At 45.0% G+C, this 54010-nt stretch overlaps 1 protein-coding gene across 2 annotated transcripts; it reads left to right on the forward strand.

The window, feature by feature from the left end:
• Positions 1-255: 255 nt before the first annotated feature.
• On the forward strand, positions 256-15242 carry LOC108935854 (proto-oncogene vav-like). 2 transcript variants are annotated; one of them, XM_018754789.2, is made up of 27 exons: positions 256-499; positions 3408-3524; positions 5652-5710; positions 6747-6812; positions 6903-7011; positions 7489-7587; positions 7737-7805; positions 8077-8180; positions 8266-8365; positions 8458-8553; positions 8808-8876; positions 8972-9058; positions 9274-9359; positions 9662-9800; positions 9965-10074; positions 10223-10324; positions 10633-10727; positions 10929-10951; positions 11060-11102; positions 11330-11460; positions 11700-11765; positions 11896-11927; positions 12156-12266; positions 12379-12466; positions 12591-12711; positions 12997-13160; positions 14596-15242. In XM_018754789.2, the coding sequence occupies exons 1-27, from the start codon at positions 296-298 to the stop codon at positions 14647-14649; spliced, it is 2544 nt and encodes an 847-aa protein (XP_018610305.2). In that variant the 5' UTR covers positions 256-295; the 3' UTR covers positions 14650-15242. The 2 variants fall into 2 exon arrangements, with proteins under 2 accessions (XP_018610305.2, XP_018610306.2); XM_018754790.2 differs by having other exon boundaries at positions 7492-7587.
• Positions 15243-54010: the final 38768 nt, after the last annotated feature.

Here is a 54010-nt window from a genome sequence, read left to right on the forward strand (position 1 = left end):
CAAAAGAAATTCTAGGAACATGTGAGCTGCAAGTTCTGTTATAACTAGGACTCGTACTGTACACCTTTTTCTGCTGTTGTGGTTGAGGCCAAGTCTGTATTCACAGCCTCTTGGTAACATGTAAGTGCTCTTCAAACTCTTGCGGTGTGTTGAGCGCTGTGGGGCTGGTGAAAAAGCGGAAGCTGAAGTGAGAAGCGCCCTGCCCCACCCCTCCCCCAACCTCATCCCCTTGCACTACACAGCAGTAGCAGCTGCCTCCAACAATAGACGTGCAACCCTGTAGCCTTGTGCAGTCATGGACCTCTGGAGGCAGTGCATTGCCTGGCTAATCCGCTGCCGCGTGCTACCGGAGAATCACCGGCTCAGCTGGGATAGCACCCAGGTGTGTGATCTGGCCCAAGCGCTGCGAGATGGTGTCTTGCTCTGCCAGCTGCTCAACAATATCCAGCCCATGTCTATCAACCTGAAGGAAGTCAACCTTCGGCCGCAGATGTCCCAGGTAACAGTTTAGGGTTAGGGTGTGCAGTGTATGTTCACTATGTGTCTATACCCTAATGGTATAGACAGATATGTCTTCTTTGAAGAAGCGTTAATTGTGCTGTTAGCGCTCAGCTGGAACACTGGGATGGAAGTTGTCATCTGTTCTTGCAATCTGAGGTTGTGACCCCAACTCTCTTCTGGACCGTCGAAGTCATGGTCATATTGATGTTCTGCATCCTGCTGTGTATATGATCGATTAACAAATGTAATCATGTTTCTAATTACGACAGGGACTTGTTTCACTGACAGCTGTAAATATTCTTTTTAAGTATGTGTGTGTGTGCCTTTCTGTTCAGACCAAGACAGACAAGATAAATATGGTAAAAAAAAAAAAAAACATGAAAGTCCAGGTAGAAGATAAAAATGGTAACATTGCTGAAAGTTCTAAAATATTTCCTTGGCCTTTAGTTCAGTATGTTTACGGAGTAGTAGCTGATGCAGCTGTTGAACACTAAGAGTTAAAGGTAGGTCAACTTTGGTAAGCTGCAGAATATTGGGACAGCTGGTAGCATAGTGGTTAGGGCTACTGCCTTTGGGTCCAAAGGTTCCAGGTTTGATTCTCTATCTGTGGTACCCTTGAGCAAGGTACTTACCCTAAATTACTCCAGTAAAATTACCCAGTTGTATAAATGGGTAAATGCTTGTAGCTGTTACATTGTAAGTTGCTTTGGAGAAAAGCATCAGCTAAATTAATAAATGTAGAATATATGACCATATACAGAACTGTATTATGGTCTCTCTAACTGAACTCTTTAGCACCTCTATTTGAGTTTTCCACTTCTGTATCAACAGCAGGGGACCTTTACAAAAAGAGGGATCAGGACTCCTTTTCTTTGACCACTGGTGCCAAACATCTGTTTCTCTTTGAGGGCACAGCAGAAGGATCTGTTGGCAGTGAATTGTAGTACCCATGGAACTCAATCTGTTTGCCCAGACTGAGTATAGTATGTTTACAGATATCTGAGACAGAGTTACTGAGACTGATTTGGAATGGACACCCCTACCTTCTAATGCTATAGACAGAAAAACTCATTCTTTGGTTTCTGACCATATTGCTTTGTCCTGGGATTACATTTACCCACTTAACTGACACTTTTTTCCTGAAGCAACTTACAACGTTAAGCTACCTGTAATTATTCACTTATTTTTTATAGCTGGGTAATTCTTACTGGAGTAATTTAAGTTAAGTACCTTGCTCAAGGGTAATGCAGCTGGGATTCAAACCTGTGACCTTTAGGTCCGAAGGATAACACCTCTAACCACTACACTACCAGTTGCTTCTGCTTTGCTGCATCTCAATATCATCATTAAAATAGATGGACTGAAGTGGAAAAGTTTGCAGATAATTCTGTGACAAACTTCCCATTGATGTCCACATGCAACACTGGATACCCGTGAAACTGAGTGGGTCTGTAGTTAGTGATAACTATAGAGCAGAATGCTGTCCACCAAGTGCCAGGGAGATCAGCTCATACCATGGTTCGGCTCAGATTGGGGATGTAGCAGGTAGCACGATGCTGAGCACCAGTGCCCCTGTGCCGTCTTCCTTATTTGGTTTGCTTGTATCACTAGTTAGTTTTTATCACCACTGAATTTGAAAAACTTGTCAGCAATGTTGAACACACACACACAAAAACTCTGAAAAAGAGAAACAGCCAGCACTGGGTGTCTGGGTGACTCTGAGTGACTTTGATTAATGTTCCTGTTTTTCAAATTATAAAAAAAAAAAAAAACGCTCCCCTTGCCCTCACTACCTTAGCGCTGTTGCAGCCGGGCACCAAAGCTGTGAGTCACGTTGCTGAGCTGCGTGTGTGGGTGTGAAGAGTGTCTTTCTGTCATCTCAGCAGCCTAAAATGCGTAGCCACAGCAGTGAGTGGCTGAGGAGGGATGGGCTGGAGCTACTCGTGTGTGTGCGTGTGCATGTGTGTGTGCGCGGGCGTTAGGAACAGGAGTTTAGCGAACGTCTTGTGTTGGATATTAGCGTCTTGTTTATTCACACTTGCATCAATGTGGGCAGGAAAGCATATTACATTGTAACAGATACAACAGGTCCACCTACTAATTTTCCATATGGTTCTTCTAAAATATTCATGTTTACTCATTTAGCAGAGCCTTTTTTCCAAAGCGACATCCAAGTCAGAAAACAAAAGTGCATTTCATGAACAGAAAGAAATTGACACCGACATTGTTTGCCCTGTTGTGAAATGCAAGCTTTTTCCAGCGGACGTTGCAGAAGTAGATACAGTACATGTTGAATTGATAGAGAGTAACTTCTTTTTAATCTAACAATAATAAATATAATGGTAACTAATGGATAATGAAATGCAAATTTATGGAGGCAGAACTTTAGGCTTTTGATTTTGGAACCCTTGTGAGTGGAAGTAGCTGATATCTCAGTGGTTTGAGCTGCTGCTTTTGGTTTTCAAGGTTCAAATCTCACTACTGTTGTCAGTGAAACGAGTAAATGAGAAGTACATATAACAATACGTCCTCTGCAACAGCAGTGCTCTGCTGAATTTGTTATAACTGGTTAGTCTCTGCTCCGTGGTGGTCGTCTTGTACCACACACTTGCCGTACCTGTATGCGATGCACCTACAATATATTTAGCATTGTGCTCAGGTCCTGAAACGCTAAGTCTGATTTTTGGGGTTGCACAACCTATGGACGGCAAGTTTTAAGAGTTCCATGCACATTGTTACCAGTGCCTTCTCAGCATGTTGTTTAAGAGCACCTTCCTGACATTTTTCTGAACAACCGTGGCCCTGAAGCCCCAGGGTGGGCCGCTAACTTGCACCATTAGACCCGTTCTCTGCTAAAGCCCAACTTTTTCCGGTGACTGGCCTTAAAGCATGTCTCTTTTCTGCAGTTCCTCTGTCTGAAGAACATCAGGACCTTCCTCAGCACATGTGAGCAGCACTTTGGGATGAAGAAAAACGAACTGTTTGAGGCTTTCGACCTCTTTGACCTTCGGGACTTTGCAAAGGTGAGGGAGGCTCATGACCTTGCAACAGTTGCTGATGTGTATGCTAGACACTTTTCCCTCCTAATCTTCCTACTCCGGTAAAGCCCTGTACCCTCATAAGACATGCTGTGGCCTCCATAAAATATGGTATTTTTAATTTTGAGAAAGGAACCTAGATGATCTGTCTTGATTGAGAAGATAAAATATCCAGTACATGTATGCCTGTCTGTATTGCAGGCATGGGTTTAATAGTTTTTCATTTATTAATTTAGCAGATGTTTTTCTCAAAAACAATTTATAACTGCATGAACAAAAGTGCATTTTACAACAGATTAAATATTAGAGATTTATGGATCTTGAAGGATGCATGATTAGGTGAAGCAGCTAGTGTAGGGGTTAGAAGTGCTGCCTTTGGACTAAGTGGGTGCAGGTTCCACTCCCATCTCCTAAAGTAGTATCCTTGATCAAGGTACTTATGCTATATTGCTCCATTAAGAATTATCCACCTATATGAACAGGTAAAGGTAAATGAGAAAATCTGTGTTGGGTATTTGAATAGGTGTGCGTGGTTTCTACAGTAAACCAATATTGTGTGTGCACGTTTCACTTGGGGGTCTAGTATTATTTAAGCTTCTGCAGAGCTGGTTTGGTACTGGGGGCACGGTGGGTTGGACCGGGTCCTGCTCTCCGGTGGGTCTGGGGCCCAAGTCCCGCTTGGGGTGCCTTGCGATGGACTGGCGTCCTGTCCTGGGTGTGTCCCCTCCCCCCTTCAGCCTTATGCCCTGTGTTGCTGGGTTAGGCTCCGGCTCCCCGCGACCCCCCGTATGGGACAAGCGGTTCAGACTGTGTGTGTGTGTGTGTGTGTGTGTGTGTGTGTGTGTGTGTGTGTGTGTGTGTGGGTGGGTGGGTGGGTGTGTGTGTGTGTGTGTGTGTGTGGGTGGGTGGGTGGGTGTGGTTTGGTACTTCCTCATTAGATTCCCTGCTGTGTAAGTTACAAGCTGAAGAACTAACCCCAGCCACCAGTCAGACATGGGGTGCAAAGCACCAGAATCTAAATTCAGTCTCCTAAGTCTGCAGAGCCAACAAGCAGAAATAGTGAAGCCCTGAGAAGTGGAACCCAACCAAGAGGTTTTTTCAGACCAAAAATCTTCTGTACTCTTAGATTATATTCAGTGGGAAGTAATGGAAAAAGAAATCTCAGCTTGTTGAACTCTGAGATGTTATCTAGTGGACTGCTGCTGTAAGACGGCATACAGCACAAAGGTGAAACTAATTAAATTACCTTGTGGAGATGAAGTAGGGCATATTTGTATTACTCAAGGATGCATTGACATTCACCATCGCATGTGACTCAGAAACAGCCCCCTTCCTAAAGCTGATCCGATTTTTATTTCCTTAAAGATGGAGAAGATCGGTTGTAATCCAGTTCACAGGTTTTAATCCAATGATCTACTGAGGAAGGAAACAGCGTGTAGAGTTTTGCTGTTTTATAAATATTGAGTAGTTTGTGAAAAAGAATAAAGAGCAACACTGAGAATAACCCCATGTGTGTCATCACACCTCTATATAATCCCCCATCTCTTTATTTACATTTATCTGATACGTTTATCCTAAATGACTTGCATTGCAACTCAACATTATTTACTCATCTACAGAGCTGTGTAATTTTATGGGAGCAATTTGGGGTAAATATCTTGCTCAGGCATACAACAAGAGTTGCAATTCAAACCTGAGTTTTGTGATTGTGAGGTGAGGACTGTAACCACTACTCAGCCTGCTGCCCTCCACCATATACTGTTACTATCTAAGTCTACCCTCACCATCTTTTTATGTCATCACTGTTTCACTATCGCACACTTGTCACTGATGAATTCTCTGTCTCAGGGTCTGCACCATCACCTTCCCTTTGTACCATAACTGTCTGTCCATATCACTTTGTTTATATACTCTGTGTTTCTGTACCATTCCTTTGCCTCAGTATTTTCACCTTCCCTTTATTTCCTCACCATCTATCAAATAATGTCACCATCCTCCCATACTATCAGCGTCTCTGTATGTCCAGTCTGTCTATACCCTCATCGTCTTTCTGTGCCATCACTGTCTCTTTGTACCATCACCATCTTCCTCACTGTCTGTTCTTCATTTCAGGTCATTAACAGCTTGTCAAGTCTGTCGTACACAAGCGTTTCAAGAAACTGTGGAATACAGTAAGCATCTTGCCACAAATGCAATCTAAGGATTGTGGTTTGCAGAAATGCAATAGTAATATTAGCTTTGAAACACTCCCTCAAAGTCTGAAGTCACGAGTCCTACCCTTTATCTTGTAAATTGCACAAAGTATCTGTTGTTTTGTGCCCAAGCTGTGACTTCTCTTTGAGGTGGTTGCTCCCTTAGTCACTGTCTGTCTGCAGCAACGGACTGTTGCTGCTACCACGTAGCATTGCGGCCTCCGCTTTGTTACTTTCAATTCATTTAAACCTCAGACCTTACAAGAAGGGCTACGATTTTCCTGTATTTTTTGTAAAATGACACAACACCAAAGTGTCCCCCCCCCCCCCCCCCCCAAAAAAAAAAACATTGTTTGTTTATTTGGATATGTCCAACTTTTCATGATTTTACATAAATCTTGCGTGGGATGTTGTAATAGATGCATGCATGTATATGGGTGCTTTATTCATTAGAATAGTCCAGGAGATTGTATGCCCACAACTCATTTTTGTACAAGGACTGAACAAATTTCCCAGCATGCACCGCAATGTAAAAGCACTCTCAATCCTGCTGCAAGCCTGGACATCACATCCCTTTCCTGTCCCAAAGTGCAGATGCTGTCTCAGCTGTTTCTTCACTTTGTGGCTTTAAATAGGCTAAAAATTCTAAAATAGGCTTCGTGGGGGACATGCTGGACTGCAGGAGGTGTATCAGACTTCCAGCAATGTGAAATAACATGAACCGTAGTGTGACTGAGCTGTCGCTGGACTCAGGAGGTCCTGTTAAATAAATGAGACCAGAGGGTCACAGGTCAAACAAGTCACATATTTTTGCAGGCCATCGATAGAAATGACTTGTGAGATTATTCGCTTTTAGTGTTGTCAGCTCCCAAACGTTTCCTGGAACTGCCTTTTCTGAGATGTCAGGTCAAGAACAAAGTACAAAATGGGTAATTTAATTCATCGGCTTTTCTTCAAATGTACAAGCCATTGGAGAAGCGTTTCTTCAGCCAAGTGTGCTTCTGGCCCCCAACAGGCCCTTTCCAGTTGAACCCTGCATCCCCGATGAGGACATCTACAGCGGCCTGTCTGAGGAAATAGAGTGAGTTTCAAATTTGCTTTCTGTGGACTGGCTTTAGCACACTGTGTGTGCGTGCGTGCTTCAGCAGTATGCTTCCCTGCACCTTTGCAGCTGCATGGAGGATGAGAACGATGACTTGTATGATTGCGTGGATGAGGACATTGATGACGGTGGTGAGATATACGAGGACCTGATGAGATCTGAGGAGCCTCCACAGATGGTAAGGAACATCATCGGAGGTCGCACTGCTTTCATAGAACTCATTTAAAGGGATCATCAATACCAGTCACTCTGGGAAAAGGTAAATGATGATGGTGAGATGGTATTGTAACGACTCGCGTTACTGTTTAAATGTAGATAGTTGCATTATGGGAAATAACATTAAATGGTGTGTAACCGCTGGGGCCACTTCGGGGGGAAATGGTGGCTTGCCTGTGTCTGCCACTGTGTTGGAAGAGTCAAGGGGCGCTAAAGCAGGCTGCCTGCAAGGGGAGGTCCTGGAGGAAAAGGGGTCCTCGGACCGAGAGCATTATTTCCCTTGTGCTGGTGTTCGAATAAACCGTTTGTTATGAACGCTGCCTCTGTGTCCTTCTTCGCCCCATCCAAACCCATGGTGCTGCGCGCCATAGTATTATTCAGACACAGTCGTCCTTTCTGGTCCTTGATCCCCTCTGAGACAAGTTATCTTCTCATACAGCAGCAAAGGGTCACTGAGGTGGACAAGAGAAGCTGTTGCCTTCAGGAAATCTCACAGACAGAAGAGAAGTACAGCAACACACTGGAATCAATCATACAGGTACAGCACACACCCACAAAGGCACACACATTGTACAGATGCTGGTTTTGCACTCTGCACTAAAGCTATCACTTGCTCCAGGAGCAGCTCTTGAGGGGGAAATTATTTAGTTCAGCTGCATTTGCCATGTCTACTCTGGTTTCCTTTAGCACTTCATGAGGCCTCTGCAGAGCCTGTTGCTCCAAGAAGACATTGAGAGCATCTTCATCAACTTGGAGGTGGGTGCTAGCTAAAATGAGACTCCTATTCCCATTTTTTTATAGAACTGAGCTGGAAATTCCATGTACTTTCCGTACCTGAATTGCATGCGGAGATCTCGCATCTAGAAAGACACGACAACGTGTAGCTTCACCAAAATGCCAGTGGAAATTTCAGCGGCTACTCTCGTGGGCCATGGTGATGTTTTGAATGGTGAATAAGCAAACAACAAGCACATTCATGAAAGTGGCCAAACAGCCTCAGCTCATGCAAGTTTGTATGTGACTGTAGGAGTTAGCAGACACACACCACAATCTCCTGGAAGACACTCGTCACTCAATTTATGAGTGTGGGGCCTTCAATCTCCACCAGGTCTTCATCAGCTACAAGGAGAGGTACGCCAGTGTCATGGTATCTCCCTGTGGTCTGTGTGGGGCCAACGTGTGTGACTTCTGACATGACCGTGAAGCCTGTCCACAGGTTGCTCCTTTACGGACGGTACTGCAGCCAAGTGGAAGCTGCCGCAAAGCATTTGGACATGCTATCCGCCACGTACTCGGATGTACGAACAATGCTGAAGGTGAGACGGAGGAAATTATGGGGTCTGGTTCATTTTGAAAGCAAAGGACAGCAGGGTTCCCTCCATGACTCCCCTCTCGCTTTGCGGTCTAGGAGTGCGCCCAGTGTGCCAACAACGGAAGATTCACTCTCCGAGACTTACTGATGGTTCCCATGCAAAGAGTACTCAAATACCACCTGCTGCTACAGGTACGTATGGGTGTGTGGTGCGACAGTTATTAATTTCAGTGATTGTGGGTGTTAAGGGGATAGCTCGTGGTTTATAGTGAAACAAGTTTTTGTGTATCTGCTCCACTGCTTGATTTTTTTTTTTTTTTTTTTGTTATAAACTGGTCTGCTTGTAAAGCTACTGAGCGTGTGAAACAGAGAGCGATAACAATAACATGCATGTGTGTGGGAGTCTGCACGATTTAATGCATCACTTTTCCATCCTGTGTTTCTAGGAGCTCATGAAACACACTACCGATCATGCTGAGAAGGAAAACTTGCGCACAGCCCTGGACGCTATGAGGGTTTGTGAATGGACCCCCCCTCACCTTTGTGTATTTCCGTACATTTGTGTATGTGCGTGTGTGTATGCTTTCATATATCTATGTCTCTGCTTCAGGATTTGGCACAGTGTGTGAATGAAGTGAAGCGAGATAATGAGATTATTCGGCAGATCACTGCATTCCAGCTGTCCATCGAAAACTTGGTGAGTCCTTCGTCTCTTTGATTACATGGCTGCAAACTTATTGCTTCATCTTTGTAAAGGTAGCATTACAACTTCTAGGGTAAAGGTGACATTTTTCTGTGACTTAGGCAGAGGAATAATTTGGCAAAAATTTTCTGCATTTCTCTGCTTGAACAGTCCCCACTTCCGCTTCCATGCCAAAATGTAAATTTACTCACTTCCTCTTTTTCCTTCAGCAACAGCCCATTGCTCATTATGGCCGTCCCAGAATCGATGGGGAATTGAAGATATGCAGCTCAGAGAAGAAGTCAAAACAGGACAGGTAAGGAATTGAAAGGTGGACTGGGCAGCCACGTGTAACATGAAGATATGGCTAAGTAGAACATGACCCCGGAGTTGTGGTCACTTGTAATATGTGGGTGTGGCTATGTAGAATATAACATTTGTGTCATAGCAATGTAGAATATTATCCCGGAAGTGTGATCACGTGTACCCCTGGGTGCAGTTAAGTAGAACATAACCTTAGAAATGCTGCCGTGAGTGTACAACTACATGGAATACAACTGAATGGGTGTCTCTAGGTTTTGTAGAAGCAGGTGACTTTGTGCATCTTCCTCTTCATAGATATGCCTTCCTATTCGACAAGGCCATTCTGGTGTGTAAGAGGAAGAGCGGAGACAACATGGAGCTGAAGGACCTCATCGAGCTGAAGATCTGCCACCTCACAAACGAGACGGACGACAAAAACGAGAAGGACAAAAAGGTGGAACAAGCTTCTCAGATGCTATTCCCTTTTCAGTACTTTTTCAACTGTTCTTTCCAAATCTTGTATTGAAGAACAAGGATCTGTATGTATGCATATGGACACACACACTTGTTCCAGCTTGCTTATTCGTGTCCATTAAATGGAATCTGTCTTTGTTGCAGTGGTGTCACACATTCTGCCTGGTAAATGCACGCAGACAGCCTATTTTTGACCTCTACTTCAAAACCAAGGAGCTCAAGAAGAAATGGCTGGAGCAGTTCCACATGGCATTGTGAGCACATAAAAAGACGTTTTTAAAATCTTGAAAATATGGGTTGCGGGTTTGTTTACTGGTTAAATGTTTCCTAGTTTTTTGGAGCTTTGTTGGAATGTTGCTGGAACTTTCTTGGTTTGGGACTGTTACTTTCTTGTGTCCCCAGCTCAAACATGTCTCCTGAGAACAGGACAGCCAATAACCATGACTTCATTATGCACACCTTTGATGGGACCATGTCCTGTAAGGCCTGTCACATGCTGCTCAGGTACAACCTTCAATAAATAACATGTATCATCTCTGTTGGTTGTGAAATGGTTTGAAAGGTGGTAACTCATCTGCCAGCAAGGTGTACTGTAGCTCCCTGCTGGGTTTTGTTTTCATCTTACCTGAAAAGGGAAGGATATAATGAGCTAGGCCATGGGACCAGTAGATGACCAGGAATAGATGATGATCAGGACATTTTCAACTGGGTAGAGCAAGACAGCCAGTCAGAATGTGTCAGGGTTTGGCTGTAATTAGGACTTCATACCAGAAGAAAATTCATTGTCATCTTATCTTCTCCTGCTTCCTCAGGGGAATCTTCTTCCAGGGGTACCGATGTACTCGCTGTTCAGCAGCTGCTCACAAAGAGTGTCTCAGTCGGGTGCCCAGCTGCAGGAAGAACTCAGGTTCTTGCTCTTCTACCACAGCTGGATATAGTTAAACATTAGGCCTCACAGGAGATCTTTCCACAGTAGCTTTTTTTTTTTTTTTTTTGTATGGTGTAAACTGCTGGTTGAGAATGATGAATAGTCCAGCAAAAAAATTGCAAAGGTTTCCTTCTGAAAACAACTCAGCTCAGTCTCACCTATGTCTCTTTTCTCTCCTAGAGAGCTCTGGAATGCCACGAAAGGTTGGTTCTGCTTAGCAGGGTTTTTAGTTTATTGGGAGTATTTAATAAATTCCTTGCCTGCCTTCCCTTTCCAGTATCAGTCATATCTAACCGTAGTGTCATTTTTAGAGGGAAAACAAGAGAACGCCACCGAACATGCAACCCAAAGCAGGTGAGGGCTCACCTTTCAAGGCAAACTTCAGTATTTGCTCTATATATGCTAAGACTTTGAAAAGGAGCTGACATGCAGACAAGACTATTTTAGTGTAAATGTCTTCATAGGAGGGGTGTGGTAAACAGTACCTGGAACAGTGCATCTTGAATGTGTGTCTTTGGGCTGACATTGGAGTCACTGAGCTCAGTGACTTGTGTAGCAATACATCACTCTGTCTCCCTCAGATTTGGTGGAGGTGTTCCAGGACTACTATGGGTGTCCCCCACCGCCTGTAGGATACGGCTACCCACTTGCTCTTACCCAGGGTGACATTGTAGAACTGATTCGCAGAGAGCGTGACCCGCAGTGGTGGGAGGTGGGTATAGTAGTACTCTCAGATCATGCCATGGCAGGCAAAATGCATCCCCCCCTCTAAATAAATTCTGGATCTCTATATATGAGAATTGCTTTCCATTTTGTGTTATCTGCTGAGTGTTACTGTGTAATCATCCCTCAGTTCCATTGTGTGAATCGTGAAGTGTTGCGTTGCCAGGTGTTGCAATGTAACACATAGGAGGAAACTTGTAATGATCTCTGGCTCCTCCATCATCTTAGGGCTCCAATGTAGTGACTGGTGAAAGAGGCTGGTTCCCTTGCCACAGCGTCCGTTCGTTCATCCCGGTGAGTTCCATCAACAGGTTATCTGGAAATTCATTACACTGAGGTTCTGCTACTGAAAATGGCTTCAGAATTCCTTTTGTTATAGACACCATTGTTATGCCCAATCTGCATGTGTCTTCTCTACCCACAGAGAGGTACTTCAGATCTCAAAGCATTTCCCTGGTAAGCAGAACTAAGCAGCTGTGTGCATCTTGGCAATGGCTCATCCGAGCAGTTAGTCACATTTAGCACATTCCCTTTCAGACTGATATTGATGTTCTCCTACTGACATTGACTTTCTCTCTAGTTTACTACACTTTGGGTCCTTGAAGAATCACATTGTATGCATGAAGCCCTAAACATGTGGATCTCTAACACTGAGACAACTCGTCTACTATCCATGGCCTGCAGGTTTGCTGGAAACATAGACCGGAATGTAGCAAAGAACCTGCTGCTGCCTTGCATGGAAGGGACCTACCTGGTCCGTCAGAAAGACGGCGAAGAGTTTGCCATCAGCATCAAGTGAGAACCCACACTGCTTTTGTGCATGGGTTCAGATCCAGAGCACCAGTGCCCACCTCGGTTTGTCTTTTGCGTTGGCAGCTGGCAGTTACGTGTCCCTCTTTCTCTGCAGGTTCAGGGCAGAGGTCAAGCACATCAAGGTCACATGCATGAAAGGACTGTTCCAGATAAATGAAAAGAGGGCCTTCAAAGGGTTAGCTGTACGTATTCAAGTTTGGCTAGACACCCCCAGGCACGCTCTAAAGCACAACAAACTTACAAGTCAGTAACTCATAGAAGAACAAGGCATACTGATACTGTTGCTATTCTGTGTTGCTCTTCCAGGAGCTGGTGGAGTATTTTCAGCAGAACACGCTGAGGGAGTGTTTCAAAGACCTGGACTCCACACTGCAATTCCCCTACAAAGAGCTCAACGAAAACAGTGTCCAGTCCCCATCCTCTGATTGTGAGTTTTCCCACAGACCCACTCAAAACCTGTTACAAACCCCTCAATGAGCCAAACCCAACTCATAACCATACGCAAAGCCTGACGCCAACACTGATGTACTGAATCCTGTTCAATAAAATGAAGATAGCTATAGTTATGCTACTGACAAGGATGCTACTGCACTGTACACAAATTACATTGTGTATATTGTCATATATAATTTCATTTGCTGATTTAAAGGTTATAGGAGTACAGTGAGTAAACTAGGACCAAAATAAAGTCCAATGTCCTGCACCATCTCAGTCTCCTCTGCAGGGGGAAACGATCGCTATGTGGGGTGGGCACGAGCCCTATATGACTTCTCGAGACGAGATTCGAGTGAGCTCTCATTGCGTGCGGGTGATGAAGTGAAGATCATTTCCAAGGATGCCGCCGAGGGCTGGTGGATGGGTGAGGTATATGGCCTGGTGAGAGACTCCTCCCCCTCCTAGTGTCAGATTCAAAAGCTTTGATTCTTCAACTTACATTACATACATCAGAACAAATGCATGTGGCACACAACTGACCTTCTGTGGCAGTGTAGGGTACTACACCATTTCCATCTAGTCCAAAGTGTGGCACGCTGGTGGCACCAAATGCCTAACCCTAACAGATTTACATGTATTTGTTTATCGGACACGTTCCTAAAAAGTAACTTACTGTGATTACTGCGTAGTATTTCTCTAACACCTTTTTCATCCAAGTCGAACATAAGGCAAATGTATTTTACTAGTGAGAAAAGGAGAGCAGGGGGTGAGGTGGTGCAGCAGGTTTTGCCAGTGCCCGCTGTGTGGCGGGTCTGAGGTTCAAGCCCTGCTTGGGGTGCTGTCCAGGGTTTGGCCCCTCCTCCTCCAACCTTACGCCCTGTGTTTGCGGGTAAGGCTCTGGCTTGCTGGGACAAGCAGGTTATTCACAACGGATGGATGGAAAAGCAGAATATACTATGGGCATCTTCATGAAGATGAATTAAAAATGTGAAGGTATTAAAATTGGAATGAAGATTAAATTTAAATTCACCTTCAAAGTCAATGCACATGGACCTTAAGCTGAAAATGTAAATCCCTGCTTTACATACTGTATTTAGCTGATGCTTTTCTCCAAAGCAACTTACGAAGTTAAGCTACTTACAATTATTTACCCATTTGTCCGTCCGAACCGTTCGCCGCATACGGGGCACGAGGAACTGGTGCCTTACCTGGCACACAGAGCATAGGGCCGGAGGGGGAGGGGACACACCCAGGACGGGACGCCAGTCCGTCGCAGGGCACCCCAACCGGGACTCGAACCTCAGACCCACTGAAGAGCAGGACCGTGGACCAACCCACCGCACCCCCTCTATTTACCCATTTGTACTTACTTATGTCTACTGCCCCTTTGTATAGCTGGTTAATTTTTACTTGAGCAATTTAGGGTAAGTACCTTTGTCAGGGGTCTTCCAGCTGAAGGTGGGATTTAAACCTGTGACCTTTAGGTCCAAAGGTAGCAGCTCTACATTTACATTTATTCATTTAACAAATGCTTTTCTCCAAAAGTGACTTACATTTCAGAAGAAAAATACAATGAGTGCATTACATCAACAGGAGAAACTTGGATGCAGACGCATGATTCTAATGTGCAGTCAATTTGTCACATCCCACCATATGAGACAGTGTACATCACACAAGTAGCTGCATAAAGGTTTATCCATAATCCACCAATTTCTGATCACAAACCACTATATTGCCAGCTGCCCCGGCTCCGTCACAGTTGGTCCCTCCATATGATCTCTTGGTTGGCATATCGGTGTGTGTAGGATTTATGTTGTGCTTTCACAGCTGTCTTACTCCTTTCAGCAGTATTTCTCTGTCCCTTCTGTGTCCTAAGGTTGGGCTCTTCCCGGCAAACTATGTGGAAGAAAACTACTCCGACTACTGCTGACAGAGTTACTGAGACTCAGAGCCACTGATACTTTTAACCATGGGAATAAAGATCCACAGAGACACACAAAACAGCTGAGACAGTGGGAAATGGACATTTGGACACCAGAACCAGTAGTCTGAAAATGGTATCCTCGGGTCTAACGGGATGTTTCCAGTCCCACTAACACTCTGTTGCTGGTCTTTTATTTTATTACTTTTTGTAACTTATTTTAATTCCTACTTTAAAGCCATGTTTTTTTTTTTTAAATTTTTTAAATTTTTTTTTTTTTGAGACTTCTTAGTAATTACAGAGAGGTGCCATAGAAAACGTACACAGGCAAGGAAGTCTCGAATTCAGGTTTATAGGTCTCTGTATTTGCACTTTAGCCGATATCCACCTTTCCATTTACTACAGCTGAACTGCACCTTTTGAAATGTGTGTTTTTATCCAGTAACTCACAAAGCAGTAACCATGTGAAGCCAAAAAACGATATACTGTGAGATGCTCTGTACATTTTTATCCTAACTGGACAGACTAAAATACATAATGAAAATGCACTGTGTAGTGCAGTTATGAAAAAGTGTATCTATTTGTGCAGTAAAAATGAAATAACCCGCTTTTTTGGATGTTTTCTTTTTATAACAGAATTAGTGTTTCTCCATGTGGGCACCGGCTGTGTTGGAGCAATTTTTTTGAGGTGCAACGTGTAAGAAACAATCATCCATAGGAAACTAGTTTTTGGTGTCCTGCTGTCTTTTGATCAAATGTCTGTCTGAAACCACTTGTTCCATACGGGGTCGTGGGGAGCTGGAGCCTAACCTGGTAACACAGGGCGTGAGGCTGGAGGGGGAGGGGACACACCCAGTATGGGACACCAGTCCATTGCAAGGCACCCCAAGCAGGACTTGAACCCTAGACCCACCAGAGAGCAGGACCTGGTCCAACCCACTGCGCCCCCCCCCCTTTTTTTGGCCAAATGTGAAACTAAAATAAATGAAAATTTAAAATGAAATAAGCAGTTGAACCACGAGGTGGGAGCAGGCTCCAGAACAAAATCCATATTAGCATTATTAATTACGATACCGAATTTTGTGACTGTTGTATTACTTATAGCCACAGGGTGGCAACAATGAGGAAAATTAGAACGACCCCAAGCTTGTATTATAATTAGCCTGTTCAATACCACAACCACCACGTTATCTTTGCGGGTCGCTCGTGTAAGTCTTTTTTTTTTTTTTTTTTTTTTTTAATTAAAATGTAATTAAATTAATCTTGGGCATAATGTAAACACACAGACTTGTGCAATTTATTAATGTTATAAGAGGCTATTTTTTTTTTACATATAGTCTCTGGGTCTAATGCGGTTATAGACGCATTGTTTGAAAATTAATTAAAACAAAAAAAAAAAAACTGCATTCTAAACCTTTTCGGTTGACTTCGTTAGACCCACGTGTAATCTAAGCATGCGCTGCACGTGACTCATTGATCCATTTTTCTCGCTCGCGGCATGACAACAATCAAAATGAGCAATCGATTTACATTTAAAAAAAACACGTGTGCTTTTGTGCGCTGCTGTTACCGCACCTGGATTTAACAAGAAAAACGACGCCTGCAATTACCTTTGATAAAACTTAATACGATACATCCTTAAAATGCAGCAGCAGCAGCAACAACAGGAGGAAAAGATTAAATGAGTAAGTTGAACATCTGAGAGCTCATGAACCTCCGACCGGAGTGAAGAATAAACTTGTACGGTTTTTGCGGGCTCAGCGTCTCTGGCTTAATTACCATTTTGCATAATATTTTACAGTTGGGCATCAACTGCTGGTATTTGTTAGAAAGGGGAGAAAAAAAAAAGAGCCCGAATTACCTTGCATAACTGCGGAGGCGGTTTCTTATAAACCAGGTTATTACAAACGAGCCAAAAAATTGCAAATAAAACGCTGTGTACTCATTTTATTTTCCCTGTGTTCAATATCATATGAGCCATATGAGACGGGGTGTTTTTACCCCTTGTGGGGTTCTTTACTGGTACCGACTGGTCTTTCATTTGGAGCAAGTGTAGTATGATATCTGAGCTAATATTTCTATTGTATTGATTTAATTCTATCGGGCCTGGTAATAAGTAGATTTGCGCTATCTCTGCTCGTGCATCACGTGCGGCTGCCCAGGTAGGTGTACCTGGCACGCGAAGTCACGTGACGCAACCGTTGGTAAAACCAGCAAGCGCATCATCAGCCCGAACACTGAAAAAGGGCGCCGAAGGGGGGTTTCCGCTAGAGGGCGCTGTTGATTCACCTCCCGAAATACTTGCGCTGCTTTGTTCTATTACTGTATTTCCATCGCGCAATTTAAATGACAAACGCAAATACTGAACAGACATGAGACCTCAAGTACTGTATTGAACCTTCAGAAATGAACACATTTAAACGTAGGCTCTTTTGACGATGCCCACAGTTTAAATTCCCAGAGAATAAGCAGATGAAAATGTATCAACACGTGTAAAGATTCTGGGATCCTGTTTGTTTTCTTATAACAAATTTGAAATCTGGATTACTTTGCTCAGCCTGCCGATAAAAAAATGAGTGAAGCCATGGGGAACATCTTTCCAAAATGTCAAATTAAATTAACAGTGCTGTAATCAAATTGGACTGATTCTCTTATTTCTGCCCTCCGACACTCATGCGTGTTCCGCTGCTTGTGTCCATTTCGATAAGAGCCCTAATGGGAGGAATGATGGTTTATTTGACGGTGCTGCACTCATGAGCTCACAACTTTTCCCAATACTTCTTTCCCAACCTCTATGCCATTTGTCTTTGGTCATTTATTTGAGCATTTTTTTTCATAGACCAACACAGTTATTTCTAATAAGCAAAATGCACCCCCACTATCATCTGTCTGTTGCTTTACAGTTTTTAATATAGACCAGCATAGTGCTGCTGTTTCCAAAATTTAGTCATTGAAACCCTTAATAAAACATTTGGGCTTCAGGCTGTACTTTGAATCCACACAATCCTGCCTCTCGATATGTAACGTAGGCTGTGCTGTCGATAGGACTTGTCCAAGTGAACATAGTAATGGAAGGTGGATGGTTGTGGACAGAAGTGGGCTGCAGTGAACAATGAGGACATTTTAACAGGCCGTGACATTAGCAGGAGCTGGTGGGGAGGGGTGAAGGACTTCCGACAGGCCCAAGGAGGTACTGTGGTGGTTGACAGAGATCTGGGATCTATGTGTTAGAGAAGAGAAGAGAAGAGAAGAGAAGAGAAGAGAAGAGAAGAGAAGAGCCGCTGGGGGTCCTCTTTGCCAACCGTGCATTGGACACTGCAAATGATGAATGACCAGATTGTTGTGATGCTGTGAATACAGGAACGGTTCCTCCCCTGAGGCCCACTATCCCACTTTCAATCTTTTATTTTTTCATGCGCTAACAAATGTATTTCTTCTCGATGTGTCAGTGGTTTGGTGCAGAAGGTTGCTTTGTTTCAAGTGTAAGGGAAGTGAGGCTGGAGTTGTCGGACCCTTGACCCTCACCCTTGCACCCTTAAATTGAGTACGCTGCCCGGAGGACTTCACTTCTGACCATCAGATATCCCAGCAAGCATTGCGGCGTCCTTTTCGCTTGGCTGTGCTCTTATTCCCTGAGCTAGGCCAGTCATGCCGTATTACTGCACCATACTGATCTTATGGAGACCATTTCGCCACTCACATCCATCAAAGAAATGGAGAAGAAAGCTCGGTCTAATGTAGTGCTCCTTATTTCACACACACAGTGTATATTTCCTCACAATATACTGAAACTGGATATTTTTCAGCGGCACTGGGTTTGTGTGCTCATGTTCAGATATTATTATTCTGTCCCGGAATCTGAGGGTGCTCAGATTGCTTCCGCTGCTCGCTCACTTTGAACATTCATTTCCCAATTAAACATGAATAAACCCGGAAAGAAACTGCCTGATGGAGGTTTGCAGAGGAACGAGAGAAAATGAGCTCCTACTTGAGGAGCTATCCAACAGCCTCTAACAGCTGTATTCAACAGCTGTATTCAAGGCTTCCCGTCACCATGGAGACACCTGTTCGCTCAGTGTCCTGTCACCATGGAGACAACTGCGGTTGACTCCTGGTCCCTTATTCATAGCAAGTCCCTCAAGGTCTGTAAGAAGCACTGTCCTGCGAGCACCGCTCCCCCCATACACCCTACCCACCACCTGCCTGCTCTTTCAGCTCTCTGACATCACCTTCCTCTTTCCTCCCTCCATTGTTAGTACTACATTGCTCCTTACACCCTTTTGCATCAGTATATAAATAGAATTGTGGGCTCATGGTTACAGGTCAGTACTTTGTCTTCTTTACTTGGTGCACATCAGGCACAGTGATTCACCAAATTCACATCGCAGGGTACAGGAATGCTGACAGGTAATGGGGCATTTTTGTGTTTCAACACAAAAGATTCAAACGAGAAAACAGAATCTGGGAAATGTGAGTCATGCATTTTATTGGGATAGCATTTGGAGTTATTTTCTGCTTTAGCAGCAGGGGGAGGGGGGATGCTGTAAGGATATTTCTCCCTGGAGCATCCCCACCTTCTTTCCGGTTTGTGTCTCTTTAACCTCAGATCCCTGAAGGGGCACTGCCTGGTCAAACTGGGCACCTCCTCGTTGTATGACATTGTCTAGTTTTGCTTGCCCTCTCTAGCCTGTTTGGTTATGCAGAGGAGCCCCTAATGATTGATTGTGTCAGCTGGAGGAGCATAAATCTATTTCCAGGCTGCAATCTGGGCCTAGAGATGGATAGCCCCCCAGAGGGCCAGACTGGGCTGGAGGACAAGCAGGTCAAGGGTCTGGCACAGGCATCGGCCCTAGGTGTGGAGGGGAGAGGGGCAAGAACATAGTGTTCATCTTCTCCAGACTCTGCTGTGGTGCTTAAACTTTATGAGCCTGCATCAGACCGTGGGTTTACTGGGAGATATTAAACTGCAGATTTATCAGCTCCAGAGTGGAGAGAAAGCTTTCTCTATGTTTATGCGTGCATGCGCGCGCTCATCCATGTGGGTGTTCTGCACTGTTGAATCCAAAGCCACCGCATTCTGCGCACTCGTGGGCTGATCACTGATCTGTGTCTATGCAGAGACCCTCCCCCTTTTCTTTTGGGGGGTGGGGGGGTGGGGGTATGTAGGTGGGATTCCCAGAATATCAGCCCCATCGTGGGCCAGGCTTAGCCTGGGAATGGGAGGATGCAGAGCATCCACACAAAACATCAATTTGGTTCTTTGAAGTTGCAACACTCCTGTTCTACCAGCTCCCTTTTGCATGAGTCATTGGGATGCTGGCTGCTGACTTGCGTCCTCCGTGAGCCGATTTTGTTTTCTGTTTTGTTTTAATCACGTGTGGCCGTGAAATAAGCCCCCTTGCAGGTTGGAATTCCTGGAACTCACAGCTTTGATATTTGACTGTAGATCCCACAGTTATAGTCTGTGTGTGTGTGTGTGAGAAGTAGTGCCATGACTGTGGTTTGGAAGGGTCAGTGTGATGGACTGCAAAATTAATCGGCCAAGACAATGGGTCGGACGCAGGAGATTCTTACAAGACGACATGATATTCACTTATTAACACACACACAAACAACTCCCCTCCCCCTCCTGACACAGAGCATCTGGACCCTCACTCACATGTGTTCACACACTCTCATTACTCCTTCCCAGCTGCTGTGTGTCTTTTGGCTTCCGAGTGATGTGCTTCTCTAGCTCTTCTCACCCAGAGTCTCCAGCGCGACGGGCTGCAAACGGAATTTATAAGCATGGATTAAATGTCAACGCAAGGAGGGAGTGGCTGCCCCCGGCACCCGGCACAGCTACCCGCTAGCCCCCCAAAGACAGCAACTAGAGTAGGGCCATAGCAAACTGCTTGCTCTGTCTGACCACCCCCCATCCTGTTGCTTTTCCTTGCCTTCCTTGCCCTCCTTGCCCAGCATCCCCTCACTGTCTCCTTCCTGTCTTCCCAGTCGACAGGGAATCGCAAAGTGCTGCTCGCTCCAGTGGCCATGGGAAAGTGCTCCACGTATTTTTTTTGGTTTACGGAATCAAAGTTATTCTTCCCCCTGAACAGTCAATCAAATCAGCAAAGTGCGAACCATACATGTGGCCCAGCAGTGGATCACTTTCTTTCTAAGTCCAAAGACCCGAGTAATGGATCACAGAGGGGGCTGAGTGGGTCTTACCAGCCACCACAGGGGCCACATTGCGCTGGGCTCAGAGATGATCCAGACACCCAGGATGCCTGTGACGCTGCTGGAGTAAGTCAGGGATAGACATGCCCTGCTGTGTGTGAACTGTGTCCACATCGTTGGTATGCTTCTCCTCTCTGCCCTCTGAGTCTGGGATTGTCGATTTACTGCTGGGCATGACCCCAGAGGGCACGCAAGGATGTTTTTCTCTCCGTCTCCAGTCTGGCAGCTTCCTGCTTGGCCCCATGTCTTGCAGTAAGCTCAGACTGCATCATTTCTAGAGCCCCAACTCTGCAATGTCTACTGGGAAAGTCACGGAATACACCGCAGGTTTGCAGGACTTGGGCTGAACTGGACGGAACTGGAGATTCATTCACAATGTGATCCAAGGGCTGAAAAATGGGGATTTTTTTTCTAAGATCCCAACGTGTGTGAGAGATGAGAGAGAGAGTGTGTTTATGGCCGCACACGTTTTTCACATATTGCGGGCACATTTCTCAATACCAAACCCTGAGAAATAGACTCTGCGGGGACATCTTCAGGATACAAAATGCTTTTTAAAAGTTATTCAGCTATTTTCAAAAGTCAGCTCTTTAAGAACAAACTGAAAGTGCAGAAACTTTTTTAGTGCGTTATGAACTTTTTTGTGTTTTCCACTCTGTGGTTAGGAGCCATGAACCGCATTAAGGTATGGGTCAGTGTGAAGTCACTGTGATGACATGTGAGCAAACATGAGTGTGTACGCACGCATGAGTGTTTGCGTGTGCACCAGAGTGCACGCGGGTGTTCGGGTGCATCCGCTGTGACACTGAGCCCACAGGCGATCCATCCTCTTTAGAGACAGCCAGTCAGGCCAGCTACCGTGAGCAGGAGTCTCGCAGACAAACAGAGCAAGAGACTGTCTTTTTGTGCATTTAACCTCAGATGAAGCCTTCAGACCCCAGAAAAAAGCAAGTCACGTTCACACAATCTTCCGTTTCCTACATGCTGCCACTGTCACGGCTTTGCCCATCACAGACACACACACCAACTTTCAGTTATTAACTAACCGTATTCACAGGTGCGGCTCAAAGGTAAGCAGGTCCTGGTAGCATCAGATCTAGTGTAGGTTTTCAGGCCGCAGCTTCTGAGAAATATTGGAAGAAATCCCATTTCACACCATTGAAGTTCTTCGGCAGCCGCACTTGCGGGTTCAAGTCCAGTGGGGGGACCTTAGTGTTTATTAAAATGTAACGCAGGTGAAATGTATGTGTTGCTTTGTATGACAGCGGCAGCACAGCGAAACCAATTCCTGAGACCCGCAACCACGCATATTTCACCTTCTTTAGTATTCATAGAAAAGTGGCGTTCTTTTTTCATTTTGGCTTTGCTGAGCACTGTTGTGTTTAGGCTAAGACTGTAGCTGTAACTCCATTTCCTCTCCAGGTTTGGCTGATATGGAGCACTAGGGTGGAGTGGACATGTCTACCGAACTCCCATTAAGTCGATGTTTAATCCACAGATCGGCGTAGGTTTGAAAATGCTCAGTCTGTGTGGAATTTGCGTGTTCGCCCCATGTCTGCTTGCGTTTCCCTGATCAGGACAAGTGGTTAATGAAAATGGAAGGATTAACCCAGAGAGACCAGCACTCCATAGAAAAGGAGTGTTTGAAATGTCATCATCAGAGCCACCCGTTGTCTTCTTCCTCTATCCTAACTTCTCCACACACACACACGTGACCGCAGACAATCAGGAGCTGGAAGATGAAGAGCTGGGTGAAGCAGTGCTGCTTCGAGGAGTGAATTGTCTCCAGCCTGAAATGATCTGTATTGATTCATGGAACGGTGTTTTGGTTTGCTTCCGAAAGGATCTTAGTTTGCCGAAGTCTCCCGTTGAGTTATTGTGCGAGTTACTGTGCACGGCTGTAGCGCTCTGTGTCTGATGTCTGCTGTGCGTCCAGAGAGATGACAGGGGCGAGTGTTTCTGAAGAATGAATTCTGGGGCCAGCTCTACCAACAGGCCACAGTGGTGAGTCACCTAGGACCCCCGGGGCTACCATGGAGCCATCTTTTTCTTGTCAGAACACGTTAGATTCTGGAATTCTGTTGGGAGGAAGACTTACAAAGTGCATTTATTCTAGAGCTGTCTTGGTGTGGAATGATTGTTGTGAGGAACTTCACAAGAGAAGGGAATGCTCATGGTACAGCCTGCTGCCTTCATCTGTATCCCATGTTCCCATGATTGGTCTGGCCTAATAACACCCTTTGGGGCAGCATTGGAATGATCCTCTGTGTGCAGGTGTGCACTTCTGGTGTGTGTGCTAGCTCATGCCTATGTGTGCATGTGTGTGATAAACCAGATTTCCGCTGTTTGTGTATACATCTTGAAAGACAATACGCAGAGATGACGTGGGCTCTCTGAAGTGGCAGTTTTGTGTTGCCCGTCAGAGTCTTTGTCTTCTTTTCCTTCTTCTTTGTGATCCAGAGAGTGATGCAGACAAAGTTTTTCATCAAAATGTCCAGAGTGATCTGCATCCTAATCAGCCTCAATCAGCCCTGCCCAGGGAGGTTTGCCTCAGGATGGGAAGAGTGTGGCAGGCCCACTGGCCACACCAACAGCAGCTGTCATCTCATTTTTGCCTAGGGGAATATCTGTTCGGGTGCAGGTGTAGGGAGCAGGAGAGGAGTAGGGACAAAGTGCCACTGAGCAGCCATTGATCAGCTTCCCTGTAACTAAAAGTCCAGGCAGGGGACCTTCCCCATAGCCCATTTCACATTTTCACAACAGGTCTGCATGTGTGTGTGTGAGAAGGTGTTGTCTCACTATACAGAGTAAAACCAGACACACTTAGAATATCATTGACCTTATTTTAGAAACTGCTTCTGCTTAGGAATGCCTAAACAGTGACAAAACAGTCAAGCTTCATGAATTGAAGAGCTGAAGGAGAAATCACCAATACGTACATGTGCTGCATGCGCGTGTGCAGTGACCCCTCAGGTGTGTTGTGACCCTCACATGTACAGTATCCTTGCAGGTGCAGCAACTATGCAGGTACAACCCACCCATGACCCAGAAGAACCAGAGCACAACCCAAGAGCACTAGATGCAAAAAAAGATGCAAAAACACGTCACCATGAATTTCATCTTCTGGAGGAAAAGGTTTCTTTTCATTTGCTGCTGTGTTCAGGGTCATTTCCATTGCTCTGACTTCTCAGTAAAGCCTAGCAAAGTCTGTAAAAGCAAGAGCTGAGATGTGAGACCTCCATGGGGATAGTAAAATGGCGCCCCATTTTTATATATTATATTTATTGTCTGATTGCATGGTTATTTTCTCTTTCCCTGACAAATGGAATTTGCTGCTTTTGTATAGGTCCAGGAATCTGGCCTCTCACTCTGCAGAAAACTTGTATGAAGTAACACCTGCCACTTATGCTTTTAGCTTGGCAAAACAGAAGGAAAAAGCAACAAACAGGACATTATATAAAACATAACCACTGTGACTACTGCAGACCAGATCCCTGCAATATAAATTACTGCTCATCTAACATCAAATAAGCAGCACTAATACGTGTTTCGAGTAGTAATCACATTGACCAAAGGAAAGTCTTTAAAGATATAGTGCTGGACCCAGGTACCATTGCCTATAGTGATTAAATGTCAGGGACAATGAATGAAGGCTACAGTTGTGTAAAGTGTATCTACAGATATAAGTATTTTGGTTGTGGTTTAGTACACAACACAAACAGATAAGCGCACATACACATTAAGTTAGTCATTTAGTAATTTACATATTTAGCTGACACTTCTCCAAAACATTTTGCAATGGAATTCGAACCTGGGCTGCATCCACCCTTGCGCATATGAGCGATGAATGCAAACAAAATGCTGAGAAATAGCAATAGAAGGGAAATGTAAACATACATCAATTTCAGGCAGTTTAAATTTTATTGTTTTTCATTTTGCTATACAAAAATCTGGCAGGAAAAATGATGAAAAGGACCTGAACATTCAGTGCTGGAAGTACCTGACTTAGCTGATGTATGATGGTCTTTAGTTGTTGGGGAGATGTACTGGATGTACTTTGCTGATTGGTCAGATGTGTCAGGGTGGGGCTCACTGACTGGTCAGTTGTGTTAGGTGGAGCTGTCTGATTGGTCCGATATCTCAGAGTGGAGCTTTCTGATTTGTCAGTTGTGATTTAGTTTGGCTCTGATTAAACAGATGTGTTTAAGTGGGGCTCTCTGATTGGTCAGTTGGTTTGTTATGTATCTTCCTGATTGGTCAGATGGACAAGTCTTGGTGGGAGGCTGTGATTTTTGTCAGACATATTTGCTTTCATACAGCTTTAGGTAATAACCTGCTGTGGTGAGTGGCATGCAAGACAACATACCCAAACTTGGCCTTCGTGTCCGCTGTAGTACTAGTACTCAATGTAGTGTGGAATGTCCCAACTCCACAGCCTAGGCCTAAGCACAGCCGTCTGTAGGTGGATTCTGAACTTCCTGACCAACTGTCCCCAGAACGTTAGGTTAGGAAAGCACACATCCTCCATCCTCACCCTGAACATTGGTGTTCTGCAGGGGTGTGTGTTGAGTCCTCTGCTGTATGCATTCTTCACCCAGATGCCCTTGAACCAGACACCCTTGGTGGGCTGGTGATCCATTCTGATCTGTGAAAAAAAAAAACACTTTTCATCCATGGCTGTCTACTTGCCCATGCAACGAACACCATTGTGAAGTTTGCAAATGATACGACAGCTATTGGTTTGATTACAAACAATGATGAAACTGCATACAGGGACGAGATACGAACATGACAGCCTGGTGCTCAATCTCACTCTTAACATCAAGAAAACAAAGAATATTGTGGTGGACTTCAGGAAGAAAAGGAGAACTGACCTTAGTCCTGTGCTTATAAATGGCGAGGCTGGGGAGAGAGTCCCCAGTTTCAAATTCTTGGGGGTGAACATTACAGAGGACTTCTCCTGGGCCACACACACCACTACTGTAACTGGAAAGGCACAACAACAACGCCTTTATTTCATGAGAAGACTGAGAAGAGTGAAAGTGCCCCAGGATCTTCTCATGAACTTCTATCGATGTACAGTGGAGAGGGTACTGATGTACTGCATTACAGCATGGTACGCCAGCTGCACAAGAGAAGACCAAAAGGCTCTGCAACGGGTCATCAGGATGGCTCAAAACACATTGGCACACAGCTACCAGCAGTCAAAGACATTTATCTGTCCAGATGCCAGATCAGAGCCTCAAAAATTATCAGGGACTCCACTCACCCTGCACACCACCTCTTTAAACTGCTCCCGTCTGGCAGGTGATACAGGACAATTCACCCGCATACCACTAGTATAAAAAAACAGCTTTTTCCCTAGAACAATAGAACAGCTGAATACTGCCAGATTTTACCCCCCAAGTACACACACAATACATGCAATTGCAAATGCACCTCAAAGGTTTGTTTTATTGTCTGTCCTACTGTTTTACTGTATTATTTTGCTTAAATTGTTTAATTTTCTATTTTTATACTTAAGCGGTTGCATTTCATACCGTTATTTTATGTTGCTGTCTGAAGAACTCAGGGAATATCGTTATAATTTCGTTGTTTTGCACAGCATTACAATGACAATAAAGTCTTCAACTGAATTCACTGCCCGTGACACATATTTTGTGTGCGCTGCAACATCTGCTCATGGCGCGCACACACACACACACACACACACACACACACACACACACACACACACACACACACACACACACACACACACACACACTGAATTTCATCTTGTGCTTGTTTATCACGGTCTCTGTGCCAAGGCGTTTGCCCCAGTTGGTGTTGACAAGGTTCCCTCCCTTTCCCGTGCACCTTGCGTTTTCCCTTATCGCCGTGAAATTAAAAGGTGGCTTTCGCTTCGCCTCTCTGGTCGGGTCCATCACATGTCACACCAGCAGGAGAGATTCTGCGGAAGAGGAGTCTCTCTCTTACACACACACACACACACACACACACACACACACACACACACGCGCACTCGTTCTGTTTCTCCCTCGGGCTTGGAGAGAAGTAATGGCTTTGCCTAGAGTCCCACACCTCCGCTGCTGCCTCTTCACATTTTAACAGCTCAATAAAAGTAAATCAAACCCCCTCTGCAAAACAACACATTCTGTGGAATGATTAAAGTGGAAAGTGGTGGCCCAGTTGCCCATGGAACAGAGCAGAACTAAGGGAAGATTTATTAGATGTAATTCATTTTTTATACATTTATTTCTGTACTTCATTATGAATATTAATTTTCCCTGTTCCTGTTAGTCTCTGCCGTCAGTCTTTCTTCAGGCTGTTGCCATGGATACATGGGCAACAATATGATAGGTTTGGCTGTAATTAGGGGATGGCAAGTTTGGTGTCTGATCCACAGTGTTTCCTGTTGGTTACATTAAGGTGTTTACAACTCGGTTTCCGATTGCCGGTAGTGCCAAAGTAACCAGTGAGGTACAATCCTTTGATGAGACTTCCTTCCTCATCCTTACTCACCTCTATACATGCTTGAGGAATGAACTCACAATCTTCCAGAGCGGAGCTTTTAAATACTATTGCTCAGACATCCTGAGAATGTTCCTTGGCTGAATATCTTTTGGTAATGACATGCTGTTCTTTGCTATTCATTTTTATTCTTTTTTATGCAAACTACATCTGAATATTAAAGTTGTTTTTCTATGGATTAATGAAATATTACAAGGCACAAAGCCCCTGAACTTGTTGAGCATCAGACTCTCTTGCTTTGCGCTGCTTGCATTGTAATCCTTGGGAATTAAGCAGTTTTGTCCCGTATCCAAAGCTAGACTCTCTCGAGCTTTACCGGTGTATTCTTATAGCACTTTCCCGTGATGCACCACCAAGTCAACCGTTATACCAGCCTTCTGTATATCTGCCCCGAGGCTGAAATTTTCGGGACTGGAAGAGATGTAACTGTGTGTATATGTATCATGAGAAAGTGTTGTAGTGTACATGAAGGGCATGTGTGAGCATGCTATGCTGCATGTCAGTCATCAGAGAAGGGTATTAGCTGAAGCCCTATCAAAGGAACTAATATGTCGGAGAAAAAAGCACTTTCCCATGATGCACCACCAACTCAGCCATGACACCAACCTTCTGTGTACTTGCCCTGAGGCTGAAACTTCCAGGACTGGAAGTGCCCTAAAGCATACAATGTCTTGCCCCTTGCAGAGAAAATATGTCCCTTTATTAAAGCCACGCCCCCAGTGATTAATCCATTGCATTCCTCAATCAGGCTAAAAGCGTTGCTTTTCCTCTCTCTCTATGTGCAAAAAACAAATACTGAATATTTAATGTAATCTCAGTTGCTAATAACACTCTGCTTTTCACCCCCTTAATTCATGATTAGAGTCTCTTGCATTTGAACAATGCCCCCCCACCACCCTCACACTCCAGTCCTTGATTAGAGTCCTTGGCATTACATCCCCCCACTATTGATAATTAAAGATTATTTTCTTCTGCACCCTCCTGCCCTGCGATGGAGGGGGAGGATGGAGTCTTACCATGTGTCACTGCAGGCAAAAGGATGGAGAGGCGCCAGGTTACACAGTTAAATCTGTTGTCGTTCTGCTGTTGGTTCTCATTTAAATTTGGCTGTTCTTCATTTTCGCACCACATAATCTGGTGGCTGCATGTCCAAACATGAGTCCTGTGTGTGTGTGTGTGTGTGAGCGATTTCTGTTTTTCAGTTTATTTTTGAGACATGTGGTTGTGTTGATATATGTGTGTCAGTAATGTGCACGTGGTAAGCACTGTGTATGCACGTGTGTGTGTGTATGAACGCTCATGTTATGACTCTGACAGCCATTGCAAAAGCCGAGGTTGCAATTAAAGGAATAAATGACGTGTTTTTCTCAGGCAGAGAACTTCGGCAGGGAGGAAGGGAAAGCGCGGGCAAGGGGGAGGGACAGGTTCCAGGGACACAGACCACTGAGGCCTCTCCTCAGCTCTGAAGGTTGTGCGTTTTGATCCTTCACAATCCCATTATACAGACACGCAGGAAAGATGCTAATTTATTCCACAAACAAACAGCCAACATCAAAGGAGGCAAAGCTCCCCCACAGAGGCTCCAAGAATGGGGTTTAAATATTCTCTCAGCCTAGCCACGTCAGCCGCTACAGATGGGTTCTGGTCCGAGGCAGAGTGCACGTGGGTATGTGTGGGTGTGCGCGTGGGTGTGTGCGTGGGTGAACCTGTGTGTTCTCTGTCTCTGCACAGTCTGAGCCTCATGTGGTTATGTCACGGAGTAGTAAAAGCCTCCCTCTCCTTTCTCCCAATCCTTCCATCAGCCTGTCTCTCTATCTCCTCCTCTCTGCGTGTGTGTGAGTGGTGTGTCTTCTCCCAGTTCTCTTAACCTGACCTTTACTGGGATAGCAGTTGCGCAATGTCCCCACCTCTCTCCATGCTCTGTGAGGTTGACACTGAGATAAAATATCCCAACTTCAGAGGCATTGCACACATCAGAGTGGCTCTGTGGATGTGCTGGACTATATCCAACCCAAGCTTTAATAGTTCTGCCTAGTGCAAGCTTCTGTGGAAGTACCATCAGACACCTGGTCCCTCCTTCACTGATGTGTGACATGCATGGAAATACTGATTCAGATGCAGATGCTTTTGACAACCATGATAACTTGCATAGCTGTAGTCATAGGAGCTTCTGGCAGTGTCTCATGCTCTCCAGTCGGCTAGAGCTGCCTCCCTCTCCTCGGTCCTCATCCTCCTCGATCCGTCTGCAGCATTCAACACTGTCAACCACCAGATTCTACTCTTCTCTCTTAGTTAGGTTGGGATAAAAGGAAGCGGCACTAAGATGGTTTGAGTCCTACCTATCTGAGAAATCCTATCAGGTGGTCTGGCGGTGCTCCCGTTCCTCTCTACTGCCACTCTCAGCCAGTGTCCTGCAAGGCTTGGTATTGGATCCTCTTCTCTTCTCGATCTACAGCTCCTCCCTCGGCCTGGTCATTGCCTCCCATGGATTCAAAAACCACTGCTACGCTGATGATACCCAGCTCTTCCTCTCCTTTCCACCTGGAGCGTCAGACATTTCCGCACGCATTGCTTCCTGCCTGTCGGACATCTCTGCATAGATGTCTGATCATCACCTACAACTCAACCTGTCCAAAACAGAGATTCTTCACCTCCCAGTTGGCCTGTTCTCCTGTCACAATCTATTGGTCAAACTGGACAACTCACTCATTTTGCCTACCTTCTCGGCTAAGAGTATGGGAGTAACGATCGACTCAAGTCTATCTTTCTCTCAGCACATCGAAGCTACAACCTGGACCTGCAGATACATCCTGCATAATATCCGCAGGATCTGTCCTAACCTCACAACTGACTTTGCCCAACTATTTGTCCAGGCCATGGTGGCATCCTGTCCTGTGTGGCCTTCCCGCTACTGCCATCAAACCTCTGCAGCTGATACAGAATGCTGCTGCACGAGTTGTGTTTGACTTGTCAAAGCATTCCCATGTATCTCCTCTACTCATTTCTCCGCACTGGCTTCTTATAGCTGCCCAGATCAAATTTGAGACCCTGGTTATTGCCTACAAATGCATCAACAGAACTGCTCCTAGCTATTTACAAGACTTGATCAACCACTACACCCCAACCAGACTGCTTCGCTCATCTACTTCTCCTCGTTTGGTGGTACTGCACACGAAAAGTAAAGCGCGAAGGTTCACAATTCTGGCTCTGTTGTGGTGGAATGACCTCCCCCCTCACTCAGAACTGCAGAAATCCTGTCCATTCAAGAAGGGTCTGAAAACTCATCTTTTCCAGACTCACTTTGCCCTTGATCTCTCAAGCTTATGTATGGTGTAAATGCTCATGTATCATGCCCAGATAACCCTTTACACAGCCACTAGTCCTGTATTGTATGTAAATGTTTGCGTACCTTTCAAAAAAATGTAGAAAGGTAATCAGGATTTGTCTGTTCTGAGTTTTATGCACTTACTCGTGCGATGAACATTGATGCATAAAGTGGAAAGAAACAAACTAAGTTTACCTATCACATCTCTGCAATTATGTCTGTATTTCTCCTAATGTAATGCACAAATTGTATTTTCTCTGAGATGTATGTTGCTTTGGAGAAAAGCATCTGCTAAATGAGTAAATGTAAATGTAGCCCACCCACTCGATTCTGATGTTTTTTTTTTTTTTTTTTTTTATTACTAGCATGGGAGGTGAATCGGTGGTGTCCACAACACAACTTTGGGATGCGTGTACTGTCGCTCCCCCAATTTCGGGGTATGGCTCTCACTAGGGTGAGGAGAGGCCCAGTTAGCGTCGTACAGCTATACTGTTATACTACAGTCGTACAAACCTCCCATACTTCACACACAGCAACCTCAGCCCCGCCTTCCTTTCCCCAAAAAAAAAACATTCACACCTACAGGGACTGTCACAACATTCAGGTGAAATAAACCCAACAAACATTTAATATAAAACGTTCACACAAATAAACATTATAATTATTCACACCACCAAGGAAAACGAACACGTTTTTTTCCTTTTATGTGGCTCAGTCTCTGGTACCGGCGTCGTCTCGTTGGCGCGTTTTAGTCTGGAGTTCCTTGTCCACCACCGAGGGAAATTCCCGCCGTTACTCACGGTTTTCGTGCAGTGCAGGAAACCGACAGCGACCTGTCCTCACAGCCACCCTCTCCAGTGAGGATGGAGCGATGATGGCGAGTCCTGGCGACTCTCTCTCCGGGTCCAGTCGTGCTGGCCAAACCCTAATCTTCCACTCCCCAACTCGGAAAAAAACTCGGTCAACGCGGTGTCGCCCACACGTACTCCGTTCCCCCTCTTTCCCTTAAACTCCTCCAAAAAAAAAAAACCTAACTGACTCTGCGTGGGCTGGTTGTCGCTTGCGCCGTTTTTTTTTTTTTTTTTTTTCCACAAACACACCCCCCCCCCCCCCCCCCCCCCCCGAGCGAGAACGAACCCAAAACTGCTCGTTCTCCTCGCCCGGTCTCAGAAAAAAACAACTCCCCTTTCTCCCCACATGGTGTTCCAACCCTCTTCCTCCTCCGTCTTCTTCCCCTTCTCCCCCGGAACATCCCGCCCCACAAGGTCGCAAACACTCTCCCCACCAACAAACACCAAAGAAAACGCACAATACAGGAACAACAAAAAAAGTCATGTTACAAAACCATAACCCCCTGCATATTTATATAACCATTTTCCACCCCAAACATCCAACCACACATGGGAACAAACTATGTGTGGGCTACATAAATGTAAATCTAGTTGGTGGTTATGAAGGCCCTGATGCTGTATGAAAGTGTGTGAAAGTAACTCAGGGAATGTGCTTCATTTAGACTAGTATTTAGAGGCCCTATTGAGACGTGAACTCACACCCTTGTCTTGAGTGCAGTGCTACTGCAGTAAAGTTACAGCAGATGTACTAGAATGATGGTGTTGGGCACTCAGTTTAGGCTACACATTGTTTTGTGTGTGTGTGTATGTGAGAGAGGAATGTCATACCCCTGCACCAGCTTCTTGCCACTCAAACACACAACTGAAGCTGTAGCTCTGGGTGCAAGAAGTAGCTTTGCAGAGCACCTGACATGTGTGCAGTCAGCCTTCCTCTGCTGTCCTGTGTGTGTATCCCAGAGGGCTCCATAAGAGCTGAACCTATTCCCCAGTTGCACACACATGCTTATATTTACATTTATTTATTTAGCAAATAATTTCATACAAAGTAACTTCCAACAAACTCAATGTAGTGTTATCAGCCCACACACCTTATTCACCAAGGTGACTTACACTGCTAGATGCACTACTTACAATGGGTCACTCATTCATACATCAGTGGAACACACTGTCTCTGTCACTCACACACTGTGTGGGAATCTGAATATAATCTCTTTGGACTGTGGGAAGAAACCAGAGCACCTGGAGGAAACCCACACAGACAGAACACACAAACTCCACACAGACTGAGTGGGGATCAAACCCACACCCTCTCGCACCACCCAGGCACTGTGAGACAGCAGCACTACTTACTGTGCCACCTTTGTATTACTTGTATTCATCATCTTCATGGCAGACCATCCTCTTCTCGAATATTTCTGCCCACATATATTCCACACAGAGAAGTCCCTTTGGTTATTGTGTCAGTGCGCTCGTAAAGCTGACACTGGTTTTACCACTGTTTTGAATATAGACACTTGGGACTCATCTGGCACAGGGATTTAATGGATGGTCTCTTCTCTTTTATTTTATATCCTATCTAAATATATAACATATATATAACATATGTATAGCTTTTTTTTTAACCATAGCAGCTCAGTTCTTTCCTGCAGGAGATGTTTATATTACTGTAGCATCAATTTTCCTTTGGAACTGTGTTGTTTTTATGAGTGCTACTGCTGATATTTCCCCGTGTGTTGTGTTTATCAGCAATGCAGAGTGTCCCACTGGTAAGATGTTTTTGTCAACCCTGCAGTACGTTAATGAATTCTTTCTTTTGTTATCATGCTCAGCAGATGTTTTCATCGAAAGTGATGCACGTCTCCAGCAACTCTGCGTATCTGCCTCTTTGTGCAGGTCATTATTTCATTCTAAAACAACCCAGGTCAAGCACCTCACTCCAGATGCCAGGTCCCAGGACTCGACCCTGTAACAGGGCTAAGGTGCAGCTCCTTAGGCGTGATGCAACCAGCTAGTGACCTGCTGATGGTGTTTGCGCCAGCAATGCGGCACGCCACTGCTGTGGGTGCAGATGGCTCCTTTGCTCGCACAGGTAGGGCTGCAAGCAGGCAGGTACAGTGCTCCTCTATGAATATGCATGTGGCGCTCGCAGTGCCTCGCAGATGGCCGTAAAGGAGCGGGAGTGGTGGGTGCGGTGGGTGCGGGGATATAAAGGAAGAGCCGAGTGGCTGTGAATAAAGACATATTGCAAGAGGGAGAGTGGAACGCAATGTGTGATGTGAATTAGAAGTCGGCCGCCTTTCACTGCCTCGCCTGCAGATCTCCTGTTTGTAGATAAAGCTAAATGTCGTCGCTGTGGAAATGGGTTCCTGGCGAAAAGGAAACATTACATTGTGTGTGCCACTGCATAGATGCCATTTAAAAAAAGAACTTTTACAAGATTACTAGCACTGAGTGCGTGCGCATATAAATAATTTATACGGCTGAATTATTAGCAGAGAGGTTCTGCAAATGCCACCCAAAGTCTGTGTGTTTTGTGTGCAAAATAAATTATTGAATGTTGCTTAATCTTTGAGCTGCTCTCCACTCATGCTGGACATCAGCATTTTGCCAGCCTGTTGACAAATTATTGCTCGGCGCAAAGACGGGAAAGCTAGTGATGCCTCCTGTACCCCTGTTTCCCATCCAGTTTGGCGGTGGACAGTTCATTTGTTTTGTCCTGGTTTTTCCTAATGTGATGGATTGCTGGTGCCATACATGGGCTTCAGGGGATGAGCAAGTGGGAAAGGGCTAGTTGAGCAACACATCAGTTCTAGTAGTCAAAAATCAGTCCATTTTATATTAAAATTAAATTTCATCATGGAAATACTAGGTTGATGGACTCCATGGAGAAACCTTGCAACTACACTAGACGTTCGAGACGTTCCATGCTGAGTTGGGGATCCAAGATGCCATTTACCAACATTATAATTACTTGTTAAACACTGGCTTACAAATTGTTACTTTCTAGAATGCCCAGGAGGGGTGGGCAACCACTGGCCCGTGGACCCCAAGAGGTTTTTTTCTCCCTCAACCTTCACTTGGGAGTTTTTGTTCCTTTCCCCAGTGGTCAGTAGGTATACTTATAGCGCTATAATAAGTTCTTCATTATGGTAGCCATTAGTTGACTGTCTTCTTTGTATCAGTTTTTCTTACTGTATGCCTGTGTTAAAGCACCCTGTGTCACTACGTGAGAAGAGCGCTCTATAAAACATAAAAATAATAATAATAATAATAATACACTATAATACGCATCATTATTTGTTCATAATTTTTGGCTTCAGACTGCAGGCTGTATATAACTAGTAGCTTACAAGATTTTGCGGGGAAAAGTGTTCATTGCTAGAGAAGTGTGCAGGAATTGTTTAGTTGTTTTGTCGGGCAAAGACTCTCTGAGGTGTGGGAATCACTGCAGCGGTAGACAGAATCCAGGGCCTAATCAAAAGTGTAAACACCACCCTTCATTTTGAGCTATTTTCATCTGCTTGCTCCTGACAAACAGGTGCGTCTCCCTTGTGACAGTGTTCATTTAAAAAATCTTTTTGAAATAAACGCTTTTCAAACCACAACTCAATCTGCGCAGGACTGCCAGGAATTCTGGTAGAATAATTGGCCCCTGTGCACTACATGACTCAGCAGTCCAGGGACTCTTCCTCTCCTCATTCAGTCATTCAGTCAAACACACACACACACACAAACACACAGAGCCAAAGAAAGTTCACAAACATGCTTTGTCACTGGAACGCACACGCTGACAACCCCATCTGCAGGGATTTCAGGAATTGTACAGCAGGAAATTGCCACATTTGTCCTCTGAATAGCTTCATTTTTTCCACACAGCCTATTCAATATGTGAACTAATTCCCCTGCTTCATTCATTCATTCATTCATTCATTCATTCATTCATTCCTTGTTTCAATTCATTTGCTTTGGAATGAAGCCTCTTCACATGCAGAGGATGCTGAGACAGGAAAAGCTGAATCAAAATGCTGGCACAGAGTCATGGCAGGATTTTTGGCAGGCTCGGTGCAATGGCGGGGGATGGGGATTAAGGGGGTACTGTGTCCGGTGGCCGTGCGTTCCGATTCCTTGCGGATGCTGCTCTTTTCCTGCCAGGTTGCCTAAGTCCACCAGGTACCTTTACAACAAGGACATCCCATGTATGACCTGAAGAACACCTTTCAGTTTTTCACTCTTTGATCAAACCACTTCATCCCAAATACAAGTTTGCAGCTGCTGCCAAGTGAGGCTGTTGAGCCTCCTGTTGTGATAAAAGGGAGGTGGAGGTGGGCTGCTGGTGGGTTTGGGGAAAGCCAAACATTGATGTGTGTTATAAATTGTACATGATTGACAGCTGGGAATGACCAGAGGTGTGAACTATTACTTCTCTCCCGAAATATTGTTTTTACAAACTCCAAGTATAGATGCTCTGTTTAGACTATGTTTTGGTACAGCTGGCACTCTGTGTGGCAAAAATGCATCTGGAGTGAATGAGTGAATGAAGAGTGACTGAGTGAATCTATTGTGAGCAGTTTTCCAACACTTTTTCCTTCTCTGTCCTGCTCTCCACCTCACACACACACACACACACGCACGCACTGTTTTCCGTTCCCAAAGTGTTGGCAGAGATAGAATCTCCTTATTCAATCTTTTTTTGAGCAGCGGACCCATTTAATGGCAGGGTGTTAAAAAAATAAATAAATCAATACTAATGCCAGTGTGTCTCTGTTTCCACCAAAGTAAACAGTTAGGGAATAATTGAATGAGCGCGGCAAAGACTGTGACAAATGACTCTCTTGGTGACTGATCACGAACAGCGGGGAGAGTGTTGTCTGAGCTGCATGTGTCCGTGTGTGTGTGTGTGTGTGTGTGTGTGTGTGTGTGTGTGTGTGTGTTCGCCTGAGGAGAAGGCCACCCAAACAGCACTACAGCTGTGGGAGAAGGGTCTACAGGTACTGGCGGAAACGCATTAGAAACCCAAGCAGACACTGCTAGATCCGTGTGAAAAATGTGGTGCCATTCCACTTGGACTTGATGAACTTTCCTGCATCAGTCACTGAGTTTTGTTGTATTTTCATCACCACCTCATCTCAGACAGTTACAGGCCACTTTCACAGACTAGTCTATTACCACTTAATCGATTAGAGGAACACTCGACTGGTTTTTATTATATTTTAAGCATGTTTTTAAAATTCACCCGTAAATCTCCGGGGAAGGCCAGTAACATGAATTGTGTAGGCGCCGCATATTTAACGCAATGATTCAGCTCCACAGAAGTGAATGTGTGCGCATTCCTCATGCATAATAATTATCTATGCATATCACAGTAACAATCATTGGTCATTATTTTTCCTGATTTTCTTAGCAGTTTCTCCTTCCTGGTCAATTTGCTTGGGGAGTGAATCACTATTTTATTTGGACTGAAATTTATGCTGCTCTTGCTGTGAGTTAATGCCTCCACCTGGGAGATGTTATCAGAGAGTTGTCTTTTGTGGTTTCCTGCTAAAGCTATAGTGTATCTGAGGGTGTTTTACCTGCACAGCATCTCTAACTTCCTGAGCGCCTCTTGCTCCCGCCTCTTAATTAAACATGCAAGCAGTACTAAGTTAACTGACAGTAGGCTGCCTCTACTGGCCAACCAAATCACCCAAACAAAATCCCTTTTTTCTCAGCGGGTGACATGAAAACCTTTCATTCATGCTAGATATCAAAAGCTTTTTTTATGTTTTGCCAATGGAATCAAAATGTTTGAGTAGACATGAAGCTGTAAATGTTCCATGATACGCAGATTAAGAATAAATAAAGTGTGTGGGCCTTATTCACAATAATGATTAAAATTGAAAGTAAGATCCTGGGGGATAAAAACATAAAAAACAAAATGAAAAAAAAATTATTTCAAAGCGAAGGGGGCAGTGGTGCAGCAAGCTTAGCCTGTGCCCGCTCTCTGGTGGGTCTTGGGTTTGAGGCCTGTTTGCGGTGCCCTGCGACGGACTGGCGTCCCGTCCTTCGTGTGTCCCCTCCCCCCTTGGCCTTGTGCCCTGTGTTGCCAAGTTAGGCTCCAGTTCGCCGTGACCCTGCTCGGGACAAGTGGCTTCAGACAGTGTGTGTGTGTGCGTATTTCAAAATGCACTGTAATGGATGCTGTGACATTTCACTGTGACCTGGTTACAACTCACCGTTGTAGCGCAGGCTTTAAAATAAGCCAAATTCTAGAGCCATTCTCCGGCCTCCAAGCCTTTGAGAGAAAGCTGTGTCCCATCACAGAGGCGCAGAGCATCACCGAGGTGGCAGCCTGGCCAGGCTCCAGCGAGTAACATAAGACAGCACTCCTCTGCTGCTTCCCCCACCCCTTTGTCTCTCAGCACTCGTCAATAATTCAAGGAGAACCTACCCCCCTGCATCAACTCCGAAAGCTCCAGCGTGTCCCTCCTGCCCAGAAGGCAAAACTGCCTGCTTTCTAATCTGACTATGGAGGCGATCAATGCAGCTTCATTGTGAAAATCGCAAGCGCTACATCTATGAAGGCTGCCATTTCTCTGCACGTGGACCATCAGAGCTCTGACCGGTCTCATTTTTGCAACCTGCAGCGCTTTGTCCTTGCAGCACTCTATTTTCCGTCCAGATGTAGACCTCTTTTCAGTATCACACTTTTCCTGTGCGATGCATTAACCCTGAACTCCTTCAGTCATGTGCAGAACAATGAGCTGTAAAGGGCTTCCCTGTGTGACTCCGGTTTGTATGATATTGCCTCCCAATACAATTCATGTGAAAAACACAGTTGTTTTAGAGATAATGGTAATTGGTTTCACCTTATGAGATACTAGTACAAACAGTTTCCTCCTCTGAGGTTCTGTTTTAAGTGGCTTACACTAAGGTATCACAGCAGTGATAAAACTGCATTGGAAAACCGATTTGGACTGTATTCTTTTCTTTGTTGTGTCGAAAGCCACAGTCTCACCTTTATGACTTGTCCTTAACTCGGCAGAACTCGATCAGGCCTTTCAGCTGCTACCGTGTACAGCAGAGAACTTCAGTTATGTGCTGTTTGCAGTCTGACCCCTCATGGACTCTCTTCTCTTAGTCCCCTGAACGTTTCCAGAACTCAGCTCATGCAATTACGTATTGTTGCACTTTTGAAATTAATATTTAGGTACCTCTAATGTCTTTGCACTCACCACGAAGGCTGTTTAAGTCAATTTTGGAACAAGCTTCAGCTAAAGCGGGAAATAGTGCAAGAATTGCATTTTTGATAAAGTTTGATGCATTTTATGCATTCCATAACTGATTTCTGGATGTTTCTGCCTGCTTCCTGACCCTTCAACCTTGTCTGCTGAAATTTTCCCAGTAAACTTCAAGGACCATGGTGGCAACTGGCTTCTGCTGAAAGTCAGCTTGGAGTAAGAGCTACTAGTGCCGATACAGAGAGCCATTAACATTTCCAGCCTCAGGTGTGTTCCCCAGCCAAGGCTATCAATGTACCCCAGGGTGACGGTTCTACATCAATCTCTGGTGGGCCCAGATAATGGCTTATCATTAGTCTGAGAGAAGATCCCCGTTCTTGCAGCAATGCGTTTTCCCTCTGGTGGAGTATTACTCCTGCCCTGTTTGAGAAAAGATTGTCCTTTCTTTTCCATTCCCTTAGAGTTTTACTGGGTTACTCATTCTGTTCATTCTGCGTATTTGCAGATATTTTCTCTCTTCAATTCCTTAAGCAGTAAATCCATGAATTAAAATAGGAACATCCATCTAAGATTAATAACCCTTATTTAAATTACAGCAAAAAGGTCAGTGCATATTGAACAATTTTTATAAATCAGGGTGAGCTGAAGAGTAGTACCTGAGGTCAGGTTTAATAGAGGACAGCTGTGGCATGATTAGCAGAATATTGTTAGATTTTCTATTTTATTACAGAACCACTACAGGTCAGTAGGTGACATGGTGGTTGAGCCTCCAAGCTTGTAACAATTCTACACACAAATCCTATCTGTGGCTCTGAAGTGACTTGGAAAGCTGAGAGTTTTTAGAACAGCACATCTAGATGTCACAGTTCAGGCAAGAGTCTTGAACAGAAGTCTATTAGCACTTTCTGGGATCTGCATTCAATGTATTAACTATTTGAGCACCACTCTGTGTGGGACCTACTGTATGACCTGGTGCTCAATAAGCCATATACTGGCTCATTCTCTTTTAACCAAAGTAAAAATGTTCATCTCTAACTAAGCTCCTGATCTAAGACCCTTAAAGTGCTTATAACTGTTGAATGTTGGATTCATCCCCTAACCTGTAGCCCATACCTTCCCTTAGCCTCCAGAAGCATCGAAATGGCCTGCAGATACTGATAGAAATAAGAACAAACCATTTTATCCATGTATTATTTATAACCTGCCGTGTCAAGCTGGTAGAGACACCTGGGATGCTGTTATGTCAGAAAAAAGGCGTGTACGTTTCTCCCTGACAGTTGATGGACAGCGGCAGAGTACTAGGCTGGAATCGGCAATGGGCATCAAGATGAGCCAAAGCACCAGAGACTGGGGTTCTATTTTCACTGCGTGTGTTAACATTGCACATTATTCTATTGCCCGTAGACTAAAATGTTCTGGCAGCACTGGGTATCTCCTGCCATGCTAATAAAGCCATTGAATGGAATGTAATTGGCTGGGGAAGAGAGAAAGAAACAAGCAGTGAGAAAGAAAGAAAGATGTGGGTGGAGGAGGTGGGGGAGGAGGAACAGAGAAAGACCATCAGTATGTCTGTGAGCTTCAGCACAGCTATAAATATATTGAGGAGAAGATTTGCAGTGCTTACTCATACATCAAGTTCACAATGGCAGTTTAACCCCCACTACAGCCTTGGCTAATCTTTGGCTAATAACCGCCAGAGTGGTACCCTGTAGCTCTTTATGGCACTGAAACGTGAATCCTTTGTTTTAATTGAAAGCTTGCAGAGCTTTCAGTAACGATCAGTTGAAAAAGTTTCAGTCTGAAAATGAACATATCCATAGAAAATCCCCCAACAATGCAAACAGGACTATAAAAGGCTTTGGGGAAAACTGGATAATTCTGGCCATAGTAGTACTAATTTGCACAACTTCAAATTTCAAAAAGACCAGTGGAAAATATAGGATGGAAAGAAGGAGGGGTGCAGTAAGACAGAAAGAAGAAAGAGAAGAAAGGGACCATATTGACAGTAACTGAGTTGTTAGTGAAGTTTAGCTGCTTCTTGATTGAATCAAGACTTTTTCCACTGCAAATTCCCCATCCATTGTGATACTGTGTATTTTCACTACATTTCGGAGATTGACATGGATTTTTGTGTCACAAAGGTGGAACCACAGGAGAAATTGAAGGTTGTTGACACCAAAACCTGTTTTTTGAATGAAATCTCTACTGTTATAGTTGTTAAGTTCATGTCAACTCTTGGCAACCACTTACACAGAGCACCTTTAGAATTTCCTGCCCTCCACTTGGGTCCTTAGGATTGACAGAGCTGTCTGTTTTCATTGTCACCCTGATTGAGTCCATTCATCTAGTTTCTGGTGGTCCTCTTCTCTTTTTTTTGTCTAACCCTTGCCAAGCATTTAGAAATAAATAGTATTACATGCTAAAACACAACAGCATCGCAATTCAGGAAGCGCCTAGAAATATTTATTGCAGAGCACTTCAACCCAAATGTTACCCTTCTATTCTGAATGAACAAGTCCCAAAAGCTCCACAGTCACACCAGTCATTCACACTCTCTTGCTGCTGGGTGGGCTTTGTTTAGCTTACAAACACTCATTGTGTACCTTGTTTTTACATCCTACTTTTAGGAATTTGCCCAACAAAAGAGCAAAAAATAATGACTGATGGCCATTGAAAAGAGAATTAACGTTTTTAGTGAAGTTACTAGCAAAATAATGTTCCCACATTGAATTGGTGACATTTAACAAATCTAATTGTGGATTATATTTTGTGCTGGAGGTCTGTCGCTGCAGTTTGTCGTGTTTCAGTTAAGTTTATTGTTGCTACCGTTTTTTCCCAACGCACATTCTACTCATGTGATTGAGCAGATAGATAGAGGCAATCGGTTGTGCGTTTGTGTAGTTGTCAGTGGTATTTTTATTTATTTATTTGTTTAATTCCACGTACCAAGAGCTAGTTTATGTCACGAGGGGCCGCGACGCCATGCACCACCCCGCCCCCTCCTGCCACCTGGTACACATTGCACCCGACCCCCATGTTGGACCTTGCAGGTGGTGGGCCCACATGGCTCCCCAATGATGCCTTTTTAGGCTGAGCCCAGCCGGGTTATGTGGGCCGCCCGGCCTCCAGGTGCTCGCCTAGGAACACTACCCCCAGGCCTGGCTCCAGGGGTAGGTCCCGGTGACCCTATTCCGGGCAGGATAAATGTTCTTCTGTTCCTATTTTCCCTATGGGTTTTTCGGATCATGTTAGTCTGGATCTTCACTCCAGACCTGTTCGCCTTGGGAGACCCTACCAGGAGCATACTGCTCCCGGCGACATAGCTCTGCAGATCCCTAGATCACGGAAGCCCTTCCGCCACGCCAAGTCCCCCATCCAGGAATCACATGAATGCTCATAAGCGTACTTAGTACCTGAGCTCCTTGGGCCAAAGGTCAAGGTCTTTTTAGTCGTTTCATCTGACTTGAGGCCACATGTTCTGGACACTCGGGTGAAGAGAGGTGCTGAGTTGTCAACCAATCAGCATCTGGTAGCGAGTTGGATCAGATGGCGGGGAAAACTGATGGACAGACCTGGTAGATGCAGACGTTTAATGAGGGTGTGCTGAGAATGACTGTCGGAGGACCTTGTCTGGAATGATTTTAACTCACACCTCCAGGAGAGTTTCTCCCATGTCCCGGAAGAGGTAGGGGACATGGAGTCTGAATGGACCCTGTTCAAAACCTCCATTGTGAAAGCAGCCAGGCATACCTGTGGCCAAAAGCTTGTTGGTGCCAGCCAGGGTGGCAACCCGAGAACCCGCTAGTGGACACCGGTGGTGAGGGAAGCCGTCAAGCTGAAGAAGGAGGCCTTTAGGGCCAGGTTGGCTCTTGGGATTCTTGAATCAGCAGACAGGTACCGGCAGGTGAAAAAGGCAGCAACAACTACGGTTGCAGAAGCAAAATCCAGGGCATGAGAGGAGTTTGGAGAGGCCATGGAAAACAAATATTGGTCGACTTCAAAGAGATTCTGGAGAACCATTCGGCAGCTCAGAAGGGGTCGGAGGAGTTTCACTCAGGCTGTGTTCAGCAGGAGTGGAGAAACTCTGACCTCTGATGAGGACATTGTCGGGAGGTGGAAGGAGCACTTTGAAGAACTCTTAAACCCAAGTGATATGCCTCCCTTACAGGAGTCAAGACCTGAGGCTTTTAGGCTGTCAGAGTCCATTTCCCTGGTGGAAGTCACTGAAGTAGTTGGTAAGCTGCACAGTGGCAAAGCACCGGGGGTGGATGAGATCCGCCTGGAACTGCTTAAGGCCCTGGATGTTGTAGGACTGTCATGGTTGACACGCCTCTGCAATGTTGCATGGACCTTGGGGACAGTGCCTTTTGATTGGCAAACTGTGGAGGTGGTGGTCCCTATTTTTAAGAAAGGGGACCAGAGAGTGTGTGCCAACTATCGGGGTATCACACTTCTCAGCCTCCCTGGGAAAGTCTATGCCGGGGTGCTGGAGAGGAGGCTCCGGCCGATAGTTGAGGCTCAGATTGAAGAGGAACAATGCGGATTCCGCCCAGGCCATGGAACAGCAGACCAGCTTTTTACCCTCTCACAGATAATTGAAGGGGCATGGGAGTTCGCTAATCCAGTCAACATGTATTCTGTGGACTTAGAGAAGGCCTATGACCATGTTCCCCGGGAAATTCTGTGGGAGGTGTTTACGGAGTATGGGGTACCGGGGCCACTACTGCAGGCCGTTCAGTCTCTGTACATACGGAGAGAAAGCTGTGTCCGCATATTTGGCATTAAGTCAAGCCTGTTCAATGTGGGTGTTGGACTCCGCTAAGGTTGTGCCTTGTCTCCACTCCTGTTTGTGGTTTTCATGGACAGGATATCAATGCGCAGTCGAGGCCAGGAGGGCATTCTGTGTGGGAGTCAGAAGGTGACGTCTCTACTTTTTGCAGATGATGTTGTCCTTTTGGCACCGTCACATGGTTGCCTCCAAAACGTACTGGAACGGTTTGCAGCCAAGTGTGAAGTGGGTGGGATGAGGATGAGCACCTCAAAGTCTGAGTCCATGGTTCTTTCACGGAAAAGGATGGCATTCCCCTTCCAGGTAAGGGGAGAGAATTTGCCCCAGGTGAAGGAGTTCAAGTATCTTGGGTTCTTGTTCACGAGTGAGGGGAGAAGGGAGCGTGAGATCAGCCGGAGACTGGGAGCAGCGGCAGCAGTAATGCGGTCGCTGTACTGGACTGTAGTGGTGAAGGGTGGTCGATCTACTGTCCCTACCCTCACCTATGGTCATGAACTTTGGGCAATGACTGAAAGAATAAGATCGTGGATACAAGTGGCTGAAATGAGTTTTCTCGGCAGGGTGTTGGGACTCACTCTCCATGACAGGGTGAGGAGTTCGGACATCCGGGAGGAACTCAGAGTAGAGCTGCTACTCCTCCACATTGAGAGAGCCAGTTGAGATGGTTCGGGCATCTGAGAAGGATGCCCCCTGGGCACCTCCCTTTGGAGGTATACTGGGCACGGCCAACTGGGACGAGGCCCTGATATGGGCCCAGGACCGCAGGAGGGATTATATCTCACAGTTGATCTGGGAACGGCTGGGGATCCACCAGGCTGAGCTGGAGGAAGTTGCGGGGGACAGGGCGGCTGCGCCTCTTTGCTCTCCCTGCTGCTACCGTGACCCTATCAGGACAAGCGGGATGGAAGATGATGCTGATGATGCTGATGATGATAATGTTTGTTTAATTGTATTTGAGGTTTGTTAGGGTGCATGTAAGGCAAAACAATTGTGTCTCATACTGTAGAGTGGGCGTGACTCCATCGATCAGTTAATTGCATCTGTTTGTTTGTTTTGTTTACCACTGTTGGAGTAGTTTTGATTTCGATTAGGAATCTCAGCTGACAGGAATTAGCCTGGTTTAAATAGCAGCTGGTGAGCTGTAGTTGGTGCAAAGACTCTGGGTGCAAAGACAAAGGAGTCTAACGAGGGAGGTCACTACGTGAATTCTGTCATCACCATCGTGTTCTGCAAAGGATGCTGCGTCAAACATGTCGAGCATCAAAGCTGTCTACGGCAACCAAACTGTGCGACGACACCACCACCAGAGACTCAGACACTTCTGCTGCTATAGTAATCTGGTTTATCCTCGTCTGTCAAACCCTCCGTCCGGCTTCAGTTTCTTCATGGGACTCTGGAACTGCCAGTTTGCGGTGAGAAAGGCTGATTTCATACCAGCCTATGCCTCCAAGCTCTCACTGGACCTCCTGGCCCTAACTGAAACCTGGATCAACCCAGACAACACAGCTACATCTGCAGCTCTCTCCAGTAACTACTGCTTCTCTTACACCCCTTGTCCCTCTGGCAAAGGTGGAGGCACAGGCCTGCTCATCTTTCCCCAGTGGGAATATTCTGTTCTCCCCCTTCACTTGCATGATCTGTCCACCTTTGAATGGCATGTTGTCTCTATCACTGCCCCAATCACTCTTGTTGTGGTTGTTCTTAATCTCTTTCCTGGCCCTCTCAGCTGCTTCTTGGATGACCTTGACATCTTATTGAGCTCTCTCCCACTTTGTTGATTCTCCTGGATGATTTCAACCTGCATGTCGATGACATTCATGTAAGCGGTCTTCTGTTGCTCCTACAGTCCTTTGATCTCTCCCTGCCCCAGTCACCTGCTACTCACTTTGAAACCAGACTGATATCCATTGAGGAGATGGTATCGGGAGAGGAATTCAGATTGTTGGTCACTCCACGGAGACAGCGCTTCTGGCAGAGTATGATGCTCTCCAGTCGGCTAGAGCTGCCTCCCTCTCCTCGGTCCTCATCCTCCTCGGCCTGTCTGCAGCATTCAACACTGTCAACCACCAGATTCTACTCTCCTCTCTTAGTCAGCTTGAGATCAAAGGAGCGACACTAAGATGGTTTGAGTCCTACCTATCTGAGAGATCCTATCAGGTGGTCTGGCGGAGCTGCCGTTCCTCTGCTCTGTCTCTCTCAACTGGTGTCTCGCAGGGCTCAGTACTGGGTCCTCTTCTCTTCTAGATCTACATCTGCTCCCTAAGCCTGGTCATCGCCTCCCATGGATTCAAATACCACTGCTATGAAGATGATGATGTCCAGCTCTTCCTCTCCTTTCCACCTGGAGCATCACACATTTCTGCACTCATTGCTGCCTGCATGTCACACATCTCTGCATGGATGTCTGCTCACCACCTACAACTCAACCTGTCCAAAACAGAGATTTTACACCTCCCAACTGGCCTGTTCTCCTGTCACAATCTATCAATCAAAGTGGACAATTCACTCATTTTGCCTACCTTCTCGGCTAAGAGTGTGGGAGTAACAATCGACTCAAGTCTATCTTTCTCTCAGCACATCAAAGCCACAACCTGGATCTGCAGATACATCCTGTATAATATCTGCAGGATCCGACCTTACCTCACAACTGACTTTGCCCAGCTATTTGTCCAGGCCATGGTGGCATCCCATCTGGACTACTGCAACTCTCTTTTGGCCTTCCCGCTACTGCCATCAAACCTCTGCAGCTGATACAGAATGCTGCTATACGAGTTGTTTGACTTGCCAAAGCGTTCTCATGTATCTCCTCTACTCGTTTCTCCTCACTGGCTTCCTATAGCTGCCCGGATCAAATTTGAGACCCTGGTTATTGCCTACAAATGCATCAATAGAACTGCTCCTAGCTATTTACAAGACTTGATCAACCATTACACCCAAACCAGACTGCTTCGCTTATCTACTTCTGCCCGCTTGGTGGTACCGCGCACGAGAGGTAAAGCACGGAGGTTCTCAGCTCTGGCTCTGTTGTGATGGAATGACGATAGAGCCAGGAAAGGTGATCAGGAATTGTCTATTCTGAGTTTTATGCACTTACTCATGCAATGAACATCTATGCATATAGTGGAACAAAACAAACTAAGCTTACTTAAGAATCACACGTCTGTAACTATGCCTCTCTTTCTCCTAATGTAATGCACAAATTGCATTTCTCTGGGATGTACGTCGCTTTGGATAAAAGCGTCTGCTAAATGAATAAATGTAAATGTAACTGAACTCTTTCTTGGTCAGGAGACCAGAAGTTCAGCAAGTCTCAGAAAACAATTTTAATTCTCAAGGCACAACACACGCACACACTTTCTGAACCGCTTATCCAATATGTGGTCATGGGGAACCGGAGCCTACCCAGCAACACAGGGCGTAAGGCCGGAGGGGAGAGGACACACCCAGGACGGGATGCCAGTCTGTCTCAAGGCACCCCAAGCAGGACTCAAAGCCCAGACCCACTGGAGAGCAGGACCCGGTCCAACCCACTGCACCACTGCGCCACCCCACCCCCCAAGGCACAATAGTTTCCCCCAAATCTCCTACTACTGACCTCACTGTCTAAGAGCAGTGCAGTCAGCACTATGTGTAAAACACACACGGAGAAGGGAAGAAGCAATGAGCACACCACATCATGTCTACACGCTTGCTGTCATCCTGCTTTCCTGTGGAGACATGAAGGGTAGGAGGCTCTTTGTATGGCTGACCTTCTTGCCCTGTCTCTGGATGTGTTAGAGTGCTTGTCAGACAGCGAGAGTGGACTTCACTCCAAATCCTCAAACCTGTTTGCCACACATACCTCCACAGTCCTCACCCCACCAGTGTGCAGCATTACAGTGAGATATAGAGAGAGAAAGAGAGCCAGGAAAGTGCTGTTTACTGAACCAACTGGGCAGGCCTCCATCAGCCATATTACAGGATCCCATCCACACAGCAATAGATTCTGGCAGCGCGTTTGAACGATAATGTTTGTAATATCTCTGGGAAAAAAAGGTCTGAGGCTAGAATGTGAGTGTGCAGAGACACTTGGCAGCAGTTGTCTCTCTGTCTCATGTAGCCGATCTCTCCTGCACAGTTTCTCTCTCACTCCCTTTCAAAGGAAATAGCCTTAATACACAGGAAGGAAAGGAAAACTTAAAAAATGTTTTTTAAAAAATTAATCCAAAAAAAAATCCTGTGGAAAATTATAACGTATATGTACAATAGTGGTATGAAATATATTATACTTTAAAAATTATGTTGACTTAATTTAAATAAAAGTGTAAAATACTAACATAAAAAAATATCAGTATATAAAATACAATATAAAAATGTGCCAGCATTGTGTATAACAAGTCTGAAGGTTGTTTTATGTTGTGAGACACACGTTGATAAATACCTCAAAATTTACATGCACAAGGTACAAATGAGAGAGAAGAGGAGAGCAGCGCATGATGAGGAAATAATGAGCACCGACCTCTGACCCCTCCGTTTCATCTTGTCATTTTGTCAGTGCTGTCAAGGATGATCCCCACAGAAACAGCAAATCCCTGGCATGCTCTAATGTTCTGAGTTCTCCACAACAGGGCACAGAGAAGAGGAAGAGACAGAGTAGCAGGGCAGTATTGAACAGAGTGTTAACCATAAACCGTTAACCTTCAGCTGGGTCCCGGTATAGTGACAGAATGCATTTTCGTAAATTAGATGCACTTCTGACCAGCTTAGTTTCTCTATAGACGGAGGAAGAGTAAATCATTTTGGAGATTTTTTTCTCTGACTCGATGATGCTGCTAGTGGTGTTGAGTTTTAATTTGGGTGTGTGCATTTGTGCGTTTGCGTGTGTCTTTTCCAGAGTGGGTCCACCGGCAGCTCGTTTCCTGGATCCCACAATCCTGCAATCTTTTCATCAGCCTCCTTTCTCTCCCTAGTCGTCCTTCATCATGAACCCTTCATTCCCCTCACACACACACTCACAAACAGGCGTGCGTGCACACACAGCACCAACCACTCCCACTTTCATAAAATGTGTCTCAACATCTGTTCTGCTCCCAGACCCACTCCTGCATTCTCTGCCTCCCTGGATAAATGACTTCACCGCAGCCAAATGAAGGTCTCTATCTGCTGTCTCATCTTAGAGAATGCAGGGAAAAATGGTTTGTGGGTGGAACTTCTTTTCATGTGATAGCTGAGCTTTCATAAGCCTGATGAGAATTATACACTATATAGCATTGCTGTTTTTATAGATTGTTTTCATTCCAATATGAACATGCCATATTTTGGTACGGCATAATCTACGATACATCTTTGTGTTGCTTGTATGATTTTAGAATAATGCATTAAGATTTTACATTAATTTCTCTTTTCTTCAACAAAATGTACAGTGTAAGGCTTCTTACATTAGTTTACCCATTTATAGAAAAGGGTAATTTTTACTGTATCAGTTGAGGGTAAGTACCAAGATCAAGGGTACTACAGCAAGAGGTGGGATTCAAACCTGAATCCTTCAAGTACAAGGTAGCAGCTCTAATTACTACACCACCTGCTGGCCCTACATTTGTAGAAAGATATTTTTATATTGCAAAAGGAGAGTGGAAAAATGTTGGTGCTGCATCATTTTGGCAGCTGTTTTCAGGGATCAATAATTAACGTTACAGCAAGCATCAACTGATGCTCCTGTCACCCTCGGCAAGTCTCGGCAGTCTTGTTTTCCAAGACTCCATCAGTTCATCCGAACAAAAAGTTATCAGGGTGACACAAAATTTAAACAATGCAATATACCAAACTGCACCGCAACTTCCAATTCAAGACCTGCTGCACCACTTTTGGGTTTGTGACACCTTTCCGACACTTTCGAAAGGCGGTTGCTATGACCATTTCCACTGTATGCAAAATTGGGTTAGGAGTGAGAGTGCGTGAATGGGAATTTTGTAAGACCACATGTTTCCATTAAAATTTAAAAACAGAAGCAGTAAAATCAACAGAAAATGCTTGACATGTCAGAGCAACCTCCTTATAAGTAGGCCAAAGTGTTAATGTTTCATTTGGCATTTGGACGCCATGCCACAACAAGGCCAACACTATGTTTATCCCTGTCCTGATGCCGAGAGACTCCTCATTCCTGGAGCTCATCTCCACTCTCTGATCCTCGAAACCGAAATGGCCTGAAACTCTGGGTCTGCGAACACTGGATCAGGTGGTTTAAGGAAGATGCGTCCACCACTTAACTCCTCTTGAGGTGCTTGTTCATTTGGATTCCACAGCTTTAACATGTGGAGCTCCTTTCTCATCCCTCTGTTTCGAGATTAAATGGGAGTAAAAAATGTTTTATGTGGAGCCGCTTTGCAATGCAATACACGAGCTCTGAGTTCAATCTGTTACTGTGCCTGTGGAAATCTGTGAAACCGCTCCCCTAACCAACCCCCCCACCTTCCCACCCACACCCCCTCAATGGCCTGGGGAGGAAGAAGGAAAGTGAACTGGGATCGGAGCTTTGAAGGAAATTGAAATGACCAACAATAAATGCAAATGCAGTGAAAGGGCTGTCCTTTACCACCCTCCCCCATATTCAAAGGAAATGGCACCAGGTGCCCTGTGAGTGACTGCGTGAGTGACCAGGAGGGGCAGTGTCTCTGTGTGTGTGTGTGTGTGTGTGACCGGGTGCTTGAGACACTAGGAGGATAAGTGCTGTGAGACTGAATGAGAGGCAGAGTCCCAAGTGGCAGGAAAATTTATATTGCAGTATATATTAGATTTTGGGAAGATTATATTTAATTTATAGTCTGCCTCAACTGCTTAAAAGTCATATAATACTTTTCTCGGAATATATTTACAAATATAAATTTTTTGTAATATGGATATTCCAATATTACTGGTAGGTCTTTCCTGACAAATATTGCTCTATTTTTTACTGTATGGGGCCAGAAGGTGACTGAGGGGCGGAGGTGAAAGCGATATGGGGTGATTCACTGGGAGATCTTTGGGGAAAGAGGACATCTGACAAGTGAATGAGTGACCAGGTGTGGCAGCCACTCAAGCTCAGAGGCTCCACATCCCCGATGGTCTCAATGACACGAGGTAGAGACTCCAGCAGAAGGGGGCAAAAATAATTGAGTTCAGGGAAATAAACATCCAACAGAAGGAAATAAACACTCCAGTGCAGGGTGGTAAATATAATTCAACAGAGGGAGGTAAACACTCCAGTGGGGAGATGTAAATATAATCTAGTAACATGATGTAAACCCACAGAAAATATTTGCAGCCATTAACTAGCAGTTCAGGTTAAAGTACTTTCTCAATCACTGGTTGTTTCGCCCCTCTCATCACTTGCACATGAGTTCATCAGAGAAGACATCTCAAGCTAAATACAAAGTAAACTATACATCCCTTTACCAAGTTGTACTTTCCCAGCACCACAAAATGGTACATTTATCTTTAGTGTAAAATAATGTATATGACACTATTGCACAACTTTTTTTTGTCTAATGGATGTTTTATTAATTCACCCCTTCTTTTCAAAGTGCCCCTGTATAACTGTGCCTCCTGTCTCTACCACATGTTACTACAGTATGGGACCAAATGTGCCCTTGGTGTTCTACTGCTGGAAATGGAACTATCTGCCTTGGAATGACTGCTGTGCTGCTATCGCCCTTTCCAGAACTGTGCTCAGGCCACTATCAAATCTGTTCTCGCAAAAGCAGGTTAAAATGTTTTAATACACTTTGCATTTTAAAAATTGGCATATTTAATACTGTATCGCGCTGCACTCTGGGTTCGGATGGGCCGAAGAAGGACGCACAGGCAGCATTTATTGCAAACGTTTATTGGAACTCTGGCACACAAGGAAATCATGGTCTTGGTCTGAGGACCTACACCTTAATTTTTTTTCTTACGAATCAGAATAGATTACCAGCCTACCAAAAGTATCTGGCTCTACAGATTGTCCAACTCGACAGGTAAAAATTTCTCCATTCATCACTTCTGACAATTTAAATCTTTATTCAATAAATAAATCCTAAAAACTGTCACGTCAATGATAAAATCAAAAATAAAACAATAAAATCAATAAAATCAACTAATATAGAGACTGCATGACAGGACTTTTAAGACACTAAAAGACATACCCCAAGGCTAAAAACTATAAATAATTAACAGGAACTTACCTGGCAACTTCACCGCTCAAGAGGGGCGGTGCACTGGCCTGTTCTCAGGGTGTTCTCATACATATTACCTACTGTTCTTGGGTGTTTTCCTTTTCACAATACGTGTCCTCTCTAATGACATTTTAGTAAAACGGTAAATGATACAAATACATATACATTTAATCAAATATACAAAGACAAGAAAATTAATAAACACCCACACACAGTAAACTAAACCTACACTACACTAAACTAAAACATAAAATACACACACACACACACACACACACACACACATTTTCTGAACTGCTTGTCCCATATGGGGTTGCACGGAACCAGAGCCTAACCTGGCAACTCAGGACCTAAGGCTGGAGGGGGAGGGGACACACCCAGGACGGGACGCCAGTCCGTTGCAAGGCACCCCAAGCGGGATTCGAACCCCAGATCCACCAGAGAGCAGGACCTGGTCCAACCCACTGCGCACCACGCCCCCCGTCAAAACATAAAATAAATTAAAAAAAAATAACAATGACAACAAATAAATAAATACAAACATGCCACTCAGGTAGTCATTTAAGTGACTGCTTAAAAGTGCAATAAGTGCTACAAATTATAAAAAATGAGCAATTAAAGTGTGTTAAGAGATATAAAAACCCTACACCTAACATAAAACACATAACACACCACAAAACACAACACTTACTTTCACCAAAAATAGGGGTTGCAGTATTTTAAGTGCCAAATGATGTGTGTTACTTACCCAAGGATGGAGGATTTGCCACAAACCTGCAGGTTTACAGCCAAAAAAGGGCCTTCCACCTCTTTTTGTCTTCTAAGTAATCCCATTGCATGACATCCATCTCCATCCTAAACCTTAGGTCAGCCTGGATTTTATGATATACACCATGGACGCCCAAGTCTAACCCTGTCTAGGCCAGCTGGGTTCTTGTGTTCCGAAGTATTTTCTTGGCTACACTGATCACAAGCCATGTCCGGGCGGCTGCTGCCTTCTGAGCACCAGGGTTCCATCCCCTGAAGACTTTGTCGTATATCAAAACCATCTGCAGATCAATCTTCCTGCACAGGAGGGTCACAAAATGCCAGACCTCCCGCACCTGTTCACAGAGTTTCACTCTCACCATACTGGAGTCACGGGCAGAGTGGGTGGCTGGTCAGTTTCTACTTATACAAGACCACTTTGACCAGCAACCTACTTTGTAGACAATGCTTAGTTCAAATCTTGCAGATGGTGGTCTAGCTCCTTTGACTGAATCTTGGTCCACGTGCCCTCCATGAGCCCCAGAAGAACTCGAGTTCCTCTCCTCTTGACCAGGGCCTTATACAGGGCCATGTGCTTGAGGAGGGTCTCTGCCTTGACTCCGGCCGCCATGGTCTTACTCCACTTTACAGCATGGCTGTAATGAGAAGGCTGTGTCTTGGCATTTGGCCCGGTGCTAGACCAGGACTTCACAAACTGGCGCATCAGAAGGGCCAACCACAGACGCACAAAGTACTGGTGGGGATGCTCGATCGGAGTTGCCTGTCGGTTACATAACTGGGAGAGGAAGAGACAATCTAGTTTAAGAGGAATGTCGGGCACATCTCTCCATCCCTCCTCCTTTGGAAGGTACCTACCCCCCAGACAAGATCGAAAATGTCTTTCATAAGGCCTCTCCGCATCATGCGGGGCAAGGGGTACAGATACACAAGGTAGAGCAACGTAGGGAGGATGTTCACCTTCAGTTCAATTCGATTTTACCCATAATTCCACTATTTTCAATAAACTAATTTTCCCGCCCAAACTCTCTGTAATGCGGGTCATTACAATACAAACTGTTGATGAAACTTAACGTTTTCAAATTAAATTTTACACCCATTTTCTTCTTCCCCCAAACTAATAAGGCCTTTGACTAGATGTAAAGAAACAAATCATTAAAATACAGTATATAAAAAGTTTTTCCTGCTTGCCCTCCAGCATCCCAAGTCACCCGGGACTGGCCATGTGCGGAGCACAAGCTATGAAATTGGCAACGTCTTTGGTGCCAAAAAAGAAAACATTCCCGAACGTAAGGCGTATTAAATGCCCAATAATTTCCTGGAATATTTATCAGATAATGATTATAAAGTGAAAGAAGAAGTAAAAAAGCAAGGTCAGCGGTTTCTCGGTGAGTAGTGCTTGTTTAGCCACATCAGAAGTGCTTCTGATGCCGTAGGAAAGACAACGAAAAGTCACTACCAGGAGAGGGTAAATATGGCCTCGTGCTCCTTGTACAGCAGCT

This window comes from Scleropages formosus, chromosome 8 (assembly GCF_900964775.1).
Source record: "Scleropages formosus chromosome 8, fSclFor1.1, whole genome shotgun sequence".
NCBI lineage: Eukaryota > Metazoa > Chordata > Actinopteri > Osteoglossiformes > Osteoglossidae > Scleropages > Scleropages formosus.

Excerpts from the sequence above, each read along its gene's own strand:
- LOC108935854 (XM_018754789.2), top strand. The coding sequence starts at position 296 with ATGGACCTCTGGAGGCAGTGCATTGCCTGGCTAATCCGCTGCCGCGTG. Across the intron at positions 9,360-9,661 it reads AAGAAGTCAAAACAGGACAG|ATATGCCTTCCTATTCGACA; the intron begins GTAAGGAATTGA and ends TCCTCTTCATAG. Across the intron at positions 10,075-10,222 it reads GAGCAGTTCCACATGGCATT|CTCAAACATGTCTCCTGAGA; the intron begins GTGAGCACATAA and ends TTGTGTCCCCAG.